General features: G+C 41.3%; 2 protein-coding genes across 2 annotated transcripts; both read right to left on the bottom strand.

Moving 5' to 3' along the window:
* Nucleotides 1-32,087: 32,087 nt before the first annotated feature.
* Nucleotides 32,088-39,019, bottom strand: LOC128302488 (ras-like protein family member 11B). Its single transcript, XM_053039322.1, has 4 exons — nucleotides 37,602-39,019; nucleotides 34,414-34,470; nucleotides 34,197-34,270; nucleotides 32,088-32,807 (listed from the first exon to the last, which is right to left on the bottom strand). The coding sequence occupies exons 1-4, from the start codon at nucleotides 37,687-37,689 to the stop codon at nucleotides 32,379-32,381; spliced, it is 648 nt and encodes a 215-aa protein (XP_052895282.1). The 5' UTR covers nucleotides 37,690-39,019; the 3' UTR covers nucleotides 32,088-32,378.
* A 4,330-nt stretch (nucleotides 39,020-43,349) lies between these two features.
* Nucleotides 43,350-61,200, bottom strand: LOC128301760 (glutamate receptor 1-like). The gene is made up of 8 exons (XM_053038385.1): nucleotides 60,975-61,200; nucleotides 54,644-54,897; nucleotides 47,461-47,847; nucleotides 46,412-46,754; nucleotides 44,686-44,948; nucleotides 44,346-44,439; nucleotides 43,511-43,615; nucleotides 43,350-43,430 (listed from the first exon to the last, which is right to left on the bottom strand). Exons 1-7 carry the CDS (start codon nucleotides 61,198-61,200, stop codon nucleotides 43,593-43,595), a joined length of 1,590 nt encoding a protein of 529 aa, XP_052894345.1. The 3' UTR covers nucleotides 43,350-43,430; nucleotides 43,511-43,592.
* Between the last annotated feature and the right edge of the window lie 10,889 nt (nucleotides 61,201-72,089).

Genomic DNA, 72,089 nt, shown 5'->3' with positions numbered 1-72,089 from the left:
ATTTCTCGGTAGCTATGCAATGTTGAAAATAAACGCACGCTGGTTGGAGTTTAAAACGGGGCCATAATTTCCGCGAAGCTAGGAGAAACTGCTCCACAAAGCCACATCGTAAAATGTGTCGGAACGAAGAATAAAATAAACTCACTGTTCGACATCCTCGCGACATCGCGACTCGGTACAGCGCAACCGTGCCTGTAAGGGGAGGGAGGTAAACACAACGATAACGCTGCCATTCCACTCATCGACACCGGCCACAGTGGTGTTCGAATGCGGGAAAAATACCGCAAGTGTTAAGGGAAACTGCATAATCGCGACAGCGCGACAGTGCTTCAGTGCAACGTGCGACACCCGGCAGCAGAAAGTTACTCTTGTTAAAGGCTGCCGGCAAGCATGTGGCCGTACAGTTGCAATGATTCACTTCGTGTTGCAACGGTGGGTGTGAACGTAAACACGGTTCCAGCAGCCCGCAAGCGAACAAAGATGGCGTTGTTGCGGTGACGTTGGTGAGGGCTTTAAAATATCTTCAGCCAGGCGAATAGAATTGTAATTTTCCCCCCTTTTGACATGACAGAATGGGGCGCACCCGCCTTTTGACTTAAGGTGCCAATAGCTGAATAGCTAATCTTCTTTCGTACATGCTGTGTAAATGTAATGAAGACGTAAAAAGAAACCATTTGCTTTATTAGTTTTGGGTTGATGGCTGATGGTATAATGTATGTGGTTGTTTGGAATGCAATCTATTGCGAGCAGCGAATCGCATTATGTTTTACCATGTTTCGTTATTCATGGTAAGATGACCAACCGTTTGCATGAAAACCGATAAATAAATCAACTAAATGGTGAACCATTCATCAACGAGGCTCAAACCGATGCCGAGTGGGCACTTTGATCTTTGGCTGAATAATTCAATATTGTAGCAACCGTACGGGATCGCTTCGAGAGCTACCTTATTTTGGGTAGAAGTTAGCTCCAGAACTCCAGCGAATGGGATTAGATGTGATTGCATCGCATTCGGATCCGACAGAGCATTTCGGCACCGTCTAGCTACATCTACATTTGATTGATGAACGAGAGGACAGCTAGTGAACCGTGATCGGCAAATGGCATTCCTCGAAGTTCTGCTCCAGTTGGTTTTAATAGTTTGTGTTTTTAACAAATCGATCACGGTTGGCTTTTACTTTCGGGTTGTTTGAAATGGTGTACCAGCGACAGAAATATACTAGATAATGTAAGGAAATGGGTAGATAAAGGGACTTAAAAAACCAAACCAAAAACAGGTACCTTTTACCAAGGCTTTTTGGAATGATCGTACAAATAATTGTAGTAATTGTTTCTCTTTCACTCTCGTGTATTGCAAAACTATAAAGGAACTGCTTTGGTTTCATCGGAACATTACACCAAACAAGCAACACACAAGCACATGCAAACCGTTTCGTAGGACGGCGCGATTCATGCATAAATAATTGTGATTTAATTAAACCTGTCTGAATGGCCGAGCTGCCTTTTGCGATGTCACGCGAATTTCCTTTATTTATATTTATGGTCCAAATTTCAAAGTGCGATTGCATGTATGCATCTAAGTGCCTAAGTACCGGCACTGCGGAGGACACGATGTGTCCTGCTTCAGTGCGAAAAGTTACGCGCCATCATGCACCGTATCGCAGTGCATTCTTGCCACTTGGGAAGCGAAGACTCGAATTGCTGTAACTTCGTTCAGGGAAGATAAATTAAATTATGCTCCACCCGTCCCGTCTGACATGGGGCAAACTGCTTGAATGTGTAATCGGACATCAGTCGGGCTGCGGTGTATGAGTGCAGGGGAGCAATGTGTAAGGTTGAAGAAATTTCATAACCGAATCAACCGATAACTCCAGGAATTCTAACTTTAAAACACCTTGTTCTTGTTTTTTGGTTGTTTCTATTATGCTTATTCATTGTAGAATGGATACTTGCAACAGTTTTTAAACAATTTCAAAGAAAACACACTCTCTTTACTCATACGTTGAACAAGGAGTTAGGTACCTTGCACATTTTAACACTCACCTGCATATTACACGAATTCATAATTTATGCATCAGATAATCGAGGTATAATCCTTGGAACAATCCGTACAACACCTACATCGGCTTCGGATACCTGATAAAGGGAAAGTTATTATTTGGTAGCTACTAAAACTTGAACACACCTTGCACACTTTCCGATATGACATGCATGCGATGTGCTGCAGCATTTCTACCGTCACACAAGACCACCCACAATCATCGTTACCACGGATGATAAAACGTGTCTGGTGCGCTGTAGCAAAGTGAATTAAAACTTTCGTTTTGTTCCTTCTCACGTACCGGTTTCAGGGTGCAGCCAGTAACTGTTTCGGCAACTAATTACAGTTTGATGACTTTTTTGGGCACAGTTTCCCAATGTCGCTTTATCGTTTACACGCTGCCAAAGTGCTGTAAATTATTAGTTCCTTCATTTGAATGCTGCATAATTGAAAAGCTAAATCACATTATGAAGCTTTGTTGTTCGTGCTTATTATCGACAGTGATTCGTGACGTGATGCAGTTGCATAAAGATGTCCCTTTAATATACTGCACCGGAGACCGTTGAGGAACACATTTTCTTTCTTTAAATAGTTAAATAATAGCAAAACAAGCAGTGGGTTGGAAGCTTATTCAGGGGGGCAACGTATATTTGAAATTAATTAAAACATTTTGTGCTGTTAAAACACGGGTGCGATAAATGATCCTGCCGGTGCGCTGCCACAGCGTACCATATAACTAGTTGTGCTTCATACGGTCATAAGGATAGAAAAAGGTAAATTCGAAACGCTTTTTCCCCATCCCTTTGTGGAACAGTACACTAGCAAACAAGGCCATAATGTGGCCGGCACTATTATAAGACCTATCTTGAAAAATGCAGCAGACGCAATTTATGAAAGCCCGTGCCAGGGGATTCAGTAAATTGCTGTAGATACTTGGAATGAATTTTGCACGGTTTGATTCTAATGTAAGAAGCTTGGGGTTGGAGTAGAAAAAGGTAGTGCTAGTGTTTTCCATTTTCGTATTCATTTTTTTTTCATCCAATTATGATAATACTGCTTACCTTAAGTAGGGCTTATGTTTTTTTCCGCTTCTATGGTCACTTCTTCGTAATGTGTATTACAATTAGTTTGGTTTGGTCCATGTAGTGGCTGGTTACATTTCTGCTCGCTATTTACACAAACTGTAGAAAAATATGTTAAACATTGTGGAACAGAAAATTCTTTGCTAAAACAAAATTTTACCTTTTTTTAAAAGAGTTAGTAACTTGATGACCATGTTTTCTAATTAAATTTATAGAAGTGATAGAAACATTCAAGAGTTCTCACTTATGTTACGTTTCGACACTGTCGGAACTGTTCTGCACTGTTAAATATTTCAATACACAACGCTTGTAATCACAAAACATATCACAATAACTTATGTCGGAATGCCACGATGAATAAAATATCACGCTGCCCCTGCTTTACCGCGCTTATATGTGTTGGGTACAATGTAGCAGTTTCCAGTGCAAAACTAACCGAATTTTGTCCCCATTCTTACAGCGCACAAAAGCGAAACAATAAACAAAACCAACAGCAACAACAACACCAACATAGAAGGAAAAAACTCAGCTCAATTCCGTCCCAGTTTTGGAAGCACTAGGAACGGTCGAGTTTCATTGCGTCCCCGAGCGACGATCGATAATTGCAGCTAACTGCCTTGCGCTTAAACGTGCACAGTTTGCCAAGTACCCTCGTGTCCTTTAGTGGATACTATAACTCTCCGGTCAGCGCCTGCTATGTTTGCGCCCCGCATCGGGCAACATAAAACATGTTGACTCAACTGTCAAAATCATCACCAACCAACGGAGGTGTAATCGTTCCCGGGGGTCTCGTTAGAAGCAGATATTTCGCTCTTGTTTCAAATCGCCAGTTTTGGTGCTTATTTTTATTGTGCTTCCTAGTGTATTTGAGCCTTTTTCGCCGTTTATATGCGCTGAAGAGCACTCGAGAAGTGGGTGGGTGCCACATTGATGCTCGGTCGAAATCGTAAGACCATGGAATGGAACGGTTTTTGGCGACAGTTGGGAAACTATCGAGTCATTAGTGCAGCTGTGCGGTGTGATAGATTTAAGTTGCTTCAGTTTATTTACTATACACTTATCCAAGTAATATAACGATATACTGACAACACAAAAGCATGAAAATCATGTGGTGCATTTGAAGAAATCAGAAAATTGCGACGAAAACTGTTTTATTTGCTCGTTTATTAAAATAAATTATATTAAATATTCTGCATGTTTACGTCGTTGTCATTTTAAGCAACCCTCATTTTGAACCCATTGTAGGGAACTGAATTACAAAACTGGTAAACTTTGAAGTTTATCAACAATCTTTTTAGCAATCATCATCAGTTAGCTGCATGTTTAAATAATGGATTCAATCATAAAATACCTCACCTATCTCACGAATGTAAATAGACATGTTTGTATTCAATGTAGATCTACGGTTTGGCGTATTTGAAAGCTGCTTCATTTTTAGCTGTTTCATCAACACAATGCTCCTTTATCAGGTGACTCCGTTTTCGGACCGAGTTTCGATCAAGCTAATTGAAAATCGGCTAATTTTGAGCTAATGAATACTGCATGAGATGATCTCATCTCATCCAACACGCGAAAGCATTGAAAGCCAAAGCGAAAGCTAATCAACCAGAGACCGAGCTTGTGGTTTCATTTTGACAACGAAATGGCCGTTGTTCAATGACCGGTGGACACGCCAAAAGAGAACATCAGACTTATTTAAACATGCAACTAATTGATCGGACCAAAGCACTATCTAGCACAGACAAAACAGTCGATGGTTTTAGTTTTATCTAGACAGGAATCCCCTACATGATTTAAAGATGTGAAGCTGACGGAATAAAACTGTGATTTGCCAAACCTGTATTACTTCCAAGTTTTCAACCAAACGGGAATAGCACGTCCGATCCGTTGGTGGCTATGAAATGTTTAACATAATTTAAAACAGCATAAATCATCTCGACTGTTCCGGCTACAGGTATGCTGATGTATTCTGCATTCTTCTAAAATTACTCTTATCAACCTTCGCCGACTGTCACAGTAAGGCGAGCGAACGTAATCGAAGTGGAACAGCACAGTGAGGTTTCTTCAAACGTAACTGTTTCCTGCCACACTATCAAGTGCCGGAATAGGTGAAAGCTTCCGTCGGAAAATGGAAATGGAACTCACCGTCATGTGGTGTGGAAGCCGTTCGCAGGCGTTCTGTTTTGCCTTACTCGGTCTTACCTTTGTGGCCGGGTTCATGCTGTGGGACACTTTCCAGCTTCTAATCTTGAACGGAAATGTGGCACTATTTCATATCCTGGTAAGCTGACAATTTGCGCTCCGTCTGTGTTTTGCATATGCATGACGGAAAGTTCTTGTTTCATTTCTTTTCCTCTTTGCATAAGCTGCATCATTCAACACTCGCAAAAGGGATGGCTTGTGCTTTGTTAGGGTTGAATGAAGGTGACGTTTTAAATGAGGGACAGAAAGCAAGTATTTGCGCGACTTAAATCAATAATTTCACCAATTCAAAGAAACTTTTGGTGGAGGGAACATAATTTGTAATGCAACGAGAGCTATTGTAACTTTAATTTGTTATGATATTCTACGAATACCTAAAACAATGTGTGGTGAAATGAGTGATTGTTAACTGGTTTCGACGAATTCTGGTTTATCACTAAAGGAATGGTGATGATATATCACTATTGTCACAATGATGATACAACGACACCATTGGCTTCCGTAAAAAGAAAAACACAATTGATAAATTTAACGCATGACATCAATTATAGAAATTATCTCACCTTCAAAGTTCAATCAGCGGCTGTAATCAGAAAATACCAAGCTATTACACAATTAGAACTCAGCACAATGGCACAACGTATCTTATAGTAGAGAAATGTTTCGAATGAGATAAATATTTGGTTATGATATTAAACTGAAGGATAAATATATTTTATAAAACTTTAATGTAGATTTGATTAATATCTATTCAATTTGAATTTAATGATGTAAATTGTTTAATTACTTTGCAAAGTTGGCAATTACTTCGACAACCTAAACCAATGGTGTATAGAACATTAAACTAATTGTGCTTGCTGTTAGTTGGTTTCAAGTGGAACAAAACACTAAATGCAACGATGCGTGTGAAACGAACAACAAATCTGACCGTATTTTGCCAAAGTTTCTCCATTGGCCGTGCAAGAGCATAGTTTTTGGGGTTTTAAGTGGTTTTTTGTCATTTCTGTTCAATTTCTGTTTACGTTTTTGTAAACATGTAAAGTGGACACTGCTACGAACAGAGCGCAATGGATACAGCATCACAAATGTTCTTTTTGTTATGTGCTTCGTTGATAGACGGTAGTATTTTAATGGTGGAACTTTTGAACAGTTTATTTGTTCGGTTGTACGTGTGTAACGTTGGTTTTGATGGTAAGATAGATGCAATAATATGAAAAAGACACCTAAACCTCAGAGGTTATGAGCTACAGATTCAAGCTTGAAATCAAGTGTTGACTTTGTTGATTCATGTAACATTATTTGATTGTTGTTAAACTTTTCAAATAGTTGTTTCACGTATGCTTGATGATATATGTCTATTACGCGATGCACTTGTACTGTGTGTTTTAATTTTTTTTCACAAGCAAAGTAGTCTATGTTACACGTCATTAGTCGTTTACAAAACTGAGGTTAATTCTCAAATGTACGAGTATCGTCTGCTATAGCTTGCCATTTTTCTTCGTTATCTAAATTTATCATTTTCTAGATACCAATTAATTGCCCCAGCAGAACAGCTGGAGCAACAACCGCAAACACTTGAATTCATCGGTTGGGTAACAATCCATCATCGGCGTCATGTGTCACTGTCATCTCGCATCTGCGTCCACCTGCGGTTGTGTGACACTGGTCTGTAACAAGTCAACCATTACTATCTTCGCCTTATTTGATGGATGGGCGTAGATAGGAAGAATAGGCGTATATATTGTATTTACCCCACACCAACGCTGGCGGCCATTTGCGTGTCGTTGTAAATGACATCTCGTTAACCTTCCGGCTCATCTTTAAGCTCATTGTTCGATGTGACGCGTATCCTGAAGTTGAGCACTAATCTAATTAGAGAGGTTTTAAAATTTTAAACCTTTGTTTTGTATTTACCTGCAAACTTACTTCCAGTGTTTATGTGTAGTCTGTTTCATTTCTTTTACTTTCAATTTCTAAAACATTAAAAGGATGCGTGCATATTAAATTTTGACGCATAAAGTAAAAATCTCTAGCATGTTTTGTTGACCCATGTATCTTTAAAATATCTTACGTATTTATAAATATTTTCAGATTACCGATACCAGGAAAGCATCCACGGAAGAGGTAGCAGCTTGTACAGGAATTTTGCTCGAAAAACGCCGAAAGGTATGCAATGTTTAAACACTAACTTTTCCGTTGGTCGTGAAAAATTTCTTCGAAAACTACGAGTTTCCGAATGTAGAGTACCAGGAGAGCATCCACGGAAGAGGTAGCTCCTGGTACTGCGCCGTAAGGTATGCAATGTTTATACACTAACTTTGCAACCAACTTGCAGCCGAGCAAGATGGCGCCCAACTTCGTAGTTGCATGCAACAAACTTTGCATGCAAACTTGCATGCAATCTTGCATGCAAGTTTTCGCCTGCAATTTCTTGCATGCAAACTTGCATACAAACTTGTATGCAAGTTCTTTGCACGTAAAATTTGTTGTATGCAGTTGGACGCCATCTTATAAACATTGCATACCTTACGGCTGTATCTGTATCAACATTGCATACCTTACGGCGCAGTACCAGGAGCTACCTCTTCTGTGGATGCTCTCCTGGTACTATACATTTGTAAACTGGTAGTTTTCGAAGAAATTTTTCTCGACCAACCGAAAAATTAGTGTTTAAACATTGCATACCTTTCGACGATTTTTAACAAAATTGCTGTACAAGGTGCTACCTCTTCCGTGGATGCTCTTCTGGTACTATACATTCGGAAATCCTGGTGCAATTTCGTTTCGTTTATACTTTAAAGTCACATGGTCGATATTCTTCGCTGCATTTTTTTTCACTTAGAAACAAATGTTTTATATAACCAAGGAAGATATTTTTGCTCAAGTTTTTGCCTTTTTAATTACTTTTTTAGCTATAAATTAACTCTGCTGTTAAATTTCAAAAAATCGCATATTCGGCACAAAATTTGTGGGGCCCCCAACTCGGCGAGGCCCTAGATGACCGCCTACTTCGCCTACCGTTTGATCTGCCCTTGCTTTCAATATTCTTTGGTATCGTTACTGTTTTTATGTTAAGTTTAAGTGTAACGTACGCTATATTAATGCCTGTCATTTATCTAACAGTTAGAGTGTGAGAAAGTATGTAAAAACATAGTTACTTCCTGGTAATATGCCAAAAGTGACTTTTGTTAGTACTTGCGTTATGGATCGGGATTTATGATTCATAGCACATTTTGTTTCTGCTTTTTGTTCTACACACAGTCGGCACATATTTGTGTTGATAACCCAGCACAAAACGAGAGCCCTTTGTACACGAACCATCGATACACTTTTGGCAAATTCGCCGAAAAAACAAAAAAAAACAAATCAATTGCATTAAATCCCTTCCCTCGGCAACGGTTGGCATTTGTTAGCAAAGGCTTGGTATAGATAAATCGATTCGTTTAGCAGTGTGCGTTTACGAAACAGCACGATAATATCAAACCAAAAGGCAACCAAATGTTCGTGTGTGTGTGTGTTTTTTTTTTGTTTGCCGATAGCCTTCTGCGGGGCATGACGCGAAAGAAAAAGCACTAGTTATAAATAATTTAAGAAATTCATGCCTATCCATCAGCCTATCCCGACGATCATGAATAATTTATACCGAAGATAAGGCTTTGATCCGCACGGAGCGGTGAAGATAGCATGCCCATACGTTTCAACATTCCGTCTGACCCGACGTAAACCTTTAACGGAACCTAAGGTCAATGGAGCCCATTTGACATTCGAGTGGTTGATACAAACCACCATTCCCTTGTGCTTTCTTGGTGAATTATTGCTGACACATTGTCAGCGTGGATGAAATCTTCATTTGTTGCTCAATGGATTGCATACGCACAATCGAGTTTCGAAGAAGCAAATCAGCTGATTTTCTGCAATCAGCTGAAAGAGCTTCGTCCCCGCTACGAATAGGGAAACGCTTTTCTTCTCAACCATCTTTTCCTTGGGGTTCGTTCCAAGAGAGAGCTTTTCTACAAGAGTTTATTCGGCAAGCTTTCTATTTCGGAGCTTTTTACCTTCGTGAAATTGAAGACATTGATTCATCCGAAGGGGAAAGAAATGCTACTATGAACAGTAGGCGAGCAATGAATCACTTCATGATGAACAACTAAAATAGTACAACGTTTGAAATGACAATGGTTGCTTAGTTTATGTGTATCTCCTCTCTAGTTTTATTCCCTAAACCATAAAAACCTTGCCATCACCCATTTATTACTTTAGTAATAGCAGGGTCGTCAGCCATGAATTAAGTGTAACATTTCAAGCATCAATTTCAATTTCAATCAATCAATTTCATAATTAGTGTCAGATCGTATCCATAGCTTCAGTATAATAGTAGTATTGAAATAAAAACAAAAGTAACCTTTTTCACGAAACCATTATCCTGCCTTGCTATACATCGCACTTATTTGTCACGATGACTAAATTCTGCTGCTAAATTAACGTTTCAAAAAGAACTGCACTGAACTCCCTCGACCATTGCCCTGGAACGATGTGTTTATACCGTTCACAGATATTGTCTCGCACACGAAAGTCCGGCCGATAGGTTGTGCGTACCGTGTTTTACATCCGGACGATGGTTGTGAGCGCCTATCCTCTGTGCCATTTGTTTGAGCCCGTGTCGACCCCCAGTCAAGCACTCAGACTGACTGAGGTTGATATTGAATGTGTTCCAGTTTGCCCACCGCTACTCCTGCTGCTGTTGCTACCGCTGGTACATTTGTTTCAATTTCCGGCTCACGATGCTTTGTGCCTACGTCAACTCCGTCCACCGTTTCCATTCGCTTCACTGTAAAGGATCAGGAGGTCAGTTAATTGCTTCGCGTAAATTTCCATGCAAACATCGCATCTGATTGTGTATTCGTAGAACGTTCGGTTTGTTCTCATTCCCATGATGCTGCCGAATGGTTCTTCAAACAATATCCCACAAATTGTTGACTATTTCCGTTGCTGGAAGCTTTCAAGCGGATCCGGTGCTGTAGCATTGGCTGCAGAAGCGATATTGCAGGATGAAACCAGATCGGTCACCAACATATTGTTGCACCTGACGAAAATACTGTTGTTTTATCGATATTTTCTGGTCGTATCACATTTATAGAATAATTTGAAGCCATTTGTATAGCAAGTGTGTAGTTATGTTTTCTGTTTATTTATTTTGTTTGAGTGTTGATTTGATCGAATGATAAATATAGTGATTTTGTGCATACATTGAAACGATCTGAAGATGTCCAAGTTGACCAATCCGTTACCAGAATACTAGGTTAAAGATTTTTCGCCTCCAACCCTGGCTGCATCTGATCTCTAGTTCAGAATACTTTATATACGATTCTGTTTCTAAATGTTATGTATCAAAGGGGAAAAAAATCTGCAATGATAACACTCCTTATTTAAAATACTAACCCTAGAAAAGATGCAGGCTCACAATTCATTGTTGCTTCGCGCTTCTTATGCTGCAAGCTATCTGGGCTTGTAAAAAAACACACATTCATCAAGACCAACATCCCCCCGATAATTATCCCATAAATAAACACTTTTCTTTCAACGGTCCGGTAAGTACTAAACAAACTATTTCCATTGAAAATTCTGAGACTCTCCAATCCCTTCTTCCACTTCACCTTACCTCGTCGTTCACAGGTTACTCCCGTTTCGATAACACACGCGCACATCCCACATCCTTTCATCGGACGTACGGTTTCTTCTGGCGGTGAAACCACTTAGGGTTCCTGCAAAACCCAGCGGATAGCGACCACGGACCAGGAACATGTGGTTCTTTATATCCGTTATTTCATATCCCACTCTTTCTGGCTTTTGTTTTGAATTTCGCCATTAGTTTCTCCCAGCAGAGCATCTTCTGCCCGGACGCCGCAAGAGTCTCCGGCGAAAGGTGGCCAGTGTTCACCGTTGCTGCCTCCGAAACCGTACATTGCCCGTACACACATACAAGTTGTACATAATGGATAAAGTTTTATCGTCCTTCGCTCGCCACCATTTCCGTTCGTCTTGTGCGAAGATGTCCGCCGTACAGCGATGGGCGAGCGTTCGGTTCCGTAAAAGCGCGCAGGAGTGCTGCTGTGTGTCTAGTGTGTTCGAGAAAAACACTGAAGGAAGGAAGCCATTACCACCCAAAATATTTCCGTCGGACGTCCAATAGAGGAAGACCACGGACATCCAACGACTGAACACTATCTAGCACGGTGTGCCGAAGTTCCTCCCTATACCTCCGTATGCCCCAGCCAGTAGCGCGCTTGGTAGCCCTCGGTGGCCCTCACTGTACAATGATCTACGTGTGCCTGCAGTGATTGCGTTGCCGGGAATGAATATAAATATGATACGTCTCTGCTATAACTTTGTGCGATGCAGTAAAAGTCAGCATAACTCATTTATCACGAGTAATATTTTCAACAGCAGTATTAACGCTGCACTGTTATAATTTTTATGAACCATTTATGCGTTGAGCTAATATTGGGCGAGTTTGGAATACTGCACGGAGCATTATTAAATATGTAACATCAGAACCATGTAACCAGGTTTCTTTTTGTTTGTGTGTAAAGCATATATCGCATCCATATTTTACGCAACTGCTTGCAAACTAATGGAAGATGATTGATTAACTTTATTAGCTATGGGATTAATTGACTGTGGCATCAATGCTTTGAGTGATTGACTGTGTGATATATTTTGACGTTTGAATATATTGAACAAGAAATCGTTCGATCTCACAGCTCCTTACATCACCAGGGCCCAGTGGAACGTAATTGTATGATTGACTATTGCTGGAATAAAATAAATAATGTTTATCGTCGAATATTCATACACTGCTCGCCCCGAGTTTGTCGTAATCGTAACTTTTCTTCACGACCATGCATGAACTAACGCTTACCGGCTAATCTAGCTCTAATTAAATTAAAGTTATGCAATAAATCGTCCCATCATGTAGTTCCATCCCATTAATTTCTATTTAAGCTACTCACCCTCGCAGCTTCTTGTGCTGCCGGTCGGTCTTGCAATCATTTTACCGAAAAGGATGCAACCAGCGCCGTTATTTCAAGTGTCTCGCAAATTTCCGCTTTACCACAACGGTACCACATTTCACGGTACTCGTGTGTAACAAGGCTTTCCCGTTGCTGACGGTAATGAAAGTCACCATATACACAAAGTAGCACTAATGCTCGGTGCAAAGCGGCCACCCTTACTTCGCAACGCAATATACGTAGTAATGCAAATGAAAATTAATATCGGTGCCCTTTGCCAAGGCTGGGGTGGTGGTTAAGGGTGGTGTTTGTTTCATGGTTGCTGGCCTGGTGGCTTTGCTCACCGTACCGTGGTTCTCAAGCAGCGATGCGTTTGCGTCGTTTGCTGCAGTAAACTAGTCACATGTTTGTACACACTCATGTGGAACTGCGGATTACACACAAGATAATGCTGTTTAGGTGGTGGTTTTAGCTTGACTTGATATTTTTGCTGAAACTTTGAACGTAAAGTTGTAGCAAGCAAAACAAACATTCTCGATTTGTTTTTTGGTGATGCAATAAGTTGCACAAGAACTACCGATTTTGAGGTTATATGCAATAGAGAGTGAATTTTTCAATCTGATCTGATTTTAGTTTCCCTGAAACCATGTTTAAACATCAAATTTTGAACATGTTTTGTATAAGAATTTTTAAAATAAAGTGAAAGAGTATTTGTAACAGCAAAACGGTCGTCCTTTTAGTTGGTGAAGACAAGTTTCATTTTGGGCAAACAACACTATAAATATCAATCCGAAAGTTTCGAACAACTCGTACTTTGTGCTTAGCGGCTTGCTTACAGTCTTCTTCCATTAACCAATATCAAACCTGATGGGTTAACCCCACTGTCTCTACCATCGGTTTCCACTCAATTGAATACATCCTGCTCGAAAGGTAAACGCTGCATCCTAAAAACCCGAACACAAAAGGGAAAAAAAGAAACATCAACAACAAGTCATCATTACGACCAATTATTTGTCCCATGTTTGGAAATTTCCTACCGGTAGGCGGTTCGGTGGGATGGAATGTTGGAAGGAAAGTAAAATATCCGTACCTAGCCACCCATCCGCAAAAAAAAAACCGCACACACCAAGCGCTTGTTGCCGAGCCCAGAAACAACTCTGCCCGTGACCGACCAACTTTGGCCGTAAATCTAAACGACACAGAAAAGCGATACTCTCCCAGACGTAAAAGTAAATCTAAATTAACGAAGGTGAGGAGGAAAATGGCCGGATCTGGCCTGGCAGGCGCACGATAGAATTTCATCACAATCAAACGGATCGGCCCAGCCATTGCCGGCAACACCGTAAGACACTTTGATTCCGTTAACAGGTCACTAATATAATCAATAAATCACCACAAAACTTTAACCGTTGACATGTGGTGGGAAAGTTTGCAGTAAATAAATTCAATAGAACCCCACCGGCAGTGGCATGCTGCCAGGGCTTTTTGCTTGGTCGTCGTTGTTTGCGGTGGGGTATATCGGGATAGTCCTTAAATGTCCTGCTAGTGAGAAAATTAATAAATAACTTCCTGACTGTGGTTGAAAAAAATGCAACCGTGGCGGTGGTTCCATGACCTTTTATGTCGGGGAGGAAGGTCGTTAATATGGCTTACAGCGTTGTGGATCTTATTTTTCCGAGGTGGATAGAGAGATGTTATGTTTGTGCAGGAGATATTCAACAGTATTTGCTGGCTGCTTCATTCTGTGTATTTTTCTAGGTGTGACAAACAGTTGAGTTACCTTAACTAGCTGATGTTAGTGAATAAGTGTAATATTGGTGAAAGAAATACAAAAAAAAACATATACTTACTCCAATAAAGTGCAAAAGAAAAGATTTTTATTACAGTTTGTTGCCTTTTGTAATCATTATTTATATTTATCGCACATACAAAATGTTAAAAAACTACCTGTATGAAATGTTCTAGCAATACCACCTGGAAGGTATGAACAATATTTATGCGACAAGGTTTTGAGAGCCTCTGGATCGAAAAGCTTAACTTTCGATATGAAACGCTTACCTTAACACTGTCCAGCAATTATCGCTCGTGTGCAGTAGCGTTAAATTTATTCAAATGATGAAATATTAATTAACGATGAAACGGTCTAGCAGTAATTATTTATCTAAGCAGCCTGACTGCACAACGATACGCATTCCATGCTGCGTACATGAAAGTGTGTGGCGGATGCCTAGCGATCGATACTGATGTGGTGGTTTTGGAAAGATTGGTGTACAAAAAAAAAACCTTTTAGAAATTAATAATCGTGTGTATTCTTCACATGACAAACAAATTAGTTGGGAAAATGTATCAATAATAATAAATAAATGTAAGTTCGTCCGAAGTGAATCATGTTGGTGATAAAACTGATATAGACGAATTTAAATTGGAACTTACTCTTCAAGTTCTTTCACATAAAGCAATGGTATGAAGGTATTGCTTATTTTTATATAAACACTTTAATTTTTCATAGACCATTTTTCATTGCGCCACCGATCGGTTGTCGATGGCAAAAGTTCCATTAGTCGAGAGCTCGTTTCGTTCCGCGACGCTTTCTCTTCACCGGAAAGCGTAAAGTCAAAGCGCAACTTAATTGCATTCTTCCCGCTCCTGGGCAGTGGGCAAACTGGACAAATGTGCCCGGTTTTGAAACTAACGAATGTGTTCGGTTGACTTGAGCACCGGCAAAACCCCAACCGGAACCTGCATCATTCGGTCATTTTATTACATTCGCTCGATCGGTTTCCCCTTTCGATGGCCTTTTGCTTATCCGTGCGGTGCTGTCGATGCAATTTTATGGACTATCTGGACTATCTCCTTGCGCTGGGCACTTTTTATTCTCTCTTCGCTCTTTGGCGCTGCTGCGGCGGATAACTTCATCTTCACATTCGCCTGCAACGGTAATGCACTGGTCGGTAAAACAGTTGCAGTTGCGATTGAGTTTTTGGTTTTTATTGAGTTTGGAACCTGCCGTGCCGTGCCGGTCATTATTTTCGGGGAAAGCGCAGAATGAATGAACGAGTGACAAAAATAATGTTTCGCTTGTCAATAATTCAAACAGCATTAGCGAAACATGGTCAATGCTGCCTTTATGGGTGGTACGCTGTCTGCTTGATAAAGTATGTGTATTTCCTTGCATAAACCATCCATTTTGGTGTTTATATATTATACGGCAAAATGCAAAACATATGCTTGGAACTGATATTCAACATTGTTTTTCCTGTCAACCGGAAAAGTCACTCCGATTTTCTTTTAACCATTATAAAGCATACTGTTTGTTTCCATCCATTTTCATCTCGTTGCGATAGCGGAGGTTTATTTATGTGCCATTTCACCGCACGGCTCGGGCTTCATTCTAACGGACAAAATACTTTCCTTTTGCTCACATTTCATGCCTGTGCCACTATCACACTAAAGATGCATTTGCATTTTTATAAGCAGCAGCGTCGCACTGCTTGCACCATTTTCCCAGTCGGTTGCATTTTATTCGTTATCCTTTCTCCCCGGGGAAGGAAGCTTAAAGTGATGTTTTCCTACTGCTTTTCAATGTACCTCGCCACACCAAAGAAGTTGGTGGTTTTCGTTTCTCAGGGTCGAATAATAGTGTGACGGTGATAGATGCTGAAGGGCAGATTTGTGAAAAGTGAAGATAAAAAAAAATATATGAAAAGAAACTACATCCAAATGGAAGCAACGGAAATTTTCCCCTTTCTTATTATGCAGTAAGTTGGTCATCTTGACTTGGCCATGGTAGAAGTTTTTTTTTCCTTTCTCATCGTCGCATACAGAACAGGGAAGCGTCATTTATCTGGCGGTGGCTTGCTTGCGCCAGATACCCAACCGCGAGTGAGTGTGTGAAGATATTTTTATCATTACTTGGCCCATATTTTTTCGTCATAAAATATTATTACAGCGCATAAACATGACCATATTTCCTGTTCAGCATCACACAGCGTCCATTATCAACCCTGCCACACACTCGGTCGGTTTTGAGGGAAGCGGTGAAAACGGTTCGACGTGAAGCAGCATTCGTAAGTCACGCTAGAAGCCCTTTGATTATTTTAATGTAGGTCTTCCACCGTACCCTTCCGCACGATGCTATTTATAATAGCGGAGGGGAAATGGTTGGTTACTTGTTGAAGACATCAACATCTAGAATCTAGGAGCGTATTTTTAAGCGGCAGGCTATGCAGGAAAATTCAAAAACGATTATTGCATGACAATTCCATTCTCTTGTTCGGTCAATTCGGACAAACACAAACATAAGCAAGTTGTGTAATTTTCAACTTCAATATGCGGAGTCTTACAGCTCAACTCCTCAGCTGTACTTTGAAACGCAATGGAACATTTTTTTATTTGAACCAGTATTTATCATCAGATTTTTTCTGTCACGTCTCTATCAAATAAAAGAGACAAACCTTTCAATATTCGCCTTTCTATCCGGGCATACCTTTCGAGCACCAATAACGCATGGGTAGTTAAACGTCGAAGCATGACTTCACCAAATCACTGAACCATTTTCTTCCAATTCAAGCTACACAGTACATTGCTCGCCACATTGGCTTTCAATCGAGGCACTCAGTCCGGTTTGAAACTTTTGAAGTATTTCGAATGAAAGTCTGAAACTTCTTGTGCGCACGCTTTAATAAAACCGAACAATTCAACACTGGTAATCGATCAGGTGCAGCTGCCAAAACTATTGTGCAACGGGGATCGGTGGCCACGGTGGCGCTGCTATTCAACGAAACGATCGAAATATTTTCCTCTTTGAAAATGGAATTTCATTCACTGTCAGCCAGGATATTTTATTGATGCGACGTCGAACGCCGACGGGCGACGATCGTTTTATTGTGAAGCGCAACGCTCGCCGTTGCTGTGGTGGAACCGTGGCGATGCCAAGCTCGAACGTCGGCTAAAAAACGGGAAAACTTTTCCACTGCCTCACAAAACGCATTCAAAGCACACGTTCAAGCACACCAAAATATACAACCAAGGACACATTTTAACGTACCACACAGATTCTTTACGCTACCGCCGAGCGTAGCAGCCACAGCACCCCCTGTACACGCTATCCCATCTTTGGAGTTTGCTTTTAGGTTCGTCTTTTTTCAATTACTATGCAAATTTCCTATGCCCGATACATCGGGATCCACCTATTTTCCAATCGCAGCGACTCTATCATTTGCGTTTTCTTGCGACACGGAACATAAAATTCGATTGGGATGCAATTTTTTTTCGCTCTCTTTTGCTGTAGCTCCCTTTAACATTCTTTCGCTATATTTTTGAAAACGATTTTCCTTTTGTTGCTGCTGCTGTTTAGAATTGCTTGAGCTTCAGGAAGCATTACCCGCACGGGGGGTTATTCTGTTGGCATTCCGTTCAGACGCGAACTGATGCGTGATGTGCTGCGAGGTGTGTAATTTACTTGTAGAACAGATTATCATCCGCCGTGTTTGAATTTTATCTTTCGATCCTGTAGTTTGAGTTCTGGAGTTCCTTCAACATGGCATGCTGTTTTGTTGATCAACAGCTACAATTTTAATTAGTAAGACTAGCTTTCAATTTATTTATTTTAATATTGTTGTTGTTTTTTATTAAACTTCAAACTTCACCATCTCAATGGAAATTCTTCAGTATTGTTTCAAGTCTGTGCAAGATAAAACAGAACAGGCAGCACCGGGAACGGAATGGAAAACTGATTCGTGTCATCTTTTGTGACACTTTTCCCCTACTTACAATTAAAGTTTTCCTTTGTTTCCTTCTCAGTTTCCACCATTGTTCTTCATTCCGTCAGTGGAAATACACACCATGCTAGTAGTACTTTTACACCACCGCCTGAACGGCTTACACTACGATGCAAAATATTGGAAAGGGTTTTCGAAACGACCGAAAAAAACTAACGCAACTCACCGCCAAAAGCGGTGGAATACGGCTTACGACGACAAAGTTGACAAAAGCGAGTTCTGGAAGCGAATCATCTAGCCATAATATTTTTTTTTGTTCCTGCGGCTACCATGCAACCGATCTCGACAGATTTAAGATCCGCAAATGCGGGAAACTAGAAATAATGTAAGAAATACTTCAGACGAAAGTTTACGATAAAAGCCACACTTTTCGTTCCCTCTGTGTGGCTTCGGTTTTACGTGGTTGCTACGGAAGCGGCGGTGCATCTGCACTCGTCTAGGCGGATACACTTCACACTTGAACTTCATCTCATATTTTCCACGTCCTGGCGCTACCAGAGCGCTACAGTACAGTGCGCCGTACTTGTAGTTGGGAAAATGTTGCACCACATTCGTGTTTATGTTTGCTAGATTAAGGCGCAACTTTTCCACTTGGCAGATAGGGGTGCAATGCGCACTGCTTCTCTGTCACATAAAGCTCACCCATCTGGACTGCTGGCTGGCTAATGAGAATTAGATGCAAAGTGGGAAGAGTTTCGGGCAAAGTTAGCCGGCACATATTGCGTTGTGTTTCAATTTGAACGAACTGTTTTTATCCATAAAACTCGGCGAATCCGTTGTGCAATGTGTGAGATAATCATAATCAGTGAGAATAAAATTGGTATCATTTGAAAGCGATGGCTTATCCTCAATATAATAATTGTAATCTGATTTTGCTACGCTGAAATCGTGATCGTGTAAAGCGTAGAATACAATGTGTGAACCTTCACTTGGAACATGATTTGTTATCATTATTTCTTTATGTTAAAATATTATCCTATACGTTTCCTTGTCCACAAAACAAAAAACAAAAGGCATCTCATTTTGCAAGCTTTGCCGCGTGTTACCAAAAACCATGTGCATACAAGCACGCGCTACATATTTATTACCTTCCCCGAAACTCAATATATCTAACCGGGAAATAACAACACCCACCGGCCAATTGTAACCGACTCGATAGCATTTTCGTGTTTGTTACCGTCGAACAATTGATCTTCGTTTATTGCATTACGCCACCCTAGTGCACCGAATTCTGGACTCCGATCAAATGACCAGCAGCGCCATTTTCCCTCACCATCAGGATGATTTTTACTGCCTGTTCAATTGTTCGATGCACGTAAAACATCGTGAAAGCAATGCTCGCCGTTCGCCCGAAACCTTCCGCGGGGACGCTTCGGTGCGGTATGGTGCGATTTATGGCTCGAACGTATTGCAATTGCTCATTGGCACGCGACTTTCTAGTCGCAAAATGTAATTCCTCCCCGTTGCTGCTACCATCGGCGGCGGGCTTTACGTTTACGGGATAGGGTTTTTCGGGAAAGTTCGAAAATACGCTTTTATTAAAACAACGTTACAGTAGATCGACTATAAAGCCAATTTCACATTCCAGTCGGTGCTGTTGCCTCGTTACATTCGGATAGGCGATAAGGAACGAGGAATGCTCATTGCCTATCGATAAATCTGCCTTACACAACAGATACAATCGATCATAAACATGTGTATTGCGTAATATACGCGCAGGGTGTAATTGTGAAATTATTTGGGACTGTCATTTAAAGTTGCCAGTGTAACGATGGGATTTAGAGCTGGTTTTAAAGCAAATATCCCTACAAAAGACATAACATAAAGCTGGTGTGTTATTCTGCTTGTAAGTTTCATGTGTGGAGCGGTTTTATTTTGCTGTAAATATTATCAATCCGAATGAAGCGATATCTTCTGTGTTCGATGTTTTCTTAAAATTAGTGAGTTAAATGGTGTTTTTAATTAATTTCATACAACTTTTTGTATGTCTTCAAATTATTTCCAATGAAACAAGCATTCCAAAAGTCTCGTAAGATATTTCCAAATTTCTGTACCCACAGCTACGGGGTTCGGTCATCCTGTGCACCATTAAATTTAAGAGCCATCAGCTACAATTCGATAAAATGTTCCAGCCCGCAATAAATTCACTCTTTACAACCCCTCTGTTACGTGTTGCACGTGTTAAAAAGTGGCAAACATTTTAAGCTTGGACCTCGCAACAGACACTCCTGGCCCCACCAATTGCCAGCTCTGAAGTGCAGCTAAGTGCAGATTTGGTATTGCAGTTGCAGCCCCCACCACAACCAACTCACCGGGCGGCAACTATGCTGGATTACCGAAGCTGTTGAAACTAACTATCGTTGGCGGAATACACAAATCGCCAACCAGGTTCGTCTGCTTCTCGTTGCCGTTGCGAAGAAAAACATCTCCTCTTTGTACTTGGAAAAATCTAATGCAGCTCTCCTTGATCCCAGAAGACCGATTGAGCTAAAGCATGGCAGAAGAGAGAACGAAACCAACGAACATTCTGACCGTGGTCCGAAGAAAACAGCAGCCGTGTACTCAAAAAATAAAACTTTACCTGTAAACTAAATCTCTCATGCTTTGCAGCTTACCACTATCAGGGTTTTTGCTAAAGCAAAGATAAAGAACATTTATTAGTCCCCTGTGTGATTGATGTTCCATGGTAGCTGCGAACAGGAAACTTTTTATTTGACGGTAAACTTAAAGCTGCTTCTGATTTTTATTTCCTGCAATCTGAAAAATGGGATAATGTGTTTTATGGTTGTTGAAAAGATTCATTAATAATGTTGCTAATATCACCTATTGATGGTTTAAACCGTAATTAACAATTTAAGCGCTAGTTTGGTATTTTAAAAAATACAACGAGTCAATATTCTTCAGAATGTCAACTTCAATCTCTGATTATATTTTAACCAAATGGAATGTGTAACAAATTAATCATTTTGATTCAAACACACAATTCTTTTACTGCTTTTTTCAATTACTACCCTATTTAGTCTCACTAATTCTCTATTAAAACCATAAGCTGCAGTGCTAACAGGAAGAAATACTGCTGTCAAATCCGAGATTGATAACAAAAGGGATGTTGATGTCACGCAGCGGACAGCATAATGTTGCAGGTCCAACTATGTCCACACGCAGGCTGCAGACCGGAAACAGGGAGCATATCTCGTGAAACGAGAGTGGTAATTTGTCTACTCTATAACGGTTAGAAGCATGCAGATAGTCGATGCGTCCACCGTTCTGGTCACCACGTATGCAAAACAATAAGTGCTTCAGCATTATCGTGCTCGGTATCTGTGTGTTTCAAAAACTGCTTTTGGCAAGTGGGAGCGCGAGACAACCGGCACCAATGTTCCTTGCGTCATCAACTGTCAAAGCAGAAGGTGCCGGAATTTGTTTTCATTTCCGCGCAACATGGGAAAACATGCTGCACCGGTACACTCGGTCTGCCGTTTGTGCTTGTGGCTGCTCCGGCTATTTGAGCCACTGAACCAGCAGAACGACAACACTGTTGGTGGATGGAACAGCCGGATCGCTATCTCTTCGCACGGTTGTCGTGAGCCACATGTTACTGCGCTACTTTGCTACGTTGGATTAGTGTCCGCCCCAAAAGCCATGATGCATTTTCGGCCGGCTCGTACCAACAGCCCACCGGCAGCTAACCGACCGGCGAATACTGCATTTGTTCGATTCATGAAAATGGGTTCGATGACCACAAAGTTTTACGAAACCTCCCATGGGAACCACCGATGCACCCGAACGCCAGGCATGGGCCATGTCCGCGACCAGATTACGTGAATACGGAGGTATTGTAGATCAAATTACCAAATCTCGGACAAACGATACATCATGATGCGCAACCCAACCGACGCTGGCCATCCCTTTCTGATGCGCCGCAGCCACAAATGGAGTCTGTCAGGGGAGTTGTTTGAATGCAGTGCCGAACGAAGCTTCTTGTGCCGGGTGGACACTGTGAGCATCGTCCCGCAATCGAATAAAACGATAGTTTGTGCAAGTGCGGTGTGCCCGAGCTGCACACGATAACGACGTCCGGGGCAAAGCGAGATACGTTAGAGCTGGCCGAATAATTAGCAGCACAGCAAATGACTCCGCACGGTACGAGCTTGTGATTCCTTGGAGATTTTCATCGGGTTGTGCGATTTCCTCGAATGCTTCTCGCTGACTTGACACGATCTGTTGGAGATTATACTCGCCACCCTTGATGATGATGATGATGATGATGCAAACGCGTTGTCCGGTGTCTCACGTGTGCCATATCTTCTTTTCTCGCGGCCAACGGAAAGAGCCGTACCAGATAAGGGCACGGTTAGCATCGGTTAGCATAACCTGGGAGAAAAACATTAGCCACGGACAAGGATAATGCAGCTAGTGTAATTCACTCCGGTTCCCGTGAAATATGAGCTCCCAGATGGCCACATCAAGATCGAATTTCGCTGACACGGACATACGGCATTCAGGTAGCCCTGAAAAACATTTGCTCCATAGGTAGACATTGTAGTACATCTTTTGGAAGCTTTTGGCGCTCTTTTAAATTAATTCTTCATAAAATTGTGCTGTTTTTTTTATCAAAACACAACTTTATTTTAATTTGATTTTAGTTTTTAATATTAATAACTTATGGACATAATAATTGTTGGGTTTATTCCGAACGTCTGCGATCCACCATGGAGGTGTTTGGTCCGGTTTTTACATGTAAAATTATTCATAATCCTCATCAAACCATGTAACAGTCAACTGCCTGTTATGCTTTTTTTTCTATCAGTACCCTTAACTTAATCTCTTAACGGCAACGATTTTCGCGTTTCAACTGTCTGGGGCCAAAACTCGCATGCCAGCAGAAGTGAATTTAACGAGGCGTAAAAAGGGAATCCTTTTGATGTCGAAATTTGAAAATTGCTACGGATATTCAAATATTCCCCAAAAAGGAACGCGCTGTGGCACGATGCTCCGTCGTACTTCGTGCCGGCCGCCGCACTCCGCGCCGTTGGCAAACCTTGAAGGGGTTTGGCACATTTCTACACCACCACGCCACGTTAATGGTGGTCTGCAGTGCGTGGTTTCGATATGCATTTGCTGCTGCAGGAATCTCGGTAGCCGTCCTCCTGTCCTACCGATGTGGGCGATATGGGTGGGCTGGGAGCCGTTCCTGTGCGCATGAGGAATTTTAGTGAGCAATTCCTTTTCGGAAAATGCTCCTTTTCCAAATTGCCATGATGGATGGAGGGGGGAGAGGGGTTGGGAAATGGGACGATTGTGTGCAGTGGGCCGAATGCACTTGCATAGGTGATGCATTTTGCCCCAAAAGCCTGCATATGAGAGTGAAACTATTTCGCTTTTTAAAATACAACATAAATAAATAAAACAGGTGAGTGAGCTCATTTCATCAAGTTCGCCGAAAATTCGCCATGTGCAATCCGGATCCGCTTCCCCGTGGTGCCGTGTTGCCGCTCACCCCCGCATAACTATAGCCACGCGAAACGGCAACCAGTATGAAATGGAGCCCCGGCTCGCTGTGTGTGAAACGGTGTGTAAATATATGCACAAGCCGCTTATTTCATATTTATTCACCAGGGCCAACGCGAAACGCGGCCCAGCCCAGTGCCTGGTCACTGATGGCACCGGTATTGCTGCATTGAAATAAACCACCACCGCCACTGCCGCCGTGCGTTGAATCAATCACACCGCTTTCCAGCGGCACGTACAGTACGCTCAACCGTGATCTTTTGGGGTTGTGAACAAATAAAGCAAAATAAAACAGAGTGCCGAACGAGTCGCGATGTAGGTGTCGGTTGCTATTTTAGCACCAACTATAAATGCCCCAATAGAATAGTGTTGTGTGTGTTATGTCTCGCTGCTGAAGCTGGTACAGGAGGATGAAATCATAAATAATACTAAAACCGAGTTAAGGGTGGTTAACTTTACATCATTTAAAATTTTCATAATAACCAATGTTCTACTATTTAAGTACTCAATAACTGGCCATTGCTGAATCGAAACCTCATCAAAAGATAATACAGTAGGAAAGGAAACAGGTCTCATTACGCTCACTATGCCGGATCCCATTAACAATTACTTTTAGATCGAAGATATTTCATTACCTTTCGAAACAAGCTTCAAAACTTTTCTAGCACTGAGTGCTTTTCAGCGTAAACCATTAAACCATTCGCGTGCCTGTTCACTCATCACCGGCGGAAAAGTTTTGCTTGTAGCTTGTAACTTTCCTTTCACGGTAGGGACACAGTGCTTTGTGTCTAGATTCGGAAAACCTGAGTCAAAACCACTCCAGACTCCGCAAAATGACGTGTACGAAGGAAAAAACAGAAGCAAAAACAAAAAACACATTTCCAAATATGAACCTTACCACGGCTTTTATATTGAACAATAAATCCCCCTTCCCTGAAACCAATACTGCGATCAAGGTGAATTTCACGCTCTCGTCTTTGCACACTCCCCCCTGCCACACACACACTCATGTTTCACCACATTCAGACAAACTGTTCTGTAAAACTCTTGAAAGTAAAAAGTTTCGTAGATAAACATCGCTTTTGCCAGTGGCAACAACGAGATAAGATCCGGAAAATTACGGCGACACAACACCTACAGACTGACACCGGGTATGGACAATCTACCGCCCGTCAGGGCGCCCGTTGCCCTGCAAACATTTTCGAGGGTCTGCGCCTTGCTGCGTGCTGTTGTAGCTTTTCCTTTTTGTCTCTCCCAACGATATTCTGCTCAACATGAAAGCGAAAACAAAATTTTCCCGACAGCGAAATTAGTATCATTGTGCAGTGGTGGGTATCTTGTTGAAGTTTTACGGAAAATTTCACCAACACCCCTCCCCGTTCCCGAGCACACGCGCGTGTCTATCTCAGCCGCGTAGGGCTGAGCGTGCTGAGATCACCTGTGCGTCATTATCATTAAGTGCAGAATTAGAAAATAATTGCTTTTTCTTGTTATTTATCTCTGGAACACATTCAAGTATTCATCATTAAAAAGCATCATTAAACCGTACCTACGCCGCGCTGGCAGGAGTGATTGTGTCATGGGCTCATGTTCGGAATGCTGACAGGATGCTACCGTGCGTCCAGGAGACGTGAAGTAGCAAAATAACGAATTCTAAACGCAACATCTTCATTTTCTGCGTTTTTTAATAATGCTTTTTAATTCCCCGAGGGTGTAGACGGGTGTTGTGTTTCATTACTTTCAAGTTGCATTTTGCGCGAGAAGTGAGTGGAAAAACCTGGATGGAAAACTTCGCTACATCAATGGTTTTTAGAAACGCTCAGCATTTTTCCTTTTCACTGATGAAAACACGCGGCGTAGATAAGAGCAATTGTGAAAAAACTCATGTAATTCAGACTTGTGATCACAGGTGGCTACTCCATTCCAGCAAAACCATCCATGGGTTTGAAGCAACTTTAAATGATTTGTTCCTGTTTTTTGGAAAATTAAGCCATCATAAGCCGGCATTTACAAATTTTAAGTTCAAAAACTTTTTATTCGATATTGATGGCGATTGCATAAGGCAACATATTAGCGAAACCAACATTGCAAACAGAAAACACAAATAGCGAATTCCACAAAGTTGAAACCATTTTACCTAGATCAATTTTATGTCTTTTCAATTTTACCGTCATTAACGATAATCACATTTTACGAAACTTATTCTCTCCACTGACATCCAATGTCCGGCGGCGTTTTGTCAACTTCTTAATCCACTTCGCTGACCAACAGTCGTTTTGCTCCGCTTCCACGGTCCCACGGTTCTCCATCCGGTGGTTTGCTTTCGGAGCTGATAACAATCAAACCTAATAGGCCGAGTTCGATAAAAAAAGGAGCAACATTCCAACACTTCCGTGGACAGGTTGATGGGCTCACGATTCAAGGCATGCAGGGGGCAAGGGGGGAAGGGAGCCAAAAAAACACACACAAAAAGTAACAAACATGAAAACATTACCTGCTAATGGTTCGCTGTTAACAGGAAAGTCCCTCCATTTCGACCAATTTCCGCTTTATCTACATTCGCCTCGTCGACGGTTTTTCGTGCGTCTGGTTAAGCCCAGCATCAAACTCAATTTCGGTACCAGTGTTGGTTCCCTTTTACATCTCTTTTCCTAATGCCCAGGATATTATCCGTCTGCAGGGATCATGCACCGGAAGCGTTTTGCAGGTTTTGCTTTTTTTCTCCCTCTCTCTCTCTCCTGTTTCCCATTGCCATTGCGAGTTAAACGAAAGGCCTACCGCCTTGCATGGGACACGGTTAGCACCCGGATGGTACGGATCACATCCCTAATGATTTCGATATCCAATCCCAATAAATTCTGCGTTTATAACCTCCATCAATCGTGCATTCGGCCGAACACTTTCTCGGATGATCGGACAGACAGCGAAACGGTGGCTAATGCCGGCTATCGGAAGATTTGGATCTTGCGTGCTAGCATAACGTTAACGCTTTTGCACGCCGGCGAAGCTTAACCTCCTGTCACAAAATACATGAAATTATCGTCCCAGCATGCGATCGGCCGGACCGTCGAATCGATCTATCTCGATGTCTAATAAATTACATAACCTGCTAAATGATCAATCCATTAGCTAATTTTTCCCGAGCGAAATCGTCGGGGTCGGGGTTATCCTTAAAAACGGCAAGCAATTGCATGGGTGGGGTTTTAACCATTTAAAGTTTCGTACCGTAGAATCATGTGTGGTGCGGTGCAAACGAAGTGTGTATTGAGTTTTTGCAGCTGTATTTGTAGTAAAAAGTTCAAGCTTAAGTTGTTTCAGTTTGATTGGCAACGCTCTTTGCCGGTACTATACTTACTCTTACTCACACAAGGTTGATGCTACATTAAACCTAGCTTTGCCGGATTTTAAAACGCTCCCAACGACGAAGATGGAGAATGTAATAACCTTTTTACGCAGGTGTTCGAAGCCTAGAATTATTTTACGGCCTAGGTACCTAAACATAGCATAAGTTACCCGGTTCGCCTGTTGCCATTCGGTAGCAGTAAAAAAGGATATAAATCAGAACCATTTCCATGGTCTGATTCCTTTCGCTGCTCGCGTTCGGGTGTTGGTCGCGGTTATGGCGGTTCACCACAACTGTGCCCGCCGGTCAGCGGGTTGATTTTACACCACCACTAAAAAGCGTGCCTCATGAACTTACTGCTGGTGGATTTCCATTAGCTTGAAACGAATTTTGATGTGTCGGTTTTTACGGGCAGGCAGCGGGTACGTGGAAGGAAATGCGCGGTACTAGCGGCGCAACGTATTGGGCGAGGTAAAGTAGAAAACCGTGCCGTGCCCCAGAGCCCCCACTCTCATTCATATTAATAATAAAAAAGGGAATGTATGCAATATACGGATTCAAAGCGCTGAAACCCACTGGGGTACCGTCGATTCCCTTTATAGTCTGATTGCTGCGTATTGCTATGATTGAACCGATCGAGTTCAATTACGATCTACCCAATCGTGGGATTGTTGGTGTAGTTAGCATTGAGCCGTCGGTTTTTTTTTTTTGTTCTTTTGTGCAAACAGTTTTACCGCCCGTGGGCGACAGGGCGCTAATTGTTGGGGCACACATAATTAATTTCAAACTGCATGTATTCCCGATCAAATAAATGGTATAAAAATCGACAGACAACCACCCACCAGCGTAATTATGGTTCTAAAAACAAAAACAAAGCAGCTCATTACGGATCCCACTCTCTCTCGCTCTCTGGCTTTCTTTCTCTCTATGTCTCTCTATCTCTTTCACTGGACGTTTGGTTCGCCTGCTTTGACTGGAAGCCATCCAAACAGGCAATTAGAAATGCATCAATTATTTATACTTTCTACACCTACAAATTGGTTGTGCGTTTCCCCCTGTTTCAAACACTTTCGCCCTTTCATTGATTCCCCAGTCGTAATGCAATTTTAACGCAGTTTTGTTTTTGTTTTTATTTTCAAACTTCATCCCGCTTTTGTGTAGCATGTCGTACCAATAATAGTCATTTGTCTGTTTGCATTTTCATTTATTCTAATTTGTCTCTAACAGTCAGCGATACGCGTACGGGACCACCGTACCCGCCATTCCTGGCCACCATGCAATCAATAAATATATATACATTTACCAATATCGATACTTTCCGCTCAACCGCAAACCACGGTTGACACTGTTACCAAAACAATCCAACAAAAAAAAAAACTCCCCACTCCAACACACACTAAAAACGTTCCGAACTGTATCATCGGACACCACACCGCCATGATTGTGCCGTGGTGGTGAGCAACAGCGTGAGCGGTGGGCGAAATTTCACACCGAAACGAGCAAAACTATCTAAATTCAATTAGAAACGTGCATTTAATTGATAATAACAATTTCGCGTACCATTTATACGATAAAATTCGGCAATTGATGCACGAGAATCGATAAGCCGATGGGGTATATAGGTAGTTCCCGATATGGACGGTATCTGATATAAGCGGATTCGTAGTTGCGCGGTTTTGGAAATTTAACAGCTCAGTAAGTTTATTGTGCAATATTAAGGCAAATAAGAAAAAAAGGTTTTTATTGTTCTAAATTGATCTCGGTAGTTTGTTATGATTTTTGATAAATTTCCCCTTCAACTGCTTTTGCTGCTGCATAATGAATCAATAATGCATCTCGCTTTTAAATAACTGAGAATTCTTGAAAGAAAGTTTTAAAGTGTATATGGAGCAGACTACGAGATTTTTAGAAATTGTTGTTGAAAGTTATCATTGCCAAATTCATTATCTTCATTATCATTACCTTCATTATCAACCTCATTCAAAACTTCATTATCAACTGTTAAAAATATTGAACTGCGTATGTGTTAAACCTCATATCTAACCGTCACACAGATATTTTTATTAAACCTGCAAATGACATTTTTTTACTAATTCAATGCTAATATTGTTTGCATTCCTAAAAACGTGAGGCAATTACAATTCATGCATGCACGCACGCAAAAACCCCAATTGGTAACAAAAAAAAAAACACTAAAGCCAAAGCTACCCATTGCATCGGGTCATGACTAGCTTCGTCCAGAATTATTCATTGAAGACATCTATTTTCATGGCACATACATTTTTGATGTTCATTCCAATGCCGAATGAAATAAAAATTATGCGTTATCTCGTGCAATGGGAAACTCACGCGCACCAAAGCAAACAAAACAAAAAAAAACAAACCGTATCCCGATCACTCATTCCGAAACCCTGCCCAATCATTGAAAAACCGCCTAACATGACGTACGCGCACACGCGCATGATAATGACCGATGAGGCTTGCCAGGGGGTTGGGTTATAGCTGCCGAGCGCACCAGCTTAAATGCGAAAGCGCAAAGTTTTTGCCTGCTCCATTTATTGCAACTGTTCCTGAAAGCGTTGATTTCATAATTTATTTACGATGGCTTTCCGCCGGAGACAACGCAGACAAACAATTCTCATCTACGCTGAGGACGTACATGTACCGATAGCGAAACGTAAACAAAAAAGCAGCTTGCAGGAACAAAAAATGGAACGAAAATGACCATTTCAACAACCACCACGAACAATCTAGTGGCGAACGTCCGAACTGTCTCCCTGCACGGTGCGTCGTGTGCGGCACCATCAAAATCAGCGAAATGTTTTATGTTGTCATTGACAGGATATGATGGCTGCGGAATGACATCTGCATCAACCCGGGCCAACAAAAGCAAAAGTAAAAGCGCATATGCTGATAGATGCATGCCTCGCACAGAGAAGTGTGAATAAAAAGCCCTGAAAAATGGCACAATACGTTTGGCACAACGAGAAAGGGAAAAATAAGAAGAGCACGACAAAACAGGTACTTGTACAAGAAAACGCGGTAACGATGGATGGTTAACGGAACCGGCCCCCGGATGGACGACGTCCTGTACCGGATGAGTAACAACAGCTTTCGGAACTCGGGTGGCCGGATAGCTTTTTCAGCTGCTCGGCCATGCGTATTTATTGGATATAATAGTAGAACAGTACAGCGGGAACAACGCGACGAAACCTTTTGTTGGTCATCCAGATCCAGCCAAGCCAAGCCACGAAAACAAAACAACAAAACTAACAAAGAGAGAAAAAAAAATGAAAGGAAGTGTGCATATTTTTATTAAATTTCACAGCGAACAACATAAAAATGGGTTTTGGCAAATATTTGCTTGGCTTTCCTTTTCATCATGCAATGGCACTGGGCTGCATTGATGTGCTGCGTTTCCGCGAGGAAATAAGTTAATACGCAGGGATAGAATCCCAGAAATGGCGAATCGAATTAAGAGTTTCGGATTTTATTCCCCACATTTGGAGCTATTCTTTTCGATGAAGCTCTTTTTAATTTACTTTTACGAGGAAATTGCGTATTTCTCAATAATTCTATTGTGAAGTTGGGCTAGTTTAAGCAATGGCTTCGTTTCTAGTTGAATTAGATTACTTAGGGAAATACGAGTGAATGGGGAGCGAATTTCTCTTCAAATTGATTTACTTTTGTTTTGAAAAATTGCAACTTTTTTGTAATTAAAGTGCTCTATTTAATTACAACGAGCAGATGTAAGTTAAATTGGCGCATAAAAATAGGTGTTAGCTCCCCTTCACACAACATGAGCTCGTGGAGCATTTTCTTCCTGGAAAATAGAATTTTGTTACCATATGCTGCATCCAAGAATCTCTAAGATGTATAGGAAAAATAGTTTTTAAATTTTAGTTTCATTAAGTAAACCTCGCTATAGTGAAACAGAACCATTTGAGCAATGTTCGGACCTCGGCGAACTGCAATCAAACGGCAGCGGTGTGCGGTTAAAGCATATAATAAAATATAAAATAAAATATTTAAAACTCATCCAATTTAAGCAAAACCAGAGACACTGGCACAACACCGTAACGGATAGGCCGGCCACCGTAACACCGGAGGTTCCAGTTGATTTTATTATTGCTGTGGTATAATTTTCACATTCTGGTTATGCATAATATAACGTTAAACCATACTGCACCACCACCACCACCACCAAAAAGCCACCGAAACGATAGCAAAGCTATCAATTTCCAAGGCAACCACACACACACACACACACATACACACGCTCGGTTTTGCTCGGTTGGTGTTTTTCTTTACCAGGCGCGTTTGGCAAAACTGTCTTTCGCCCAACCCGGGGATTGCCAAAAACCCGGGTTTTTTTTTGCGCAGCCCTGTTTCAATCTGATACTACACGCAATTTATTTTGTTGTGAGTCGCAGTCCATAAATTATTCAATATTTTCACTCCATTAGAAGTGGAAAATTTCAATCCTACTAGATCCCATTTGGCATCGTCTGAAATTGCTTCAACGTCACCCGGGCACTTCACCGTATTGATGAGCGTGCAAACGTGTTGCCGGTGCGGTGGTGCGCTGTTTATTGTGATTATTTTTATATTCCAACCCACCGTAACCACCACTATTTTTTTAACGCTTCAATTGCAGTTTATTGTCTGTGTGGAAAAGCGCCAATCAGGGTACGTGAGTATCACTTTAAAGCACCGCGTGACGCGTCGGTCAGGCACGGGTTCAATGCAAGGGGAAACAGGCAAGCATATTGAAATAAATTTTCAGGTCAATGCGTGACGCGTTTCCACTTCGGCAACTCGAGTGTGTGTCCATTCGATTGATAAATCGTGGTTTCTTGCGGTTGGGTGCTACACTCGCTTTTGTTTGTGCCTTGCAATCTGTTAAATCTTTTTTTTCCTATCAACTCAACCGAAAAGAACTTTATTCCAGTTTGGGGAATGAGAGTTTCCCATAAGCCACCTGGCGCCTCCACCGATAGTGCTACAAAACCATGTTTCTTACCACGGGTCAATGCGGGTCGTTGCACGCGGCAGTCAAACAAATCGTGCGCGGCAAATAAGTTTATTTTAATTTTTATAATATTTATTTTTTCCGACCAACAATTCCTTTACATGTTGCGTTCAGTTTCAGTGTTAAAAGTAATTAATTTTCGATACTGTATTCAATCAATCTGTGGCAAAGGTAAACAGGAGGCAACTTTTCCTTTCCCCGAGCTGAGCGTTTAATATTACCATGAGCCAATGTGCCGTTTCACATGAAACGTGACAAAAAAGAAACACACACAAGCGTGTGGTGCGTACTGAATCAATTAGGCAATTTAAAGTTTCAGCGTAATTGCACAAAAAGTTATTGCCGTGCACACCTTATCACAGCACCGCCGAAACGCGCTACTCTTTCGGGGAAATGCTATCACTCTTCCCACGGTTGTACGTTCGCGAACCGCTCAGCATGCGGTCTATCTTGTCAATGAAGCTCTGCTTCGATTTCCGCTTTCCCGTGAGCACCTCACGGCACAGCTCGAGGAATGCTTCCGCCACCTGGTACACATGTTCGGCGGCCGATATTTCGAAGAACTTACACTCAAAGTCTTTCGCCAGTATTTCACCCTCGTCCGTGCTAACCTGACGGAGATGCACCATGTCCACCTTGTTGCCAACTAGCGCGACGGGCATATCGCCCGCCAGCTCCTCCTTCGCTTTGCGTATAAAGTTAAAGGAATCGCGATCTGTGATGGAGTAGACGAGCAGTAACCCATCCGCCCACTGTACCGTCTCGGAACCGGCGGTTAACGAGAGGGCTTCCGCGTTTTCTTCAATCTTTAAAGAAAATAGAAGGAAATTAAAATTCCATTACTAAGAAAAAAACAAGCAGTTATATTCAAAATATTCTCGTTTAACGATAAATTTTAATCGGTAGCATGCAACAAATGGCGACATCCGTCAGCTTAGTTTTCGTTCCTTGGAGAACCGGATGCAACTTGACGGTTGTCAGTTTCCTGTTCGGGCGGTGCGCTCGGTAGAATGTTCGTTCGCGAAAGAAAGGCCATTCTCGCGGGGTCTGGTAGCAGCATCGGCTCCGTGCATTTGGCCAGCACGGATGCATCCGGGCCTGCAATTGTTTTCGTATTGCGCTGGAAGGTTCCGTCCGCTAGCGCGTAATTGCTCGTTTCTCGTATAGCGAACGTTCCTGCCAGATTCGGGCCCTTTAACAATTCGTCCACCATGCGCTTTGAGTTCGAAATTGTAAACGTTTGACCGGGTTTCTTGCTTCTTACATCTCCCGGCACGATTGGACTGCTTTGCGCTAGTGTCGGATCGAACGTTCGTTCGAAATTGGGCCTTTTCCGATCAATTGTATGCGTTCGATTCGAGACTTTGAAGGACGGCTCGGTCAGTGTTGCATCCGTGAGCTCCGTATCTTCGTCCAACTCTCCACTCGTTTCGGCCATGTAACTATCGAGGTTTGTGATTTCACGCCATCCAGTCGGTGGGACGAACGATGGATCACCGTTTGTTGCAAGATTTGTTGCGCTTTTGCAACTCGCATCAGCATGCAGTCTAGCTTCCCGCTCCGTTGACGAACTTGGTGGTGCAAAGTTCCCGGTGGTGACGTTGCTGGGTTCATTCCTTGAAGTCTTGCCCCGTTGAGACCGGTCCGCCATCGCCGTCCGGTTGCACCTGGCGGAAGAACAATGAACTTTTGCTTCTTGAGACTCGATTTGTAGCATCACTCGTTCCAACCGCTCCCGTATTGGTAATAACGACTGCAGCAACACCTCCGATCCACCGTCCTCGCCGCTGATTGCTTGGTAGAGTGTACTCGAGAGGGTAATTATCGTTCCCATCAATCCTTGCACTAATTGCTGATTCGATGGTACGCTTGATAACCCAACCCGGGTGGCAGTTTCCTGCCCGCCATCTATCTTCGCGTCATTCTCCATTGAACCGCGCGGTGATGTGTAGTCAAACAAAGACAGCAAACTTGAGCACGAGATTGACAGATTGGCACACAAAGTTACCGAGCGCCATGGAAACTATCCTGAACTTGATGAGACTGCTACGATATTCATTTGCCCTGTGCTTGTCAGCTATGCGGATGCATGGGTTGCTTCGATGGGTTTTGCATGAACGTTCCTCTGGCTGGGATACCTGATTACATGAAGTTTCGAACCTATTGTTAGCGAAATGAACCTTATTTGATTTTACCTTTGGGCATGTATCCCATATCTCACACAGGACAGCTTCTCCATCGACCATGATTTCGTATTTGTGCCGGTTCTCTTAGGACGGTCGCCGGTTACAAAAGAATAATGCGAAAATCACAATTAATTGAGGAAGAAAATAGAAACAATGAAGAAAATATTCGAATTAAAATCAGTACAAAACAATAAGTTTGAAACACACAATCGTCAGTTGTAATTACCTGCCTGATGGTCATACTCCCCAATGTATCGTTTGGTGAGAAATCGTACGGTTAATGCTGGAAATAAGGAAAGAAATCCATGAATAAAATAAGATAAACTTTAATGAGCATTTTCAACTGAAACATTTTTGAAAAATGCATGCTTCTTTTGATTAGACGTTGTGGTGTTAATCAACATTTAAATTTGCTATTTTTCCAAAGTCAATATGACAGACAAACGAAACAAATTCAATCCAAAATGTACACTTGGGATCACCTTCGTTAATTGGCAGTGATGCTGTATAGTTCTATCGGAAAATTATATTTCCTTTTTTCCGAAATCATTAATTCAAAGACGAATTTTCCACACAAAAAAAGCCAACTTCTCGGATGCACGGTGGTAGAAACATCAATCGAAAAAATCCTAAATCATCTGTTAAGCTAATATAGACAGAATATCTTGAGAAGCGAACTGAATCACAAATTATTTCCTCTATTTCGCTCTTGCTTTGTTGAAATCCGAAGTCAAGGAGCAAACATAAAGCAAAGCCCAAAGAACGGGCCGGGAAATTCTTGCATGCCGAACCATGGTTCGCATAATTCAATGAGCCAATTACCGGTAACATAGCCACTAGCGAAAATGATAATGATGTGTACGGCATTAACGAACACCGAAGCTGTCTTGAACAACCCTACAGGAACCAAGGATGATGGGATAAGGTATTCCATCAGGCCAATCGGTTTGGTTGCAGATCTTTGCTCTGTTACGCAAATAATGTATAAATCGAAGGCGAATTTTTGCATGTTTGATGTAGAAACCTGAGCAAGGGCACACGGCAAACGGACATTTGTTGGGGTTTTTTGGATTTTTTTAGCAATGTTGGCTATGCTATTCTTCTTGGCTATTCCGCCAGAGATCAAAACGAATTTTTGTGTGGGATGGGAATTATTATTCCAGTATGATCAATTTACCGAGAAGAAGCCTGAAGAGGATTGTTGAACAAGACAGGGTTTAACTAGCGTATTTTCTTTCTATTATCGCTTTCTAAAAAGGCGCTTCCGTCACAGGAAGATTTGTGAATGTTGATTGATAAATATTTTAGTGAAAAAATAATATTTATCAAGTTTTTTTTTCTCTCCAACAACGGCCACATACTACAACAAACAAATTATGTTTCATCAGATCACCGCCTGCAAGTCGACTGCAAGCAAATTTGTAAATCACAATTTAATACAACGGCTGCAATTTCTTGAACAACAAATTTTGCTCTTGCATTAACCATCAGCTGTAGCACTATTTTAATGGTCCTGTGATCCTTCACACTACACCTTCTCTGCTCGTCTTGCGTGTTCTTGCTTTGGAAAGGAAACGTAACGCAACCATTAAGCACCGTCAAATCAATGTACTCAACGAGATCTAAGAAACGTCTGTAGAATATCACTGCGTCAGGTGAAAGACTATTCACGATGATGAAGGAAGCGTTAAATTAATAACGCTCATCGTCAGATGCAGCTGTCGATCTCATTCGTCACCGCTCTTACATGATGTTGCACGCGGCATGTCATCATGTTTAGTTTGACTTCCTTCCAAAAACAGCCGACGTAAGTGAAAGAGCAGAGCAGCGCGACATTCCCCTGCACGGTTGCAACCGCTTCGTGTAACGTATCCCTGCGCTAAACGGGCAATCAACACAACCCCGCTAGAGGTTAATGGTCGTTTTATAGTGTGCGGTAATATTGTCGTATTTGTGGACCCCGTAAATTTACGACTGCTTCATTGGACAAACGAAGAAATTCGAACCCATGCGAATGTCTGGTGTCATTTATGAGACGATCGCGTCCATAAAGGAAAGTGTAAGCTTGAGATGAATATGACGCCTGTTTCGAGTGACATGATTGTCAAATTATGTGCCAAACCGGTACGCACATAATTCAACACCAATCAACCGTTATGGGGGGGAAGGATACACACAGAATCCCCACAAATTAACGCATCAACACTGTGGCTACCAATAAACAGATCATTTTTGTCTGGTAGATCGTAAATTTGTCACATTCTACGCGGGAAAAAAAGGATGTTGGTAGTGAAAAGATATGGCTGCGATGTTGATTATTACAATTAACTGGAATTATAATATTGTGCCCAACCAAATGATTTATTCTGAGCCCTGTAGAATGGTGTGTAAAACAGTTTTCCATGCATGTACAGAATCATCTTTCGTACTATCAACCACCATATTCATCTCACGCTCATTTGAAATTAGCTTATCCTTACATATTAGTTCTTTTAGTCTCGGTTGGGAGGTTTTCATTTCATGCCATTACTCTTGACTGCCGATCGTCGTTTCAACCGGTAGAAGGAACACTTAGGCGTGAGATATTTTCGGATCATATACGTGTATATCGTGTGAACACGAGATCACCAATGACCGTGAACAGCGAACAGGGTTTAAGGAGACGAGCAGCACATTGCCTTGAAGTCGGCTGTTGAACGTTTCAAATCTGTCCAGAAGGTGATGATTGAAAGCCTGGGTCAAGAAGTTATAGTCCATATCGACCACAGCCATCACACGGCACGATGGTATGCAGGTGTTTTATTTTTGCCTCCTCAAGATTCGACCCACACCGTATCGGAACACATTGTTGGCGATGTTGCTGAGGCGCGTTATTCAACTTGGAAGAAAATGTCTTCGCTGTCCCCTCGAATGGGGGGAGCTAAAAGGGGGAGATTATACGAGTGCTGGTGGAAAACCGAAAATACCATTGACGCCTGCATTAAACCTCCGGCCAGTTGGAAAGCATTGAGAGGAATGTAAATTCAACTGGTTAAGGAGCACACGGCCGGAAACGAGACAGTAATTGACGGGATTGGTAAGCAAAGGTGACAGCTGAACGATAGACTAATTTCTTAGACAGCTGTAAACGATTCGTGCGCTGACGTCTACATAGCTCTGGTCATCGTCGTTGCTTACGTACTTTGCGCTAGTCCGGCCATTGACTGTTGGGCGATTATTAGTGTACTAAATTTCCCAATTATCCCACATCGATCGCTCTGTATAGCTCGAAGTGATCGAATATTTCAACGGATTTTAAGTAAAAGCGTTCGGTTCCATCTCAAATCGCGCAGAATTTTAATAAGTTAAGCTATACAACTCCCCATATAGAGCAACAAACTTGCACAAATCCTATGATTACCACACAGCACTTACCACTTTTCCCAACACACGGTGCTCCGATGACGGCCACCTTGATTTCCGCCAAGTACGACTTTTTCCTTCTAATACCCCTGGTGGTCATGATGAACTAATCCAAACACACACAAACCCTCATATAACAAGTACAAATCGGGCACGGAATAGCAGACCGTTGCTCGGTGGTACACCCGCGCTCGGTCGGTTTGATTTCCAGCGGGCCCCCGATTGCCAGGTGGGCTGGGAGCGGTTGATAGGTGGGCGGCTCCCTTCGTTCCAATAAACAGGTTTGTGGCTTTGCAACCAGCAGCAATCAGTTGTTGTTTAATGAAGCATTAAATGTATTAACCTCAGCATGCAAACAAAGGCACGCCCTTTAACGGTGACAATGCCGTTGCGTGAGCGTCGGAATCTTCTCGGCGAACACACACATACACACACACTGCGGTTCAGTCGCCAGCCCATCCACTGCACGCGCTATTTCACCCAGCATCCGACCTGCACGTATTGTAGCGAAAGGAAATTCGTTTTCATTTTCGCCGTGTGTTCAGTGTGCAGTGTTGATTTTCCCTGTTCTACGAAGCGGGACGGGAATATCCCGCACACACACGGCACCACACGCGGTGGCTTTGCTGACTTTGTTTGGTGTTTGATTTTATTCTCCGCTCGCCCGCCCGCTGCCACGCACCCAGGACAGGGTTTTTTGGTTTTTCCTGGTTTTAATTTTCGCCAAAGTGTGCAACCATTTTCACACCGTTGTTTTCACTCCACAAACCGCACGGACGAAGCTGATTTCCACATCACAGCGCATCACCAGCATGAAAATTTAATTGTTTTACACTCATCTCCCCCCCTCCCCGGGCGGGACACGGGGACATTGTGTGGGGCGCAGCTCGGGCGGAAAACGGAAACACGCCATATACTCGGTACGACGATTTCGTTCGCCCTCCAGGGCACCTACGGTCGCAATCGCTTCGCACACAAATAAACTGACCGGAAAATAACCATTGTGGTGCGAGCGAATGCGAGAGTGCGTAATGCTGTCACCGGATGTGTACCTTAATTTTATGCACAATTCTGGGCCTCGGTGCCATTGACACAGCAAATTTCATACATGCCCGCTGTACGTTCCCTTTACCACACTACGCAAACTTGAAATTCGACCGGAAATCGCGCACAATATTCGCTTTCCGCGCACACACCTTGCACCTTTAGTTTGGAATCGGTTTTCCAATTAGTATACTCTGTCAACAGTCGCTCGTCGAATCAACAGCTTTTTGCTCTTGTTCGTAGCGATCTAAGGGAGGGTTTTTTATCCCCAAACTAACGGCTTTGTTACCCATAAAACATAGAAACACCTATAGCATTTCTTTCGATTGAATGATATTGTTTTGTTTCACCGTTGTGGATGGAAAATCAGTTTTAAACGAAACACCATCACGCGATCGCACCGCACTTGACTAATGGGCCACGGTAATGTCGATGTCTTGTGCCTCGCGAAAGATCATGCGTCTTTCTTCGGTGGGCGAAAATTCACCACTACCGAGAACGATCGTGCTGAGCGTTTCTTGCCACTTAGGCCGTGATCGTGGTGCTCAAAGGTACACACAGTGGAGCACTAACGTTGTTTACATTGGTCAAATTTATGCGCATTTTAATCAGGTCTTTTGTTTGGTAAAGTGCTAGCAGAATGAAAGAATAATAAAAAATGCTAAGAAATTAGCGAAAATTATATGTATTCTCTATAATTTAAACTATTTTCTTATTGTTTTAGTAGTCCTTGCTACTGAGAGCTATAGAGAGTTTAAAATTTTTTAAAATGTTGTGTCCATAACTGGTAATGAATTAAGGTTATGACTGTATTTCAAGTATGAGCTATTCTCCAAGAAGGTTTTCTGAAATGCCACTTTGAAAGGTTCCTGAAGCATTTGATAACTAAAGAAAAAAAAACAGCAATGGCTTAGAATATTTTCGTGAGGAAATTTTTCAGGTTTTTTTAAACTTACGCAGCAAGAAACTATAAACAATTCTCATCAGATTTGCGTATATTCATATTTGAGCAATTAATATACTGCAACAGAAAGAAAAAAAACACTTGAACGTGGTAACGATCTACCTCCGCATTAGCACGGCTACTCACCCTTAACGTGCGGACCCGATCGCACGAGAGTGAAACATTTAAAAATAACTTCACTATGGGTAGGGTGTCGGCCATTTGTTTGGCATCTCGAAACGCAACCATCTGGATAGCGAACGGGCAATTGAGAGGCGAACGAGCAAAAAACAAAAAAAAAAAACAAACGCCCGCGTGGGAAATAAACTGCCCGGCGGTCACCGCCGTCTGGGAGATGATAAACAGTAAAGCAAGAACAACACACCCAAGGTAAATTACTTCGAGTTAAGATTCCACACATCGGCATCGTTTCACCCGGCCAGGGCCCGGGGGAAGGGGAAAACAAATCCTGGACGGATGAGACTGGTATTCCCCCTACCCCCCCTTCCCCCCCCCCCCACGAGTGGGTAAAGATGGCCGTCGAATCAGCCTCCAGTGCTGGTTATTTATCGTGTTTATTTTCACGATGGCCGCAGCGCGTGAACGTGCGTCGGAGCATGCCCGTACCGGCTGAAATAGAAATTCCTTCATTGCGCCATCATTGTTTGCTTGTAAAGGCGTAGGGAATAATGTGATTTATTTACACTGCCGATTACAATGCAGGTGGCGGTGGTGGATTTGAGCTAATTATTAGTTGATCGTTGAAGGTCGTGGCGTTGTTGACTGATTAGGGGAAATGGGTAAACATTGGAAGTGATTGGACTGGTGTTTGCTGCTCACGTTGATCTAAGCTTATGTAAGATGTACCAGCGAAATATAAACTCTATCACTGCGAAACATTACTTTAATATCTTGCTTAAATTATTTAAGAAAGTAAAATAATCTCTTTACTCTTGATTTGCATTCCAAATTCGAAATAGTTGTTTTTATTTATGTCCTTGGTACAGAAACGACGATGTTGTTTATTCCAAAGTCACAAATCAACCAATCATCGAGTCAATCAATGCTATAGCCTTTTCCCTAGACCATAGACGAACCATTCCTTATCGCGTAGACGAGTAAATGGTGGAACTCTATTTGCGTTTGAATTCATTTGTGGATCATAAATCACTTTTCGCATTTTACTTTACGCATGCTTTCACGACGAACGGTTGCGGTTAGTGGTATTGAACTTTGCGTTTCATCACGATCCCGTACCAATTGTTCATAACTATTTTCGAACCCGTAGCCAGCTGGTTTCAGCTCGGGTTGGCCATTTTCTTCGTCTTTGAAATTTGCCCACCACCCACTCAAAAGCCCGACCGATCAAATCAATAGAAACCGAAACTGTTCAACCGCAGACCATGGATATTTGTTATGTGCAGCGTGTACAATTTAAGTGGAAAATTGAAGAAGAAACCGAAGAAGAAAAAAAAGACTGCACCAGCACACCGACGCTGGACGGAATGAATGATCGAACGAAAAGAACTCGCTGCCGATAAACCATAACTGGTGATACACGGCTGGACTTTGCTAAAGGTACCACAGATGGGGATGTAGAAAATGAAAAATGGTCTTTCATTTTGTGAAAATCGAGGTTGTTCTTCCCCACCATGCACTGCTGCTTCGTAGGGTTTCTGCTCTCACTTATTGCCATGAACAATCCGAGTCCTAATGCCGGAGGTGCTAGCAGCAGCAAAAACAATTAAGTTTGTCGGTTTATTCGGTGCAGGGAGCGTTAAGATGGCACGTTTATCGAAAGCAACCCGGCCCACCAACGACCGTACCATTAACCACAACAGAAACTTTGCAATAAGAAGCACTTTGTCAAACGCTGCCACAGGGTAGGAACGCTGAGTAATTATTTACACTTCGACTGAGCGTCGAACGAACGCCCGGAACAAACGAATCTCGGGCGTCGAGTGCTTTCTGGGAACTTTACTTTCATTGGCAGATTTTGTTATCTTTCTGTTGTTATATCGGTGGATTCGGTTGGATTGGTCGCCGGAAATCTTGCCGGTGGTAGTCTTGCCTGCTGGGAAACTACTATTACAACAAACGACAAATGTTTGTAGAAGAACATTGAAACAAAAGCTTGGCAAAGTCAGACCCATGGTATAAAGCAACAAATTATCATGCAATCACTTACTTGCGTACAGAAAATGAATTGTTAAGAGCTGTCCGATTAACCATTCAAGTGAAATACACACTTTTATTTACCATATGGCGTCATAATTTTTATTTTTATTTGTACAAATAGTATGAAAACACTGGTTGACCCGGATAAAGAATTTTTATTGTCAATAATAATACTTAATAGAAAAATCACAAGCTAAAATTTAATTTAAACTCTTTTTGCAATAAAATAGTATAATAATGAAATTATTATTATAAATTCTAATTAATATTGGTTATATTTATTATTAATATTATTATTAATTATAATTATTATTAGATTATTTGCAGCTAAATGAAATGTTGATGGGAGTAACAGAAAAGATGAGCTTATTTTGTCTTTATTTATGTATTTCTGGTAAAACTTAAAAATTTGAACTGTTTTACAATTACCATTATGTTAATATAAAAAAATAGAAACGAGAGCAGACAAGATGGATTTGTTACAAACCATTACAAAAAAAAAATCTGGGTGTTAACACACAACCATCAATTAACAATGGATTACCATCAAAAGTGAGTAACGCTTAACAGGTACTTTTATGTTAAAGACTTTACGGTTAATATCTATGGATTTACGAGTATAGTTCCATGTAATTAAAAAAACGGTGTTAATACCTAGAATAAACTAACAAACCTACGAATATCCTTTTCGGTGGAGGGCTTATTTTCACCCAAAGCTTACCATCAGCACCAATTCTTTTAGCTCTTGTGAATTTTCGCCGAGAATAATGTTCTACGCTGACGCCAAAAGCGAACCCTGCCCTAGGATAAACGACAGATTTTGTCCCGCTTCTACAATCTGTTTGTAATTAACAGTGCAGCTGTAATAACATCGCTTTCCACGGTCCATCCTCGCCCTTCACGAACGCAATGGAATGGAAACTGTTTCAACAACGACACACACAGCACTTTTTCACACCTCATCGGTTCGTGGCCAACGGTTTACAGTAACAAGCATGCGAAACATAATAAATACCCCTTTAAAAACCACACTACGATTAAAAGAACCGACAGGTGAGAGAACCATCCACAAATAGAAAACAGGAACAGCAATGATAACAGCACAAAAACCGCACGAAAGAAAAACCCTCCCGTCGAATGTTGTTAACGGAAAATGTAACCAACGAACTGAAAAACTCGCATTGTTTACGGATTGATTACCGTGTCTGGATGTTTTCCTACGGCTCAGTTTTCGGTTTTCCGGCTTTTTATGATTTTTTTGGTTTCTTTCGTTGATCTTTTTAAACCAGTGATGTCAAACTCATTCATAGCCGTGGGCTGGTTTCGCACGAGGATACTTTTTTGCAGGCTATACTTTACAACAAAACTGTTTCCGTATATTTGTTCATATGGTGGCCGTAGAATATAAGTTCATTAAAATTTTATTTAAGAAATATTAAAACATTATAACATTAAAATTTAAGTTAAATTAATGGCTTTATTTCCTTTCCAGAAGATCCTCATGCCTCGCATATATTTTAATTTCGCGATTTCCGATGCCCGATCTCCGTACGAAGAGTATGGAAAATATATTTTGTATTTTATGTCCTCTTAGACCGGAAAAAATTCTGAAGTTTCTTCGTAGAACCGGAGCATCTCAGCTTTTGGTAGAAACAGCATCAACATTCGGTAGAAAGCTAGAATAATGTAATGAATAGTGTTAGTTATAATTGTTCTAAACACAATAAATGCACGTGAAACGTTAAAGGCAACTTACTTTCATTATTAGCAGCAAGACCATGGCGAGACAAAATCTAGTTTCCAATTGGAAGAAAAAAATACGACGTATTCTAACAAAATCAAACCAGCAAAAACTCCAAACCTGAAAAAAAGATAATATGTAAAATAAGAATTAAAACCTCTTGTATCATCTCCTTCATATCAACTCCACAAAATATGAAGAACATTGTAAAAGAAAAGCATTCGATTGAAGTATGTGATAGTTTGGAAAACCATAACTCTATGGTTTTTAATGTTCAAAGGGTTAGGATATGGATTTTTGAGCTTTTGTTAAGCAAAGTGTTCATTGAAAAGGATTCGTCAAATTTAATTACCCAAACATCTAATAAAAGGAATCCAAAGACACACAACTTAAAAACGTAATAATTATCAGCTCGATGGTAAATTACGGAGGGGAAATATCGGCAGGAGATACAAGGATAACAATATCAGCGAGCTTTACTGAAAGTATAGTCAAATAGTGTGTCAATTATTCTAGCAACAACGCGAGGCATAGGTTTCAGGGTACTATAGTTTAGGCACACAAATGGTTGGGCGGGCGTTGGCCCGGAAAGGGGGAAGAAGCAGAAAGGAAAACATATGAGATAAGTTACGTCTTTTGAGCGCCCATGCGAGAGATGCAGTGTTTTCCACCGGAAGTGTTCACAACTCATCCGAATGCGAGCGGCAAAGGTACGTGCCGTGCGCCATCGGATGCCCTCGACTTTGGGCGTAGATGGCTGTAAGGACGGAAACGCACTGCATCCCCGAGGGCGGCACACTTCCGAAAAGGTGAAATGGTGTCCGTTCCTTTGGACAGGGAAATTAATTACCGTTATAATTAACTAGTCGCCATTCGAAGGGCGAAAAGCGTGACACGATGTACAGGACGATGCTGACACCGACGTAGCTGAACAGAACGCACACCTAGGCACCGGAAGGACGTGGATCGCAAACAGAGCATTAGTGTTAGCTGCCGCATTTGTTGCGGGCAATGCATTATTGACCACCTCGGGAGGTAACTTCAAACACGCTTATTGTATGACGGAGTTCGTCGTGCGGTTGACGGAGGACGACATAACACCACCGAAAGCTCGTGTTCCTGCTGCCGCGGGTCACGGTTTTCGGTGGCACTCATTAGTTCGTCCTTAACTACAGCACGCCCGTACTTACCCAGATCTCTTTGGAAAGCGGATTGAGGAAGCTAAATACGCTCGGCTTCTGCTTGACCGGCCGTTTGATCATGATGGAAATGCCGAGCGACATGAACGGTTTGCTGAAATCGATGACGCGCTCGCGCTCGGACGTGATGGTCATCGGGGCGATCGCGAAATCGGCCTCCTTCCGGACGAGTTCGCCCACCATCCCATCCCAGCCACCCTTGACGTCGGGGTTTTCCGAACCGTACTGACCATCCTTCACTATCCGCAGCTCGTCTGGTCGTTGGGTTGCGACATGAACGGAGGAAGGAAAAGATTCAATTTGAAGTTTTAGGTTTGTTTTTGTCTTTCGCGCCAACTGGTGGACATTTAATTTGGCTGAAAGTTGGCGAGCGTAAAAACAGTTTCCTGGGTAGGTAACTCATGAAATGAAAACTCTAATGAAAAGGGATCTTAAGGCAACCGGCGACTGGTGAAAGAATGTCTACCCTGCTAGACATCAAACAAGGATGTAATCCGCATCTTGGAGGCTAATTGGAAAGTTTTCAAATATAAACTTTGTGTGGAGAGATACTGAAAGTGGGACTGTCTTGTCCTTTCTGTTAAGCTTAAGGCTTGACCTTGATGAGGGAATGGAAAAGGGTTTCTTGCAGTGGTTTCATGGTGTGTATAATTGTGGTTGACTATTAGACATTGGAGGAACATAAAGTGTTCACAGGATATGGTTCTTCATTGGAATATGAAATATAAATCGAATGGGTGAAATATTGCACTATTTCTTTTGTGCTTCTAAATACTTTATGACATAGCTAATTAATCATTTTGTGTATTTTTGTTTGGAAAAATACAATAATCTTCCAATATGAAGTCAGAAAATTTAATTGAACCTCGTCGTAGTGCTTTAAAGATTGTTAGAAAACTCTCGAATGTAAATCAACAGGGAAGGTAGAACTATCAAGCAACAAGAAGTTATTTGAAGGTTTGTTTCAATCAGAACACAAGTGGGTCACGTGTTATCACCGTATTATGATTATACCATTCGGAAATGAATGATGAATGATTGCTTGTACTTTCCCATATTAGCCGGTCATCAGTATGAATAATATACATTACTTCACAACTACTGATTCGATCGAGGGAATTGGCAGTATTAATAGGGAAGTACTTTCAATAGCGTGATGGAGTATTTGCTCGCTTCATGAAGGTGCATTGCTAATGCTGTCTTTAAACGACCTTTTGACATTGGAAACTTCTTTTAATCCCCTTTTGTCAACAGGTAGCGAGTTATTCTCTTTATTGAAGAGTTGTGTTGTAACGAGCTGAAGAAGTGTAAAATGTATCTGAATATTCGTAAGTTCCTTAGGGTTATAGATTTATTGATTGAATCTAACATTATTACTTCAATTTGGTGTGAAGTACCATCCGACTGCGCCCAAAGCACTCGTCTACCTTTTGGAGAGTTTTTCTTTAAACTTGTGACTTTAAAATGTGAATTACGAAAAAAAAACGAATCCGTAACTGTTTTGAAGCAACAATGATGGAGGTGAGTTTTAAAAAAAGGCAAACAAACATGGTCAAGTCAATAGAAAAACATGATCCCAAAGTTTACATTCCCCGTGTACCACAGCCCAAGGCAGTAGAAGTCAAAAATTATGTCAGTTTGGTATCTTTTCACTGGCGAGATGTAAAAGCAAAAGGGAGACTGGGGATGAACAGAGCAAAACGGTGTGTATACGTACAGTTAATGCCGAGTTTTTTCGCCAGCAGCTCGGCCAAATCCTTGCAGTAGCCCTCGAAGCGCTCGTTCGTCTCCAGCGTCTCGCCCGGTTCCGGCTGTCGCAGCATGATGTACGGCTCCTCGATGATGGTCGTCACGATGTACGTCTTGTTCCGCTCGTAATGCATGTCCGTCTTGAGTCGGGTGTACTTGGCGACGACCGGCGCCAGTCCACCTTCGTCCGACCACTCGGCCACCTTCACCATCGCGCTGTTCACCGTCATTTCGACCACGTGCAGCGTGTAGTTCTGGCGTTTGCCGTCCTCGTTGAATCTGATATCACCGGTGAGGCCCGATATTTCCACCTGGTCTCGGTAAAAGCGGGATCGTAAAAACCCCGGCATGTACCCAACCGTAAAGCAGTCACATATCGCGTCGTGGAGCGTTGTAGTGGTGGGTTTTTTGCGTTGATGGCCCAATGCCAACCGTGCAATTGTGGCGATTGTAGTAGCGGCGATGATGCCAATAGACGGGAAGGTGTAAAAGTTGTGCCATTTGCAAGAACGATAAACAGAACAGAGAGAACCGTTGAGTTGGACGGTACAGAGAGAAATAGAGAACCGATATTAGCCGGCAGTGGGGTTGCATTTTATGTGGAAGGAAAGCAAGACGCTTCGCTACGCAACAAACGCAGCGCAAGTGATGGCATAAATAAGGACCGGTAGCCATAATAATGTATCATGGGCTCATAAATCTTGGCTCGATTTGGCCAAGGTACACACCTAGGCAGAAATTGAGCCATTCTAGACTAAAAAAGGGTCTCAAAACAGTCCAATACTGGTGGGTCGAGGTTGAAAACAAGCTAATTGTAAGGATTATTTTACAATCAGTTGCAAAACATTGGTTCATAAGTAATTTTTATACTTTAAATAGAACTTTCTAAAGCATGAATTTTGACAAATATTTAATGGAAATAGAGCAATTGTCGCGTGAATTTATATTCCAAGCAGCCCACTGTGCAGATTGGTGCCAGACCGGTCAGGTGGAAGGAAACAGCTTCGCATTGCTTACCTTGCGCAGGTAGCGGGAAATTTTATCACCGTGCTCCCACGGGGTGACCCAACCTTTGGAGGTGTTACAGTCCAGTGTTCGCGTGCCGTTGGTGGGAAGGTTGAACGGTTGGCCCCGATTACGCATCGTGTACGCCCGAAACTGGTCCGGCTTTTTGCGCATAATCTTGGAGAACGCCTCCACCAGCACGAACACGGCATCGTACATGAGGGCCGCCTGGGCCGAGATCAGTTCCTTGCCGGCGCCCTGCGATGTGGTCGGATCTAATCGCTTCCATCCATCAAGAAACTCCTTGACGTACTTTTTGCTCGTATCGACGATACGGAAGCCGGTGATATTGATTGCTCCGTACTCGATAACTTCACTCTCCCAACGATCATCCATCACCTGCGAAGGAGGAAGAGAAAAAGAGAGAGAGTGTGTGTGAGGGAAGCGCGGGTTCCGTGTAGAACAGCAAGATAAACCGAGGGATGGGTACATAGATAATGTTTTGAAATCACGCAACAGGAATTCGGAGACCTGTGTGGAGAAGCAAAACAACTTTAATGCACCCAGATCTGAATGGTTAGAGGGCGATGCTATGCTCACTGAAAACATTTAGATCAAACAACTCCTGAAACTGTTTTATAAACACCAAGTTCCTTAGAGCAGCTCATAATCTGTGGAAGAGGAGAATATTTAATGTGGTTTGAGATGACTCTGCCATCGTCAGAATGCTCTAGAATGTTTCTGACTTGGTACGATTGACAAATATATGCAAAATTGAACCAACAACTTGTTTTTGGCTTTACCAGTTCAGTCGTATATTCTCTTTCAGATGAAATATTGTAAACATTGCTGAGGGAGCAATAAGATTCGTTTTTCATATGGTAAAATGGTACAAAACACAGCATGAAACCGAAATGAAATATCGAACAAGAATTTGTCCAAGCGACAATCTTCACAAGATGTTGGGAAGGAGATTGAAATGCCGGCACTGATACTGGCTATAACAAGAGCATGAGCAGCGGGCTTATGCATGTAGACTTCAACATTGTTAGGTGCATGAGTGTAAAGATAATAGATAAAGCAAAGCTCGAATGTGACTGCCAAATCCCGGCGGCAGAAACTCCGTCCCGGAGCCGTCAAGCGTCACTGGCAGAAATAACAACGTCCAGAGCGAGAGAACCGATGGAAGGAATGGAAGTAGAAGAGCAGTCTATTTATGTTAAATCATATAAATTGACTGGTGGCGAGTTCGTACCGAGTTTCACTTCTCGATTCTATTGAATTGATGTAAGCCCAGCGGGGAAGCTTGGAAGCGCATGTTTTGCCTATACGCATGTTGATGTCGGTTCCGGTTTTGATTGCAATAATACGAACCAGCTGGAAGGGAAAGGAGAGCGTGTGTACGTTCTGACGAGTTATGTTCCCTTGGCTGATGGCCACCGGGTGAAATACGGAATACCGATCGAATAAATTTAGTCAATTGAAAAGAGTGAGATATCGAAAAGGATGGGAAGAGATAGAGAGAGCGATGAGATGGAGGGACGGTTCAAAGTTAGGTCCGATCGATCTCGAATTCTAAGCCAAACACCAATATGAGCACTCACAGAGCCCACCAAAATATCGTACGTCGGAAGGAGAGCGCTAGGACTGGCAATCCTGACCGAGGTTGCGATTAAAAGCGAGGAACCGTAAAAGTTAGATAAGATGGTAACTGATAGATGGAATAAGGATACATGATAAACGGTACATGATCAACGAGATGGGTGGGCCGAAGGTCGTTAGTAATAGTCGTTTTGGTAATGCTATCGAAACCGAGGCATATCGTGTTACAAGAAAAGCATTGAACAAATCGATACGTGTGGCAAGGGAAAATGTTTGTTAAAAATAAATAATCTCAATGCTTTAGCGATTTCGGCAATGTTCTGGGTGTTTGATTTTTTACGGATGTTAAGCGGATGTTTCGTTTAATATAAAAAAATAATATATCTTTTCTCGAAAGTTTACATATTTACCAAATAATTGCTTTTGTGTAGGTTTTTGTAATATTGTTCGACTCATTTCAAATCGTGAACCACTGGGCGCCTCCATCGAAGACTTTCCGTTACAGAAAAAGGCTTCGTATTTACAATGTTCTGAAATTTCCGTTGAATTCTTGTCGAATCAAATACATTTACATTTTCTCTTTCATGTGGTTTGCACACCTTTTCGATACAACCCTGGCAAACGTAGTTCTGTCATGGTAGATTAGGGCGTGGAACAATTGAAGCTCGATACTGAAACCCCTTGTTTGTGGTTTTGCGTCACATCGAAGCAATCGAATATGCGGGAATTTTCCGTCACATTTGAATGGAAGCGTCTGAAAATTCTCCAAACAGCAATTGTTTATGTTGGTGGTTCACGGAATGGTCAATAGAGAAAGCCAGATTCATTACGACGCTAACTAACTGATCCTCGTGAAGGCCTAAACAAACCAGCCGGTAATATTATTTCAGGCGACAAAGAGAATTTCATTCGCCTCAGCGATCGTCTAGCCTGTCGCTTTGTCCTGTGGGAAGTCGTCGTGTGGAAGAGCTATCGAAACGTTGAACAAACAAGGTACCAATGAGTTTGTTTTATGTCGTTGTGTCGTAGGACTACATTGGTTGTGGTTTTGCAGTAAAGTAGACATGAAACAATCAGCACTTTTTCTGTAATGATGAAACAGGTGACTCAAGTTTTCAGTTACCTTTAACTACGCTATTAATTTTCCCTTTTTGTTGCAAGATAAACAAATAGTGAACTTAGTCAATAAAACATTCCCACTGCCTTTCATTTCGCAACTCCGAATTTTGGAACAGATGGTGTGATTGAGGAAACACAGACACGGTTACATTGATCGCTTGTGGAGCAGTGACACTACCAACACCAACATTTTGTCTCGCCATGTGTCAATTGCGCCTTGTGTCACCTTAATGTGGAAAGGGTAGGCTCAGGAATACAATCCACTTAGTACGGGGATCTTGTTCCGGTTAACCAGTTTTGGTTGTGTTTCTGGCGTCGTAACGCAACGGTGCGGTAAACAATTCCGAAAGCCCTGCGAGTGCAAGGTAATCGAACATAATTTATCGTTACTGATGACGATGATGAACACGATGGGATGTTGCTGTGATTGCAAACCATCCAGTCAACAATGGATGACCATTGCTGCTATTATTGAACTGATTGGAACAAACATGTAGCACCTTGTGAGTGCGTGTGGAAATGTCTTGATAGTGGACAAGCAGTTGCTTCAAACGGACACTCCGTGTAACATGCCATAATGAGGCTGATGGACAGCATCTGGGTTTAATCAGATATCTGCTGCACTGAGTTTAATTCCTTGACTAGTTTGTTGCAAACAACACGCATTTGGGTCCGTTTGGTCATGAACAAAAACAAAACTTCTGGGAAATGGAATGCAAATAGACATTTTTGGTTGAAAGTCAATTTGTTTCGTTTGCCACCGGGTGGTTCATCTAGCATTGCTGCAATCGTCCGGTTTTACCACTGATATGACACGGTGCCACTCTTATAGGCCGACTACCATCCGTTGATTGTACAGAAAAACAAGGAAAAACACGAGAGCTTGATGATATTGTATATGTTCAGAACATTGTAAATACGAAGCCTTTTTCTGTCACGGAAAGTCTTCGATGGAGGCGCCCAGTGGTTCACGATTTGAAATGATTCGGAAAATATTGTACGTCGTCTTTTCTCGCAAACCAGAAATCTAAGCAATGATTTGGTAAAAAATGTAAACTTTCAAGAAGTGATATATTATTTTTTAAATTAAAAAAAAACACCTGCTCAAATTTGCGTGAAATATCAAACACCCATAACATCGCTGAAATATATTTTTTGGGGATCAAAATGCATACAACAAACTTTAAATTCCAATGCGCAACTTCATGTAGCAGATGAGAGAATATTTCATTTGGATTACGATTGTTTGCAGCAAGTTGTGCAAGTTAGTGAAATTAGAAACGACTCAAGTTGGTACAAAGTCTTAACACGAATTGCATCGAGATTACATGACCAAGTTTGCTTAAAATGATGACGGCTTTTGATTCTTTTGTTTCCATACAGCCTTTTAGGGAAAAAGCATTTTGATTTACTTCGGAAAAGTTTCAACCATCCTCAATGAGTATTAAATTTCATACTGTGGCTTATTGTCTATTTTCCAGAAAACTTAACGCAGAACAGACTAGAGAGCTTTTTGGAGCATACCTCACCCGAGGGCGCCTAATGAGCGAGGCATCGGTTTCAGTGTTGGTGTTTGATACATGCATCTAAACACAGCTTTCATTTTGGTTGGGTGTATCATATTCCCATCCACAAAGAGGCATTAAAAAGTGGAACTTTCGACATGTTCGCCATATTCTATATCCAAAATCTTTTTTCGGCAGCTTTTACAGAGTATTATCGAAGGATGTTGAGATGTTGACGCCAGCTGGACTATTAGAAAATTACGAGCAGAAGCTCAGAGATTCCTATAATCGACATTTTTGAAGAGCGCTGGAAAGCTCTTTCTGACGAGTAAATGCTCAGGAGTTGAGATGGAAAGATTAATGCTTTTGTGGCTTATCAATGGTTTTCAGCGAATGATGTTAAATCTGCCCCTTTAACCATTTCTGTAACGGATGATTGTGCTCATCGCAAGAAGTACCACAGCTTTCATACCCAGAAATAAGAAATAATTTTCGATTGTGCTACCTCATGCCCATTATAAGATGGATTCGAGAAAAACGTATCCCTTACCGAAAATATGATGTGCTCTAATTGAAAAATTAAATATGAAGGAAGTTATAACAAGCTTCTCTTGCAATGTGCGGCTATGAGCTCCATGCAAGACTCTCGTGTTACATGCCCGAACAACCCCGTACACACACAGGTGCTCTCGCCCAGCAGGAGAGCAAACAGGATCATTCCAAGCCAAATATATTGCGTTGACTTTAATGAGCAGAAGTAGGGCAATGTGGTTCCTTTCCCACCGTTTTACCGGATGTTGTTATTCCTGCTGCTTGCACCTTACGCTTCCAGATGATTGAACCATTTAACGAACGGTATAACGTGAACCGTCTTACCCTAGGTCCATTCGGGGTCGAATCTAAGTCCAGCACCGGAGGATGTACACACAGTATTTGCGGTTGGGTTATATTAAGTCTCTTAATTGAAGACTACCTTCAAACAAATCACCGCGGGCAATATGACCCTCTGATCCCTTTCCCGGCAATGGTTGCGGTGAGTTTACTAACGTTTAGCTACTACACCTTCTGTGTTGATGTATGCAAAACCTATTTAAGTTTATGTTTATTTTATATCCCGATACTACTGCTTCCATGAGATTCTTTTGTAGCGAGGGAAATTTTGATTTAGAAGCTAGAAAAAGGACAAAATGAACCAACATGAAAGTAAATGTAATGGCACTGTGGTTGGCTTCGTGTAAAGTGACTCTCTTAGACTCAAATAATAAACCAACTTTACATCATATGAGCAATTCTGGTGTGATATCGATCTTTTATTTCTGGGTTGGACTACCGGTGCGATCAACATCACTAAATGTCGGGGTATAACTCTTTTCACAAAGCCAACGCATGCTGGGTTGAACGAATCTCGCACCAATTTATTGTTACCATAATCCTAATGACACCTTGTCAACGCTTTCGGTATGGCTTCAGGTTATTCTCTCAGGTGTGTATGTAAAGGTTAGTTAATTTGTGTTGATATTTGCATTTGGCTCAAGGAGACAATCGAAGAGGTATTCCTGAAACACACCGACATTCCGTAAGTCCTCCAAGTCCTCCAGTTCTTCAAAGCTTCCAACGTTGCTTGAGTGACAGTGTTGTGGTTGATTCTCTCATTATCCCCAAAATCATCCTCACGACAACTTTGGTAGCGCCTTGATTGAGCCAATCACCAATCACCATTGGAACCACCACCGTTTGTGGAGAGAATGCAAAGCCGGTTCTTTGTTTTAGTGAATGTAACTGAAGCGCCGGTGCACCTTTCCATTTGACTTGTACTCCTCGAAACAGCCGGCAATTATTTCTGACTGTCGGTAAGCACGGTCCAAGCTTTTGTGAGACTGAAATGACAATAACTATTTCTAGCCGCCCGAACGCACTATGGCGGTGCTCTCTCGGCACGGCTTATGTGCTTTCCATCGAAATAGAAGGTAATTTCATGCAATGTTAAACAGGACGTTGGATCAGACAACCCGCTCCACGGTGTCTGGCAGAATCGGAACACAAGCCCCCATGTAGTTTGATAGTGCTACTAAAGGGAATATCTTGCTCGCTTTCCTCCAGATGGGTTTACAACATCTGCGAGCAGGGCGCTGGCAATGAAACTAACAAGAAGCGTATTAAAGGAGAAACTGCTGAAAAGCTCTCATCAATGACGTCATCGGGCGTGAAGAGGGCATTAAATTTGATTTTGATGGCTTCCAGGGGATGCATCCGTAAGAGAGAAGGCGACGTATCAAAGTGCTATCAAGAGTAGCGTGTGAATGTATTTGTGGGCTCTGTGGTGCCCTTGAGTAATGCGAGTTGTGGATTAAGCCGTCCGGTGGCGGAAGGTTGCTTAAGTGGAAAGCATAAAATCAGTAATACTAGTTTTACTGCCCACTGTGAGCCGCAGGTCATGCTCAGTGCTAGAGAAAGGCTCATTGCAAGCTTCCGAGCCATGGCTGCCCGCCAGAGGACGTGGCAGTGACGTACGAGAAATGAGGGGTTGTTGAGGATTTTTGTAAATGTAAAGTCACACCGGAGCAACAGAGCAATCACTGGCGGCCCCTTGGATGTTGCATTTCTACATTTAGAACCCGTGGGCCAACGGTCGTGTTCCTATTGGCCCACTTCCAGCGGACAACAACCCTTTCGAGATGAGATTAATTTCACGCTCAACAGTACACCGAGAATAATGGAGCAGCTGGGAAAGGAAAACTAATCACTGGTTTGTATTATTATTACTCTACGAAATCACTAACTGACGCGAATTGGAAACGGGAGACAATTCGCTATCTATCCGCTCAAGCTACGCAATCGAAGCAAAACTCAAAGTTCGATTTGTATGTAAATGTTTCTCACTGGCTGGATGCGCCACTTCGTCAGACGAGCGTGGGAGAAATCGAGGAGAGAAAAGAACAACTTCAATGGTAAAGAACGAAAACACTTACCAACCCACTCAGCAGATAGTGGTAGGTGCGCTTGCCGAGCGTGATGTCCCGGACGTGACTGACCACGATGTCCTTGGCCAGCTCGGTACTGCAGTCGAGGACGATGTGCTTCCGGGACCACCGGTTCAGTTCTTCGATGGTGCGCAGGAACTCTATCGCATCGCTCACGTTCGCTATCCGCTTGACCGTCTCGACGTGAAAGGTTTCGTTGCCCGGCCGCAGTCCCTGGTAGATCTGCTGCAGCCGCAATAGGCCTGTGAGAAAGCGTGGAAAAGCAAAACGGGAGAGAAAGTGAACAGAAAGATAAAATACATGCACAATACTCGAGGCTCCGTACAACAAGCAGAAAAGTGTCTGCTAAATCAGGAAGATGCCTCACACCTGGAGAATTCACAAACACCTGCAGACGGTCCCCAACCCGAAAGTCCCATGTCCACGGGCAGCTTTGTTGGAAATGGGGGACGTAAGGTGATGTTAATTGACAAGTGTAAAGGTAAAAGTGTCCTCTCCACTGTGGCTTCATGAGGCCCATTAAGATACGTATCCTCCCAATCATGGTGCTGTCCCGAATGTGGGACAAATGGGTTTTACTCCGACACAGAGGGCTCGCAGGGCTCCAGGGTGACAAATGAAAATTGGCATACGTACAGAGAATAAATTGTATTGAATCAAAGCCTTAGGCGATGTTTTTTTTGTTCTGTGTAGTCCCAGTGTCCTTCGGCGAGTGTGCCATAGAACGGTGGAAGGATAAACCGGTTAAACCAAATAGGTAGAGCCCGAAAGGGACTGATAGACCGAGATGCAGAGAAAATGGGTAGCATTGAGCCTAGCTGCATCTCGGTTATTTCCTCTTCGGGGGGTTTCGATTCACAGTAAGCTTCTTTTTCGAGCGTTCATCGAAGAAAAGGAGCTTCTGACGGGTGACTCTTGGGAACAAAAGGAATCCCGGAAGGGCTTAGTAAAGTTGTGCTTGAATTGTGTAAGGCGCCTGTTTCTACCCGGAGTGAATAAAGTTCCAGTGCTGTATTTCCTTGCCAGACTACTGTCACCGTTTCTCGAGGATGGTTCTCTTTCGCGTTCGCCATTATCACCAGACGCATTAAGTTGAACGATTGGACAACGGGAACTGGAACATGTGGTGGGAAACACTATGTGGGACACTATTCTTGAATTTGAAGTAAGAGTCTAATTTTTATACACCGAGTGTGCGAATGTGGGTCAAACACATAGGAGAAAAAGGGTATGGAAAACCTCTTCTTGAGATTATAGTTATTTACACATCTGATAACTAAAATTCAAGCAAAAATTGAAAAGAAAAATGTTGAGCATTAGTTCTCTCTTTGTGCAGTGGTGTCGTTTGGAAACTCAATTTCTTCACAGAATGCTTGTGCAAGAGACATCGGAATCACCCACAAAGCTAATGCGCGTGTAAAGAAGTCATCGCGTGGAGTTGAAGGTGAGATAGGCGAGGAGAAGGGATGATAAAGAATTTTCTCTGCATGAGAGCTTCAGGAGCGGAAGAATTTTCCTTTCGCGTAGAAGATTTGAAAAGACGCTATCTAGCGCAATGATGGTTGGTTCCGGAAGTGAGCGCGTTCCGGTGGAAGTAACGCCAACATTCATACGTAATATTAGCGCATGACAAAATGAAATAAATTAAATTAAATTGAATTAAAAGTTGCTCAGCACCACGGCACGAAAAGGGTGCGCGTGACCTTTCCATCGGAGTTTTTTAGCAAAACACTAACAGCACACGAGATTGAAAATGGGAAAACGGAAGAGGGAGAATAGTTAAAGCTCGAGCTCGAGGATCGGCTTGTTCAAAACAACGTGCTCTGAAAAGTCATTCACTGGGAAGAATACAAAAATGAATTTGTGGTCCCGTTTGTGGTGTTTGGGTTGTGGAATTCGTGGGTTTTAATGTGACACTAGAACTGGTGGCTTAGTTCTGTATTAAAGTGTATTTTGATTCGATGCAGTTGACTTGTTTTGCCTTTTAAAGGACGTTTTTGGTTAAGGCTGTAGAACATAAAAACTTAGTGGGAATGATTTTTTCCACTGCCAGTTCGATATTAATTTATTTATTTATTTTGTTTGTCAAGAGCGACCAGGCTGTATTGCTCGATGTGATATTTATTATTAATTAAAAATTGGTGTAATTTCAGAGTCAACAAGAGTGTGAAAATGAGTTCCCCGTTTCCAGCAGGTGCAATATTTCACCTGATGTAGGTTTTTCCCGTTTAATTAGGCGACGTTTCGTGACAAAAAAGGAACACTGCAGGTTTAAAATATCAATCACGGGCATACCTTTCGAATTCTTTTGGTGCTGGCAACGAACATCGCCGGCCCGTTTGAACCCTTTTCGCCGATGTAATTAAGATGAAATTGATTGAATCGGGAAGCATCAAAAGGACATTTTAGACGTGCAAAGTTCCGGAAAGGGTTGAAAAAATTTAGCGGGAATATTTTGCACGGGACGGTATTTTGTGTTTGTTCGGTCTTCTGCGAGCCCTAACTGGTCCATCGGTGAAGTTTTACTTCAACTTCTTCGATGTTTTGGTTATCTGGCCCTCTCGTTTCGTGTCGTTTCAGTCGTTTCCGCTTTGTTCCCGTAGGCAATGAAGCTTGAAGGTCGTAATGATTGATGAGTTCTAGCAGCGAGTCCATTTTGACGATATTTAATTTAAAAAAGCTCCTCTAACTAGCATGCCGAACAAAGATAACGACCTTCAGAAAATTTTGTTAAAGCATCCTCTGTCTTGTTGGTAACCAGAAGGTTATAGGCAGAGTAAAATAAGCAATTAATAATAATGCCTTGCCAATTTCACGAATGTCAATGAAAGACAGGTTCATTGGAATTGAAGAAAACGTTTAATTTCAAGCAGATCTAAACCGTATATTATCAAGAACCGGGATCGAACGTGCGGTGAAATTAGAATGTCAATGGCAACCAACACAAATAATCAAACGTCGTAAGCATATGAGTTATGATATACTGTATAACTTTTTTGTTATCGAACTCAACGACCCAAAGCCATCTGTATTCATAATCATCTTATCAAATCCTGCACTCAACCTCGAATCGAAGAACGTCACAAATTGATACTTGTTCGCTTGTCCCAGTTTTTGGGACCCTTTAACTCAATTCCTTGGAACATGTTGGAATAGCAAATCTCCCTTCACAGCATGGTTTGATCCCGTGGTACATCGTCAAGACTAGATGGGGAAAGTGAGAACATTGCTTCAAACGTATTACTCTGGAATTCGGAAAACTCTCCCTCCACCGAAGGTTGGTAGTGGTGGTTTGTGCGTTCCCCTAATCCGGCTTTTTCAGCTTTGGCACTTCGTTTAACACCTCGACACTAACCGTTGCACAAAACACAGTGTTCTCGACACACTCGTCGTCGTGTGTATGAGGTGTCAATGATACAGCGTAGACGGCACGATGTTAGCTCGATGGAAGTGCTAGGAGCCGGCGGAAAGAAAAACCAGGCACGATCAAACGATAGGCTAAAGTTTTTGCTCGCAAATTTCTTTCCCTGACACAGTAACGAGGGCTTAGTATTTCCAAACAGTATGGCGTTGATAAAGTGCGCAGCGAAGCGATGGGCGGCTGGCTGGTTGGAAGGGAGAAGAATTGTGGGATTATGGCCGGGAAAATAACGGATGAATGCGGAAAAGAGCTTATTTATTCGGTTGGACGACATTCTCATACTAATTACATCAGGCGAGAAAACACCGCAAGAGCAGAACAGAACAGGGGTCGACTACAGTCCGATCACTAAGCGGAGAGGCGTCAAGGTGTAAGTGTGTCCGTCAGTGTTCCGGGACATGTGTGTGTGTAGGGATGTGTACAAGCTTCGGTTCCATTGTGTTTCGGTCCGCAAATGGTGTTTCCGGTGTGAAAAGTTGTTCCATTCCCGGTGTCCAAAGCCATGGACAGGGTTTTCACACCGTATCCTTAGACGACAAAGTATTTTCTGTTGCAATGCACAGGGAAGCATTTGTACATCCTATGTATGTTAATGCTCAGATAAGAGGAAATGCACATTTTGACATGAGGAAGTCCCGAGTTCTTAAGGGAGTTGACAGAAAATGTATGTTATTCGTAAAATCGCTATTCGATTCTAACAGTTTAGTTACAAAATCGTTATGAATCCTATAGCAAGAGTTCGAAGAATTAGAAGAAATTATCAAAATGTATATAGCTTACAATTAATTTTTCTGTTATGGTGGTCTGATGGTTTGTTTGAATTGCTTTTCCTACAATGGAATTATCTTCGTAATCATTCCAAGCACTTGCCAATCCAATAATAATTTTTCATGCATTAAAAAGCTCAATTCCTATCCTACCCCAAATTTGCAGTCGTCAGAGAGTTTTCAGTTTCGCTATGTACATCCAATGTGTACGTTGCTAGCTATGTTTGTCTAGTGGCTTTCCAGTGAAATCCTCTTTTAACGATTTGTTAACGAAAATTTGAGAGCTCGTTCGCTATTTACTTACTGTGTGTGTGTACGTTATGCTTGCAAAAGACGAAGGTCGTTCCATCCATGAAATAATTTGCCGTGATTCGCCTTGTTAACATATGCTTGGGAATAGTTAAAAATGCGAATCAAGAAGCTGAATGTAGTACTTCTGAGTATAATATCATCCCTCGGTCTTTAAATAACTGTGAAGGAAATGCTTCATTTTAAGCTCACACGTAGAAATCATTATACAGTTTAACAAATACCATAACTCAATGAAGCTTATCACGTTAAACACATCCATTTCCGTAAGAAGCGAAAGACTTTCGATTAGGAAGTATTGGCATGGGCCAGGTATCTGAAACGAATGTTGCTGTGCATATGGAGGTTGGTGCAATGCGATGATGAAACAATTATTCACCTCCTGCAATGGATTTCATTTTTCCCCAGCGTTCTACCCAGTGGCTTAGCTTGAAGCGAGCGTGAATAAACTTTCATCCCCAATGGATCACTGTCGGCGATGCAGCAGGAGCCCAAGGGTTTGTTGGTTGTCGGTAAAAGTTATTGAGTGTAGCTTCCACAGCTACAATCGGTAGTTTGATCGTTTTGGGGCCGGTATTGGAGAATATTCATTGCGAGCATGTATTTTTAAGGCCTCCATTCCGGTATGGTGGTTTCAGGGTAAGAAAACTTCACTTCCGTAGAAATTTATGGCTGATGAAAGTTGTGCTTGCGAATTGTTTCATTCTGTTGCACTGGCGCAGTGAAGTTGGGATGAAAAGGGAGGCAAACCTGGGTGAGCTTCAATGCCGGCCTAAGCTTATATATTTTGCTTGTCCAACCTGAGAGCTAAGTACAGGTCTTCGTTTTTCAATCGGTGTTTTGACAAAGTCTGCACATGATAGGAATGAAATTAGATGTCGATGCGGTAGAGAAAACGCTTGTACAGAAACATCGATACACATACAATTTTTTCTTTGTGTGGTTGAAATTGAAGGAATGAGGTTAAGGGTACCATTTGTTATCAATGTTTGTGCGCCTTTATATTTTAAACGTAAACAAACAAATTTTAATAATATGTAGTTCAGTTCGTCCATTTTACCAACACGTTTCGTGTAACACGAAGCTTAAACAATTATTTGCTAAATGAAGTAGCTACATCTTCTCAATCAGAAAAATTAATAAATAAAATTTTAGGATAATATTTTCAAAGCCATGATAAGAAATAAAGAAGTGTTCTGTAGATCCTCGGTTCATTTAAGTTCTATCCCGGTTTATAGAAGTTCTATCTGTAGCTCGATCCATTAACAAATAAATAAGTAGAAACATGAAAATATAGGAATAATAAAATGTTGAATAGGAATTATAGAATTTGTTCATAATACGAATGCTAAACGTTAAATCTAAAACAAAACTGCTGGCAATGGCTAAAATCTTTACATCTAAATCAAAACACACACAGCTGATTCAATCCTCGTTTTAAAAAATGTTATAAATTTCAGAAAAGATATGATTAATTAACATAATTGAAAAGGGGTAACTAACACTAAACGGTTTCCTCTGCATTAGATACGTAACTCTGATTATCTAGCTGATCTGCACCAAGTTCCTTTAAAACTGCACTTTAGCTAAGAGTAATTTTACGGTCTGTTCTTGTATGCGTGAAATTGTTAATCTAATAAATTCCCTTCCGGGGTATTTCATAAGCCACAGGGCACGCTGTTTTATGAGGTTGGTGTGGAAATAGCATGACACATACACCATCCTCCGTTTGACACGTCGCCTTGACACCATGACAAGACGAGTTATAGTAGTATGCAGTCAGTGATACCCAAGCCCGCTGGAAAAACCAACTCTAACTTACCGTCGTGCGAGTCGTACATGTAGATGATCCTATCCCAGCCGTAGTAGCGCACCGTATCGATGATGGCCTGATAGTAGTCGGGCCGCATGCTGATAGCAAAGTCGAGAAAGCCGGACGACGGTGTGAGAACCTTCTCCGGGAACCAGGGCGTCACGAACGGCATTTGGAAGGTGTTGCTGTACGAGTGCAGCGTGTCGAAGGAATCCGGCGAGACGGCTCCAAGCATTGCGAACACGCCGCGTGAAAATTGATTGCAAACTGTGAACGGAAAACCGGTAAGCGGAAGCGTGAGACGACATGGTACAATGTTGGTGGATGTTTGATAAATTTACTGCACCTCACGCGAGGCAGTTAAGGATGATCAAAAGTTGGCAGACGATACATTTGACGGAGTAAATGAAACAACGTGGAAAACATAAAACGAACCGAAATGGGTTCTCGTAACGGAGCTGTGTTTTGCGCAAGTAAATAAGCTTTCGCCAACTGCGACACAGGTGCTTCAACGCAGGCTGAGTAATATTGTAAGACAAATTGAATTATTATCCAAACATAGGCCCAAATGAGGTGTTACGACTCCCGTGCCCATCCGTACCAAAACTACCGATCGTCCACACTGAGGGGCATTCGAGGCATTCTGTTTTTCTTCGAGGCTTAGAATATTGATGCACGCTACATGAGCCGAAGCTGTGGAAAGTAATCCCATTACCGTGTTCGCGCTCACCATTTATGCCTGGGAATTACCGTGTTACGGATGCTGTGTGTTGGATGCTGTTGGAAATGTCAGCAGCCCCGTCAAAAGCTCGCTTCGCACCACATAATGCGCTGATGAAACAATATTATATGCCTCCGGAGGTTTCATCATCGAGGGCGATTGGATCGATTTTATTGAATTGTCGCGAAGCGTAATTTGGCAGTTTGATTAGCAGGATCAGCGTGCCAATGGAAGGGATATTAGAAGGTAAGGGTAAACCTATCGGAGGAACTTAATTGAACTGGAGTTTTGATCCTACATGAGCTAATCCAACTGTATTTGGGATAATTTGTTCATGGAGATGTATGAAAATTGATCAAGACACATGGCATCACAAAGAGTAATGCATGTTTTTCTTAATATAGATCTTGGATGTGGAAATCATGTTGTATGTCGTAGGTCCTATCTGTTCTGCACACAACATTAACAGCATTCTGCAGCTGTAGAAAAGGAAAACAACAAGACTCAATGCGTCCTTCATTCATACTTAATCTTATCACCATTTATGACCGATAATGTGGAGCGCAAGTTTGTAAGGAATGTGTCGATGGAGGCGCCTGGTGGTTCTGATAAACCGAGCATTAAAAGGAGTTACCACGAGTTTAATAAACTAGTTCGGATCATACGGAACATTTTGAACCATTGAATCGAATTTCAACAGTTGGGATTGACTCCTTGTGAATTGCATTATAAAAAGACACGATGATGGAACGATTTTCAGCAAATCTTTGGGCTTTGTAGTCGACTGCGTGTTACGGTATGATTCGAACATCTGTAGTTTGATTAATTAATAATTTAAAGCTAATTCCTCCAAATTAATGAGAAAAGTGACAAAAAAATAACATTTTCCATCCTAAAATATTATATTACAGGCAGTTTTTCTAATGATGTGGAGTGCAAGTTGGTAAGGAGTGTGTCGATGGAGACGCCGGTGGCAGTTTGAATTTTTCAGTATGATTAGCGGGAGCAACGTGACAAAGGAAGAAATGGTAGAAGGTAATGCTAAAGCTATCGGAGGAACTTAATTAAACTGGAGTTTTGATCCTACATGAGCTATTCCAACTGTATTTGAGAAAACTTGTTAATGGAGATGTAAGAAAGTTGTTCAAGACGTCTGGCATCACGGAAAGTAATGCATGTTATTCTTAATATAAATCATGCCTTCTGTTCAACTGGGAAATGTTTTTCAGGCCGCATTCGTGAAATTTATAACTTCCAGTAGACTGATAATGAAGCAAGTCCTGGTATCTTCTTATTGTGGCATCGTTAAAGTGGAACAAAGTGAACCGTCTGAATTATACACCCTTAATTGCTTTTGCTCAGCAGGCCGAAAACTCTTTTGTTCATGTGCTCGTTATTCAATTAATGCAAAACAAGTCGCCTAAATTTAATTTCATTTGCTTTGCGCATGTAGCTGTTCCACCGGAAAGAAACCCGTAAGGTATCCAATATTTTCATTGCCATGAAATGCCGCTGGAGGCTCGTGAGTGCGCTACTCCTTTCATTCTTATTTTAAACGGCGACGAGATGAGGTTCCACCCAAAGACAGGCAGACAGACCGAGAACTGAGAAATTCAATTTATTTCCTCGCTCTTTTGGCAAAACATTTGCACAAAGCGTATGCCCACATGAAGGGTGGCTGACGATACGTGTTCGGTGTCGTTGTGTTCCAACGGATTCTTTTCTATGGTTGTTGTTTGATTTGCTTCTGGCGGGAATTGTATCGTACAGTTTCATTATATAATATTGTTTTGTTTGTCAACCAACTTAAAACATTGGCGCCCGTGTGTGCCTTACCTCCAATTCATCACCACGCTCTTCTGTACCTTTGATACGTCTGTTGTGTAGGATGGAATTGAATGCTATTTTTGGTAGGGCTGTTCCTCCGATAGCAAATGGTTAAGGGTTAAGAAGAAAGCGTCCGTGAAATGTATACCAATTCCATACATTTCACGGACGCTTTCTTCTTAACCATAGGCTAGGCCTAATAACATGAGTTTTTATGAGGTCTATTTTAATCATGAAATGATATAGCTTTATATAAATCTTGCAAATTAATTACAAGCAGGTACAATACGCGCAAGAAAAGTGCACAAAAAGATAGTTTCTCAGCCTTGTGACGAACATTTATGATAGATTGTAAGTCGCATTGTGTTTAGATAGATTGAAGCGCTATGGCGAGAAGGTTTGATAGAATATTACCATGAGCCACGTTTGCTAGCAGAAATCTTTAATTTATCTTAATCGTTAATGTTGTTAATCTTAGCCAGTGAAATTGGTGTCATTTATATTTTCTCTTGAAAAACAACTGGACTGTGCCACAAAGGATTTTGAAACCTCAGCTGTTTCTGGATGTGGCTCATGATGAAGTTCTAAGTTCTTAAGTTTATTATTTTCTAATTATTCTCATTTGACTCGATGACGGCATTGTATTCATACAGATGCACTTACTCGCTGCTGATGAAACACATTCTTCCTTTTATCGTCTTCTAGACTAACAAATTCCGTTCCCTATGATGCAATTTTCAGCATAATGCAAATCTGCATGTTTTTACTCACCCGTAACAAATATTAATTCACATATTTTGTAAAGCATATCATTAATCAAATGCTAACACTCATGCATCATCTCGCGATGGACAAGTCGTTTACATGCAAACATTTATGTCATCTTTTAAATACGTTTCAGTGCGTGAGATCGCGAGGTGGGACGACGAAAAATAATGGTTATCAAAACCTCTGAAACACTTTTAAACCGACACCCCACGGTATGGTTTTTGAAGGGAACGAAACAAAACAGGGAAAATGCAAATAAAATTCCCAAATCCAAATATCATTCGCCCCATAAAATTGGGGATCTGCATACAAATCATACTTTCTGAGATAAGCAAATGTAAAACAGCGAGCAGACAGAGAAAATATTCCCACTAGTATTGAATCGGCATGGTTGGAAAGTTTTCCACTTGGTGCAAAGAGAATAAAAAAGAATACTCCGTGTTTGGTTAATATCGTATTTTGTTTCATGTGTGAAACAAAATATCAAACAGGTTGGTTGTACAGCCGCCTGGATAAACGTGAAACGGTACTATGCGTGTTTTTAACACTCAAAAACTTAAATGGAAGGATTAAGCGTAATGGGCAAATGAAAAAGAGCAATATCCACTCCAAATTGAGGACACGATATTGTGGAATCGTTAAAGCTTTCAAGAGTTTAAGCCGATTACTAGAGTATAAATCACGTATCATCAAGAGGCAACACATTAAAAGAATTCGATGAAATAATATGAAAATGTATTACGCCATGTACCAGGTTAGTGAACATTCATTTTGTTGTATTTAAGATCGTATTGTTTTTTGTTGGTAATTTTAACAAACCTACAGGGTCTAAATAATAATTATGTATTATTAATCCTACTTAGCGAAAATATTACGATGATGAGATACTTACACACCAAGGAGTTTACAATTACCAAGGTTGGTTCAAACTAAGTTTAAAAAAAAACCGAAATGGGTAAAAAAAGAATCACAAAAAATTATGCATGAAAGGTAAGCGTCCTCAACAATGGTTAAAAACAAATATTTCAATGTGTATTGTAAAATGCTACAGATAACATAATTCTCTACCACCATTCTCATTCATCCATCCAGTATTTATTTAATAGAAATACATAAATCATCTGGATCTTCTGAGCATATAGTCAATATTGCGTGTCTAAACCATATTCAGCAGGAACTGCTTTTGAAATAACGCTTGTGTTGTGAAAAATGATGCGAAACGCCAAGTGCTATTCATTTCCCACTCAAACAAATCAGTTGACAACTTGGTTATCTCTTGGTTCCTATCAGAAGGAAAAAATATTCCGTTTCGAATACATTTCTGCTGTGGCAAAGTAAAGAGGCGCCACTACAAAAACATAACAAAAATCATACGAGATTTAAAAAAATGTAAATAATAATATTCCTACTTACCATGATGGGTGTTTGCGATCGGTCGTTAAGCCTTGTCTCATCTTAATGATTTTCAGTCGAGTAAAAGATAGACAACACTATGCGAAGTACATGGGTAGCTAATTGCTACATAATTACCGACTCTATTTCTCCAAGATTGAATTGCAAGTAAATTGTGTACGACTCACGTTGCTTCTTAAATCGGTGGTGATTAATTCTGTAATGCTCGGCCACTTTTCTCGTGTTTCTCCGGGTGAATGAGCTTTGTCCATCGCCATTAAGCTATTCTAGCTCAGCTATACTCAACGACGTTAAATCTTATGATTTTTTTTTCTACGTTGCGAGAATGGCAATAATTGGAAAGTCTGGTTACCAATTTTCTTTGCACATTGATTAATACGTTTTTGTGAGCAGTTAGTCCTTAGTCTCACACTGATGGAGAAACACTTTACAAGAGGTAATAGTAAAAGGTGTACTCTGCATATAAATCGGAAATTATCGCTTTGCTTCCTTACTCTACTAAACAACTTTTGTGTCTAAATAATCTGCTGTGCATTTATAAACCCGCTTAGTAACAGAATGGTAAACACGTTTAACCTCTGCTATGAACCCTTCAATCGCTTCAAAAATAACAGCACAAGGCCACACTTATTTTTTATATTTGTTTGAGTCATTTATAAAACTTTAACACAGCTTTGATACTCTTTTTCACATCACCGATGACACAAAGTATTTACTTTCACAATAACGACACTCTTTCTCGATCGGCTTTGGCCGTAACGGTGATACCAACCGTCTGTTCCTGGTAGTAGGTCAACTTCACACCGTACAAACAGCGAATATGCATTGCGTTGTACTAAAATGTCTCAAAGATGATGAAACGAGGAACATCCACTCCATCCATGCGCTGAGAGAATATTGGTGAGAATAACTGGCAGAGAATGATTGCGAGAGCTGAGAAAGAGACCACATGCCTCCCAGTTGTAAAAAGATGTGCTGTATCAGTTACATTTGAATTGAAAAACACGTTTGTCTTTTAAGATGTTCCATATTTTTAAGTTCTGTACTGTGATAAGTTGGACGAAATTAAGTGTACTTGAAATCAGTTTTGAATAGTTGCGAATGATATTTTTTTACGTTTCTTATGAAAAAAAAATTCGATACATAAACGTTATCTAAACAATTTGTCATAAAATCCTCGTTGAAATAACAAACTGACCGTAACTTGCGGTAAGCTATAACAAGATGGGATTAAAAGATTGAACAACAAATATAAACCCATTTTTCCCATCACAGCACGCTTTCCGCTACCCTTATTAGCATAATCGTTTGCATCCAAAGTGATTTGCAATTGATTTCGAACGGAAATCCGCCGAAGTTCAATTAATGTAGACAAAAGGCGTCTTAAGCGAATGTTTCAGCGAGCGCGCTTGTACGATGAGATTTTACACAGCTTTTGACTTTGGATTAGGGATGAAAATCAACAAAAGAAGTGTGAAAGAGTTTTTCGCCCTTGTTTATTGAACATGACTTTCCGATTTGCATAACAGAGCGAACGGGCAACGGTAAAGCCTTTTGCTTTGGGTTGGTTGTGTGTTGAAAAAGCAATCGATAACGTGAAAAACTGTTTAAAAGCGGAAGAAACTATTATGGTGAGTTCCAAGGTACAAAACCAACACGTTATACTAAATTCGTGATGATTTTTTATCTTAAAATAAGTTATACGATTTTTTATCTTACAATAAGTCCTTGCTGGAAATGTTATTTTTCATACCACATGCGGCTAGCTATACCGTGAAAAGTCGCCTTTCACGAATAACGATTTAAAAATTTTATTGAAAAAGTAATATTTTTAATTGTTTAATAATAAAAAAACAGTTAGATTTCATTTTAAAATTACAATAACAGAATCAGTTTAAGTTTTTCTTCCTTACTTCAAGTGACATTCCTATTGAATAATCCTACTATTTAAGTGATACAAAGAGCAAAATAAATAAAAGTTGTGCAATGAGGTGGTAACGAAAGCTTGCAATGTTTTAAAAATCAATTGCACAACGAAAATAATTCCTCTCTTAAACAATTGCAAACAACGTAGCAACGTAGCAATGTTTTAAATTTCAATTGGAGAACAAAAATAATTCCTCTCTTAAACAATTGCAAACAACGAAGCAACGTACGTCAAGAATAAAATTAACATCATCATTATTTTTCCCTTCTTCCCATACAACCGATCTTCATTACCCTTTTCATGTACGGATTATATGACGCCGGATAAAACTGGTAATAAATTATGAAAAATATGGATACGTACGCGACGCACGGTACACATACACAAAGACCAGGATAATGGCTTTATTTAAAAGGAAATTGTATCATTACCGCATGGTGATTGCTTTTGCTTGTGGCAAAAAACAACGATATGATGTCACATCTCTCGTCAAACAATATTGTGTTTCAACACATTTCCATTATTTATACAATTTTTTAAATCCGATTTATATGCATGTTTTATAATCCAGTGGCGATTCTGTGGTTCATTTATAAGTTGTGTAATTTATTTTCCCATTGTGTTTGGTAAAGTGCATGTTGTTGATGTAGTGAAAGCAAAATCGATCATGGATCAAGGATTTTTAACTATTAGATTTCTTCTAAAGCTCAACATCATTTTTCTTTGCCGTATGGAACGCTCTTCAGAGAAACTATAAGACGGGTGGCGATCGGTGTCCAATACGATATATGGTGGTAGCTTGCGATCCAATCCATTATGCACGCGTCTGGCACGGGATGTACTTGGCGTACAAAATTGCAGCTTTTGATGCGAGCGATGTTTCTTGTTGCACGAGCACTGGAGCCTTCACCTTTCATGTACTTCATCATTTCTAACGACCATCTTCTTTCTCTGCTCGGGTTCGTTTTCATCGTCACCCATCGAAAAGACTGTAAGCCGAGAGAACAAATTTGGTGTCAGCTGTACATGTGCCAGCACCAGCTACAAGGTAAGATGCTGATCCACTGACAGCGTATTTGTCCCACGAGAAACACCACGTAGCGTCAGGTAAGCAGATCTGATGTACCTGTCGCATGGTAAATTTATCTCCGACGCATCATCTTGCATGGCGATTTACGGAAAATTCAAAACCACTCGTATGCGGAACTAACAGTTAAGCTAGCAATCCCGCTTACTTTACACACCAAGCCGAGGGTTTAGCTTTCCGGGTTTTTCACCTCTACTCATGAGGGATTTCTTCAAGCTTAAGCTGTGCATGTGGAAAACATGTTGTATGTCGTAGATCCTATCTGTTCTGCACAACACATACTACCCAGCTGTGGAAAAGGAAAACAACAAGATCCAGTGTGCTCTTTATTCATACTTAATCTTATCACCATTTATGACCGATAATGTGGAGCGCAAGGTGGTATGGAATGTGTCGATGGAGGCGCCTGGTGGTTCTGGTAAACCGACCATTGAAAGTAGTTACCACGCGTTTAATAAACTAGTTCTTATCATACGGAACATTGTGAGTCATTGAATCGAATTTCAAGACAGTTGGGTATGAGTCCTTGCAAATTGCATTATAAAAAGACACGATGCTGGGACGATTTACAGCAATCTTCGGGCTTTGAAGTCGACTGCGTGTTACGGTGTGATTCGAACATCTGTAGTTTGATTAATTAATAATTAAAAACTAATTTCTCCATATTAATAAGAACAGTGACAAAATAAGTTAACATCTTAATTACTAAAATATGAAAATACAGGCAGTTTTTCTAATGATGTGGAGTGAAAGTTGGTAAGGAAAGAGTCGATGGAGACGCCTGGTGGTTCATAAGTGGCATTAGTTTTAAACATAAACCTTTTTCAATAGTATAATTATAAACTTACAAATCTACATACATTTACATAGCCAATTAATTTGTTTCAAGTAAAATGCTCGTTATGTTCGACCTCATGACCCACTACAAAAACGTTGAAATAAGACGCGGAAGGGACTTAAGACGTGTGAATAAGACGCGGAAGGGAGGGTTAGCAAACCAGGTGTCAAAACAAGCGTTCCAAATTTGAGCGTAATATTCACCAGGTGATAAAGACAACATCTTCCTACTGCATACCTAATCATGATGTCAAAGCATCTTGACTTAATTTTCTAAATGTTTTCATGATTCATGGATGCTTTGCAAAAGGGTCGAAAGGCCTTTTTCACACCTTTCTTCAGAATGATACACTGAAAATACAAACAAAAAAACTGCCCAGGCTGTTTGCTTCTTAATCACAATGTTTGATCCTTTGAACGAGGAAGTGTTTGATGGGCGTGGAGAAATGAAATTAGTTTACCCGTTTAAGAAAGGACGATTTACATATTTTTGAACCGAAAAAACATTATAAGCCCCTTCTTTATTGCCAAAAAGAACTCATCATAGTTTCGGTATATTTTACCGCCGATCACACTGAATGTCATATGTTTGCATCAGCCGTTGAGCTTAAATTTCGCAAATGAATGAATTCCCGTTCATCCGCGCCATGTCAATCGGTGGAAAAATATTCATGAAATCGGTTGTAAATCCCGATGATTAAATGCAGCTGCCATTGTTCCCAGCCCGGTACCATTTAATGAGACATTATTTGCTATCATACTCTGATCGATGTTTACGCTTCAATTTTCTCGTTTGTTTTCTCCGTTGTTGCTGTGTTGGAAGCAAATAAAATGAGGAATGGAGCTTGAGCCAATTGGTGGAGAGGAGAAAACGCTTTAAGTGTTGGAAGTGAACTATTTTCAATATAACATACCACAGTTAAGCGCACTAGTAACAAACCTTCATTTCGCGTTTCACTGACCATAGTAACTGGGATAGGGACAAATCAGTTCCGGAAATGTTCAGCGCATCGGTGGCGTCATATCGGAAAAATGCAATCTATATGGTAATTATGCCAGTACACGTCATCAAATGCCACTGCTATGATGTGCAGTGATATCATCGCTTGAATGAAATCATAGGTCATATCATCATAAAATGAGAAAATAGAACGATTGGTCATTTTTGACATTCAGACTATTTAAGAAAAAAGAACAGAAAATGTGCTTGAAGAGATATGATAATAGTTTGTCACGTTTCAGCCTCAAAAGGGTTAGACAAGCTATTTGTGACTTTCTTGACTTTCGTGTGGTTTCAATTTGAAAGGGATGATCTTAGACCGGTCCTGTCCTGTGAAAATTTGGTCCAAAACCAAGTCCACCACCGCCCCCAATAAGTTTGATAGTCATTAAAGGTGATGTATTACTAGAACGGAAAAATGTTGTGAATCATTTACTAAAGTAAATAGCAACTAATCATTTTTGCCCCTCAAAAGAATTATTCCAGAACTTTTCTCTTCCAGAATTAAAAAGAAATCTTTTCAGTACATGTAAAAGTTAAAATTTACTATTCGGTTCGAATGCTCTACGGCAGACATACTGAAGATTGTCACGTTTACACGTACTGAAATGCTGTTGCACTACAGCAGGATGCAGGACAAAATCACGCCTCGAATACCGGAACTAAACACGTGCCATTTCGTAAACCATAGTGCAAGGTGATCTGCAGATAGCGATAGCGATGTGTACAAATGCTGTTAATAGCCACGGGAAAGCCAACAAGTAGCGAATATGGATTGTGCAACGTAATTTAAAATCCCGATCGCATGGCGACCCCAGGAAGAGAGTTTTATAATTCAACCATTCTGGTTAGATTTATTAAACACAAAATACGTGCTGTTTGGGCATCATATTAAAACGATCCCATGCATCCCCGTACTTGCTTGGGCTGGTAAGTTGGTTGCAGAGTGAAATTAATCAATCCTGCAGAGATATTGCAGTAGTTCGATGAAAAGAGAGTGGAACCATGCGGTGCTTTGTGTTGATTGTATGTTCTGCTTCAGTTAATCTTCATTCTGTTGAAAAGTTGTCTAATAGTGCCCTTTTTTCATCCAGTCTGGTCAGCCGTGTTGTTCCATTGAAAGAATACGATTTATGTCCATTTGGGTCATGCACAAATGATGCGCTACACATGTACTGACGGAGGCCATTCAGACAAAGAGATACTTTTTGAAAAGAGTTGGAAGAAATCCAGGTTTATTTTTAATTTCCCAATGAAAAGTCCATTGCTCATTTTTCCGCTTTACGTGCACTGGGATCCATTGAGTACACGTATGTGAATGTTTCCATACAACTGAGTAACGTTTATAGATTCACAGATACAGGTTTTTGTGAAATGTATCCAAATTTGTAAGGATGCGAGCTGAATGCATTCCTTGTTTTACCATTCGTACATATATCGAATGTTTTATAAAATAATGTGTTGCCAAGCAATAAACTGCAACTTCAGGCATTTCTGTTAAGCGTAATACGTGATAGAAATATTGAATATAAAATTGCAAAGTT

Source organism: Anopheles moucheti, chromosome 3 (assembly GCF_943734755.1).
Source record: "Anopheles moucheti chromosome 3, idAnoMoucSN_F20_07, whole genome shotgun sequence".
Lineage (NCBI taxonomy): Eukaryota > Metazoa > Arthropoda > Insecta > Diptera > Culicidae > Anopheles > Anopheles moucheti.
The sequence above is the reverse complement of the archived record's forward strand: the minus strand, read 5'-3'. Positions and strand labels throughout refer to the sequence as shown.

Coding starts and splice junctions, on each gene's coding strand:
- LOC128301760 (XM_053038385.1), bottom strand. CDS start 61,200: ATGCTTGGAGCCGTCTCGCCGGATTCCTTCGACACGCTGCACTCGTAC. Junction 46,755..47,460: donor TTTCCCGCTACCTGCGCAAG/GTAAGCAATGCG, acceptor TACCGAGACCAG/GTGGAAATATCGGGCCTCAC. Junction 44,440..44,685: donor CGCTTTCCAAAGAGATCTGG/GTAAGTACGGGC, acceptor TCCGGTGCCTAG/GTGTGCGTTCTGTTCAGCTA.
- LOC128302488 (XM_053039322.1), bottom strand. CDS start 37,689: ATGACCACCAGGGGTATTAGAAGGAAAAAGTCGTACTTGGCGGAAATC. Junction 34,271..34,413: donor GGAGTATGACCATCAGGCAG/GTAATTACAACT, acceptor GACCGTCCTAAG/AGAACCGGCACAAATACGAA. Junction 32,808..34,196: donor TATGGGATACATGCCCAAAG/GTAAAATCAAAT, acceptor TTTTCTTTAAAG/ATTGAAGAAAACGCGGAAGC.